General features: G+C 37.8%; 4 protein-coding genes across 11 annotated transcripts; 3 read left to right on the top strand and 1 right to left on the bottom strand.

Moving 5' to 3' along the window:
* Window positions 1-1,227: 1,227 nt before the first annotated feature.
* Window positions 1,228-2,912, top strand: cldn10e (claudin 10e). Of its 2 annotated transcripts, none has more exons than XM_060867155.1 (5): window positions 1,228-1,758; window positions 1,906-2,067; window positions 2,188-2,251; window positions 2,447-2,557; window positions 2,685-2,912. In XM_060867155.1, the coding sequence occupies exons 1-5, from the start codon at window positions 1,527-1,529 to the stop codon at window positions 2,851-2,853; spliced, it is 738 nt and encodes a 245-aa protein (XP_060723138.1). In that variant the 5' UTR covers window positions 1,228-1,526; the 3' UTR covers window positions 2,854-2,912. The 2 variants fall into 2 exon arrangements, with proteins under 2 accessions (XP_060723138.1, XP_060723137.1); XM_060867154.1 differs by having other exon boundaries at window positions 2,173-2,251.
* Window positions 2,913-7,949: 5,037 nt separating this feature from the next.
* cldn10d (claudin 10d) lies at window positions 7,950-11,562 on the top strand. Its single transcript, XM_060867153.1, has 5 exons — window positions 7,950-8,365; window positions 9,027-9,188; window positions 9,272-9,353; window positions 10,173-10,280; window positions 10,434-11,562. Exons 1-5 carry the CDS (start codon window positions 8,137-8,139, stop codon window positions 10,672-10,674), a joined length of 822 nt encoding a protein of 273 aa, XP_060723136.1. The 5' UTR covers window positions 7,950-8,136; the 3' UTR covers window positions 10,675-11,562.
* A 2,287-nt stretch (window positions 11,563-13,849) lies between these two features.
* dzip1 (DAZ interacting zinc finger protein 1) lies at window positions 13,850-46,753 on the bottom strand. 5 transcript variants are annotated; one of them, XM_060868493.1, is made up of 18 exons: window positions 46,543-46,753; window positions 45,057-45,635; window positions 44,362-44,443; window positions 42,346-42,476; window positions 34,214-34,372; window positions 33,028-33,165; window positions 29,887-29,949; window positions 29,650-29,778; window positions 29,120-29,168; window positions 28,983-29,015; window positions 26,935-26,994; window positions 26,424-26,578; window positions 26,151-26,328; window positions 24,139-24,268; window positions 23,733-24,031; window positions 22,531-22,664; window positions 21,730-21,898; window positions 13,850-15,148 (listed from the first exon to the last, which is right to left on the bottom strand). In XM_060868493.1, the coding sequence occupies exons 2-18, from the start codon at window positions 45,510-45,512 to the stop codon at window positions 15,060-15,062; spliced, it is 2,454 nt and encodes an 817-aa protein (XP_060724476.1). In that variant the 5' UTR covers window positions 45,513-45,635; window positions 46,543-46,753; the 3' UTR covers window positions 13,850-15,059. The 5 variants fall into 5 exon arrangements, with proteins under 5 accessions (XP_060724476.1, XP_060724479.1, XP_060724477.1 ...); XM_060868496.1 differs by having other exon boundaries at window positions 33,103-33,165; XM_060868494.1 differs by having other exon boundaries at window positions 46,618-46,753.
* Window positions 46,754-55,072: 8,319 nt separating this feature from the next.
* On the top strand, window positions 55,073-70,624 carry stx16 (syntaxin 16). Of its 3 annotated transcripts, XM_060868490.1 has the most exons (9): window positions 55,073-55,522; window positions 59,250-59,261; window positions 59,404-59,511; window positions 63,148-63,288; window positions 63,641-63,803; window positions 64,225-64,313; window positions 66,430-66,573; window positions 68,471-68,551; window positions 68,683-70,624. In XM_060868490.1, exons 1-9 carry the CDS (start codon window positions 55,442-55,444, stop codon window positions 68,782-68,784), a joined length of 921 nt encoding a protein of 306 aa, XP_060724473.1. In that variant the 5' UTR covers window positions 55,073-55,441; the 3' UTR covers window positions 68,785-70,624. The 3 variants fall into 3 exon arrangements, with proteins under 3 accessions (XP_060724473.1, XP_060724472.1, XP_060724475.1); XM_060868489.1 differs by lacking the exon at window positions 59,250-59,261 and having other exon boundaries at window positions 55,073-55,573; XM_060868492.1 differs by lacking the exon at window positions 59,250-59,261 and having other exon boundaries at window positions 55,074-55,522.
* Window positions 70,625-71,886: the final 1,262 nt, after the last annotated feature.

Raw genomic sequence — 71,886 nt, 5'->3', positions numbered from 1 at the left:
TTACCTTACCTGCCTTTGGCACGCGCTCCTGTCTGTCAAGCCAGACTTGGTGCAATTTTAATGCTTCTGTAGAGGTCAGGAACGGATGCCCTTCCCATAGGTGGATCTCAAACACGAGATGATGAAAGAGAACACACTATTCTGTTCTTGATGATGATGTCAAATAGCAAATATTAAATATCACTGAACCAAAATGATAATTTTACAGAAATTATAATTTTTCTTCAAAATCTTTCAATCATTTAATGAATTTAAATATGCAAGTGCTGCTATACATACTCCAGGCTCGTTCCACAAGACTCTCAAACAGCTTCATCCATCACGCTGTCAGGATGTTGAACTCTGTCCATTACCTTTCACCTCTTCCATCTACTCCTGAACTTTAAAAAAATCTACAGCTCATTACACACTTCTTCATGGCGCACAAGATGCTTTAACTCTCTGTATACTGTATATCTGACACTTGCACTTTTTACATTACAATCTTTTGCACTAATATCATACTCCTGCTATATGTCTTGCATCTTAAAAATGCCTTCTTACTCAGTACTCAGAATGTTTCAATAAATTTGGATAAATATTTGCACCTGTCACTCTTTACATTCAGATTTCCAAGATATACTCACTCAGTTTATTTATGTTTATTTATTAAAAGTACGATGCAGTTACATCCATACAAATCTATTTCTATATTGCACTAACTGCTCATATTATATATGCTCTATAAATGTGCACATATGGTGGCATTCACAATAAAGAACCTTGAACCTAATGAACCATGTCCAACACACATACACACAAGTATTCTAAAATATCTTTTGAAATTCTGATGTTTGAAGAAAATGTTTGAAGAAAAAAAATCTTGTTTATAATTATTCTCAGTACTTTTCTTAATTTATTTTATATAATTAATGAGTTACTACCTTAATTAATACAGTATCTTCCAATTGTCAGGAGTAGACAAATTTTCAAGTGAAGACAGTTCACAAACTTGTGAAATATTTAGATGCTGCTATTCTCAATAAATCCACCGTCTTGTTTTCCTCCTTATATTACTCCTGATTCAGTTCAGACTGACAGATTAACAATTTTATCCCTTTTGGTTTTTGATACACAAAATATTCCTAAGACAGGTACAATGTGCTATTGTAGCAGAAATTTGAACTCCATGCCTAGGTAAGCACTTTCTGTTATCTGGTTCTCACGTATCAGTTCAGCTATGAGAAACAGCACTTAGACTTCACTAAGACATCACTAAGACTTACTCACATTCACAACAAGAAGGACACATTGTCTCTTGAGCCTGTTCTTTACAGTGGGTTTGCAGAAATGGCATTTAGATTAAATGTGATTGCGTCTAGGGCAGACTAATTTAAAACTTCTAAAATGACTAATTTCAGTAAAAGGCTAAAAACCAGACAAAATAGGATTATTGAACAAAAAAGATATTGCTAAATTGGTACAAGCAAACAAGAAGGAACAAAGTTACTGAAATCAATATCTGACACCAGAATAGTAAAGTGAATATGGAGGTCCGTGTAATGCAGATTTGGGGATTTTTTCTGACTGCAATGGGCTGGATATTCATTGCTTGTTCTTTAGCCATGGAGGGATGGAAGGTGGCTGCTGTTGGTGGCCAGGGTGGCAGCTCTGTTGTCTACATTACTTGGTATTGGTCCAGTCTGTGGCGGACCTGCTCCACTACCGCTAATGCCGTCTCCAACTGCTATGACTTTCCCATGCTCTGGTCCGTTGAGAGTAAGTACAGGCAAAAGTCTAATAACACTTATTCCAGTTATTGCTGCTGTGGTGGTGTGCATATTTTCCTGTTTTACTGAAAACCTTTCAAATAATGATGTGCTGTATGAAGAAAGAAATTTAAGGTAATAACGCTTATATGTCCAGATTATGTCCAGATTGTGAGGGCACTACTAATGGGTGGAATATCCATTGGCATGCTGGGGTTCATTCTGAGCTTAGTAGGGATGGAATGCACATACATAGGGGGCAAACAGAAAGAGAAGAACAGAGCCATCTTCACTGGAAGCCTCTGTCACATGACCAGTGGTATTAAAATTACATTATTATCAACATAGTTTGACAATGACAGTATGTCCATTACAAATTAAATGAATTGCTTTGTTGCTTTTTTTTTCATTGTTCATTTTTGAGGTGTGTTATCTGCAGCAGGGTATGCAGTCTATGCTCGCAACATTACAGCAGAATTCTTCAACCCTAGTTTTGAATTAAAGTAAGTACTCTTTATGCATCTAAGCAGTTCTAGGATCCTTCACCTCTTAAATGATCAAATAATCAGAATCATTAGTGAAGTATTACTATGATCCATCAAAATTCTTTTTGTCTTGTAAATTGTCATATATTTTTAATTACTGTGTTAAAGATCAAAGTAGTTTTGTCTTTGTAATTTTGTTTTGTCTAATTTCAGGTTTGATCTCGGCACACCATTGTTTGTTGGATGGGCTGGCTGTATATTTCAGTTCACAGGAGGTCTCTTATACATGGTTTCAATTTATAAGCTCTGGTCTCTGGACAGGAGGTGAGTTTACATTTAGATACTGGGTTGATAGAATTATCCACAGACCAGAGCAGGAGAATCCTATCAAAACTGCATGTTTTAAAAGAAATCAGATTCTAACGATACTTTATAAACAATATTTCTACAGGAAATTTGTGGATATACTTCCTGCTGAAGCTGTAGCCCTGCAATCCATCCCTACAAATATCTCCATATCTTCTGAGCCTAGCAGATCCACTGTGTCTAAGCTCTCCTTAAAATCATCTTCCACTGTGTCTTGTGACTCAGATAACTCTCACCATCTTTCCAAAGCCTGATTACACACAGACACATACAAACACACACACACACACACACACACACACACACACACACACACACATATATATATATATATATATATATATATATATATATATATATATATATATATATATATATATATAAAACTTTGTGTATCCTGCTTATTTTATTTTAGAAAGCTTTAGATTTTCTATGATTTTTTTATGTCAATGCTTTTACAGAATTAATAATATTCAATTCAAAAACTTAATTCAAATGTGTACATAAAGTTGTAGAAGCAAAATTAACAGAATAAGCCAGGCTTATCAAGATAAATGCCAAAAATGTAAATGTTAGATAACTTGCTTTGTAGAATACCCCCCACCACCCATGATGACCTTACTAAATTGTGTTTCTGTTTGTCTTCTTGTTGAATGGTTGAACAAATAAAAGTGAGTGTTAAAATCTGCCTGTCTTCCTCCGTATACACGGACTAGGTTCTACATATACAGTACTGTGCAAAAGTCTTAGGTCAAAGTCACAATTTCCCCAGAAAGGTGTAGGAACCCCAAAAACCCTCCAAGGCCAAACTTAAAAGTCCAGAGTCATTTGCTCCAAAACTCCAGAGTCCTTCTGACAGGGGCAAGTGCCTCCACAGAGCAGAATCAGACCCAAATGTAGGGATACATGAAAAAAGGGGTATATTAAGAAAAACAAGAACTACAAATACATGGAAAACACTAGAGAAGACTATGAAATTGAAATAACAAAACAGAAAACAAAATATATAAGGAGGGCAATCAGTGAAATACAAGGAACAGGTGTGTAGAGGCAGGAACAGATTAAGAATGGGGATGGGCAAATACTGTACATGTGAGCACAAAACAAAGACACATGGCACAAGACAAAAACAAAGTCTACCAGAACGTCCCCCCAGGTATACAAGCCATCCATGATTGTAATTTTTAACCTGCTGAAGTTGATCATTTCTAAAGGCACTGAATACTTTTGCAAGGCACTTTATATGAAATTATAAGAAATATATGAAAATCCTAAAGAATCTGAGGAGAGAGTAATTCTGTTTCTATGATTTTGTGTTGTGATACTATTAATGAAAACATATTTCAAAATTTCCACAATTGGTGATGCTAGAATGAGGGATTATACACCCCAAATCAGGCAGAAAATCAGGACAGGAGCAGCACAGTAATCCAAACATGATCCAAAGATGATTTTATGTTGAGCCAATGTGGACTCCACTTTGATTTCTTGAGGTAAAAAGCTTTGGAACCACTGATTAAATTATCAGTTTAATTTGACTTCAATTACTGATGACACTAAACTTAACTTCTTCACTCCCTAAGATGCTGCTGCTCGGATTTCATCATGTCTGGTGGACATATCATCATGGATGATGGCTCATCAGTTACAAAACAGTCCCAGCAAAACTGATCTGCTGGTCATCCGCTCATCTGCAGGTGATTCATCCGCAGGTCAGGATCTTGCAATATACCTACACGACAATTGGATCTCCCCTTCATCCACTTCTCTTAACCTTGGGGTAACCATGGACAATCATATGTCCTTTGCCTCGCATGTTGCTAATGACATGCTCATGTAGCTTTCTTTTCTACAACATTAGAAGGATTTGACCATTTTTATCCATACAGGCTGTTCAGGGGCTTGTTCAGTCTCATCATTTCGAGACTGGACTACTGCAACTATCTGCTGGCAGGTCTGCCTGTGAATGCAATTCATCCTCTGCAAATGATACAAAATGCAGCAGAATGTATTGAAACTGACATTACATTTTCTTTCCTGGGACTGAGTTTTTGGTTTAAGCAGCAATGGGAGACAATGGGAATTGTTAAAAGCGCTATACAAATAAATTCAATTTGAATTTGAAGTTGCTTTCTTTCATCTCAGAAATATTGTTAAGATAAGAAATATGATGCAGTCACTACATGACACAGAAACAATAGTTCATGCATAGGTATGCCAGTGTTCATTATGATGTTGATAAGATTATGTTATTTAACTTAACATACTGTAGTCTCTTGGCCAGGATAACCAGTATCCAAGTGCAAAGGATGGTGTTGTTTCAAAGGTCAACAGGTTTTTGATCAACTTGGAGGGGATGACTGTATTAAACAGTGAACTGAAACCAACAAAGAATTCTTGTGAGTGTTCTTGCTATCCAGTGAGTTAGTATGGTGTGCAATTCTATGGAGAGAACATCTTTAGTGCTCCTGTTTCTGGTTTTGAAATGTGCTGGGGCTAACTGATCAAAGTACATCATTTTTATGCTACAGGGCAGTAGTCATTCAGGCACGCTGGCTGTGCCATGTGCCAAAACGATGGAGGTGGTTTTGAAGCAAGTGAGCACAATTGCTTGGAATAGAGACAGATTGAACCCATCAGTCAAAACCTCACACAGTTGTTCAGCTCATGTCCTGAGCACATGTCCAAGTATGCCATTGGGGCCAGCAGTTTTATGTCATCTCGGCTCAGAGCAGCACAGACATCTGTTGTGGAGAGTGTGAGGAGTGGTTGGTTCTTAGGGGGTTTCGTCTTAGTGGCTGTCTCTTGCTTATTCAAAGCAAGCTTAAAAGTTGTTTAGCTCATTGAGGAAGGTGACATCAGTAGATGAGGGGGCAGAGATGATGGGAATGTAGTCAATAATGGCACGGATACTCAGCCAGATATACCAGGGTTGGAGTTGAAGAAATGATCTGCGAACCTTGGCATTAATGTGATCCAGAACAGAGGATGTGTATTTATCAATGTCTGTGTGGGAGTCATAGTTAGACTGAGAGGTGAACATTCTCCAGTCTGTTAGTTAGAACCGGTCCTGCAGTACAGTGTCTCTCATCTGACCATATTTTGATTACTATCAATCAGGGCCCCAATGAGCAGAGTGCATTTGGGAAGTGGGAACAATAGTAGATGATCAGACTGATCCAAGAGGAGGAGGGGGAAGGATGCTTCATCTATGTTGGTGTAGATATGATCCAATGTTTTGCTTACTCTCATATGACATGAAACATATTGATGAATTTGGCACAGATCTGTCCTTAAGTTAGAGTGATTAAAATCACCCCAACTGTAAAATCAGCCCCATGATGTGGGAACATCAGGTGTTGTTTGCTAATGGCTGTGTGTAGTTCTTTCATTGTAAGCTTAGCATTAGCATCCGGTGGGATGTATGCAGCAGTTATTATTGTTGAAGTGAACTCCTTTGGTAGATAAAAAGGGGCAACACTTAATCATAAGGAATTACAGGTTTTTAGAGCAGTGTCTGTCAATGATAGCAGAGTTCACACACCAAGTTTTGTTCACATAAATGCAGAAACTGCTGTCTCTGGCCTTACCTCTGCTGTTCTACAAGTGTAGCATCCGTCTAGCTCAATAGCGTAATCAGGAACCCCACTATTCAGCCATGTCTCTGTAAAGATTCAAATGTTGCAGCCTATTTATCCTTTGTTGTTAGAAATATGAAGTCAAGGTTGTTCTATCTTGTTAGTGGGTTAGCTCTCAACCCTCTGATCTTGCCCTGTCTTTTGATTACAGTCTCAACACCATCTGCTAGCACTTCAACAGAAACGGAAAAAAATAACACTTATTTGAGAATGCTATTTATAAAAATAATAATTCAGTATCCACAACCGTAAAACTTGTTGGGCTTCTTTTTATGATGGGTGACTGCAGTAAGGTAAAATCTCCTCCATCATCAGCACCCAAGGGCCGTGTGCTTAGTCTGCTACTGCTGACTCACAACAGCTAAAACCATATCACCATGTTTGCTGATGTAGGCCCCTACAGCAATGTTTACATAAAACAGAAAAAGGGTAATGCCATGAAAATTGTGACTCTGATCATGGCATAGATTTTGGTACCAGATGGGATGATCTGAATATTTGAGAAATTGCTAATGAGGGATTACACAAAAAGTAGTCTCTAGAGTTTTCACAGAATGGTGCCCCTTTGGAAAAATCCTATTGGAATTTCAGTTTATCCTGTATGACTTTTCAGAATTTTAAAAATCTTATAATACATTGTGAGTAATAAAAGAAATTTCTAGTTCTCCAGTTCAATCAGTACAGAACATGGGTAAAAAAACTGCATAAAAGCCTTCTCAGGGAGCTTTGACAAATCCGCAGACATTTGCAAGCTAGATGGCTTATATAGGTGTGCCATCTACAGTGTCACTGGCAAGCAGCAGGCAGCACCCCAGTTCTTTTAATCTGGCACCAATCTGGATTTTAACAGGTTTTGTTAGGCCAAAGTAAACTGAAACTGATGTTCAGGAGACCAGCTGCTTCACATTCCACACTTGCATCATCATGTTTTCTGCCAAACAGCCATCAGAATATGTGGTTAAGGAGAGACAGCAGTTGGCTTCCAGACCTCTGATTATCCTGGAAAATACTTGGCAAGCTATGTGACAAGGGGGCCTCTGGTCAATGAAAATATTAATTTTGTCTGCATATTTATTTTTAAAAATCCCAATGTAAAAATTGACTTTTCAAATGTCTAATTATATATACTTAGCCTATAATTTTTTAATAACATCCTTTATGAATGTGACAATTTCACAATTGCACAATAGAAGAATGCAACAGTTACCTAATATTGTAACTGTAATCCAATACATTTGATAAACGTATTCTAAAAATTGGGTGATCTGCCACTAGATGACATAATTTATTAGTTAGTTAGTGAAACTATCGTCCTCAAAATGAATTCTTCTGTCCCACTAAAACCTGATTGTCAGAATGCTTATTTGCAAAAGTACATCTCTTAAACAAGTACTCAAGTCACATCTAACATATGTTATCTGTAACCAGGCCTGATAACTAGAATTGAATAATGTGCTAAACTTTTCTTCTTAGAGGGCACTGGGACACATAACAGTGCTGCATGGTCAACTGACACGTTAGTTCCCTGGGAAAAAAATTATGGCGTCTTTGTTCCCCCTCTGGCCCATATGATACCCTATACCATACGGGTAATGTCTTTTTGTCATAAACAAGTGGTAATTAGAGAAACTGCCCTCATCAGATAGCCTCAGCTCAGTTTTGAGTAGATACACACCTGATATAAGTATCTGCTTACTTTGCAATACCATAGACAATTTCCATTTTCAGACTTCATCATGCATAACAAGGGAGGTTGTCCTTCAGAGCTAGAATCCTCAGAGTTCTTTTCTCTTTCAGCATCATTATTTCTGTCAATTCATGTACAGCTTTGTTTACTAAAATTAAGCAGGATATTTCCTTATCTTGGAGTCTCTTAGACTGTAGTATGCAGCCAGCGAAATGAAGCGCACCGCTGTGATGTATATAGAAATTGGTTGTTTTATATGTTGCATTTGTGGATGGATGCTGAACTGTTCTACTCTGCCTACTGAGTACTGGAATTTCTCAGAGGTAGGTGATGCTGTACTCACTACGGTCAACTACTACTCCAACCTGTGGATGGATTGTGTTTCTGACACCACTGGTGTTTCTGACTGCAAGTACTATCCTTCACTGATGGCCCTTCCAGGTAAAGGCCTGCATTATTGAATTCTCACTATAAATTATATTAGCATCTTATTAAAAATAAAATATATAATACACAGTCTTGTCCTTAAATATTTAGATATTCATGAAGGTATCATTTTAGCTGTCTATCACAGCATATTGGGGTTAAAATAATAAAAATTAAATATGGCCATCTTTCAGCTTTAATATATAATGTAGAATATAATATAATAATGGGCATTTAACTTTAAATAGAGTGAATAGTGACTTATAGCATGTTTTTTGTTTGTCTCTGACTTTTTTATATGACCAAATGAAGTTGCATACAGTTTTGCCATCAGACTGCTTAACATTTTTACTTTTGAAGTAGACAATGAAGTATAATCTGAGCAGATATTACAGTGCATATAATACATAATATTATATGAGAAATCATCCTGCTTTGTCAACTGTTAAATCATCAAAAAGTAATGGCAGTTCTAATGGCAGCCATACATGTCCATAGCAAAAGACTATGCTTCACATCACACAATGTGGTCCGTACAAAGTAAAGCTGAAACTCTATACAATGGTAGACCGCTAAAATTGCTGTGTAAATTAAATGGACCTAAATATGGACCTATATGAAATGTTATAATTGTATTTTGTGGATTTGTTTCTTAAGCCCTGCACCCTTTCTTCAGTTTTTTTGCATATCTGCCGTGCTCTGGCCATTGTCTCTGTAATTCTGGGATTTTGGGGTGCTGTGCTCACCTTGATTGGAATGAAGTGCACCAAGATTGGGGGTTCTGAAACTGTAAATGCAAGAATTACATTAGCAGCAGCCTTAACCTTTATGGCATCAGGTAGAACATCATATTTAATTTCAGATACTGTTCTATTTTCTTTATTGCTCTTTTCTGTTTACTGATATAAACCTTTATCATAGGGCTGGTTGGTATGGCATTGTACTCTATGTGGGGAAACCGAATGCGGGCAGAATTTGTGGATATAAACTATAAGCCACAGAAGTAAGTGATTAAGATCATGTCAGTGGTCATTGTATATTATACGCTATTATAATTTGTGGTTAATAAACTGATCGGCCCGGCGAATTAATTATTCTGATCTGGTAATTAGCATCAACATCAGCTGATCAGCCTGCAGACATGATTGATTATGATTAAAGTGCTTGAGCACGCACCTTTTGTTCTGCTCCAGCAGTACAAATCACAATTTATATTGCCTTCATATGCAGTGAAACACCTCAGAGAATGCACTAGCAATGCAGTTCCCAAATACTTTCAAGAAGTTAATTTATTTAGTTAATTGTTTAACCTACTACTTATAAATTAAGCTTTGAATACTGTATAATCTAGCCACAGGGGTTTCAAGCCAGTGACTTCTGTACCGGTCCCAAGCCCAGATATATAAAGATGGTTGCGTCACGAAGGGCATCAAGCATAAAATGTGCCATAATTAAAACATGTGAATCGTCAGTGGGAATAACAGAACAGAAAAAGCCAAAAGTAGAAGAAAATACTATAGGTGGTATATAATGTGTTTGTTTCTTGTCTTTTAGTAAGGAATACATTTCTTTAAACATGACTTTAATCTAAGACAGCTCATAACACAAATGCAACAAAAGCATAACGTTTGTAAAAGGCATACTTACTGTAAATTAGTGATAACAGCCATGTCAACACTGGCAACAAATACGACATAGAAGAGAAAATATTTTGCTAATTATATCTGTATTGGCTATTTGTAGTATTTTATTGTATTCTTGTACTGTAATCCATTTATCATTACAGTTTTAAACAGTGTGTAAATCATTCTTCTTTTTTCAGATTTGAACTTGGTGCAGCATTATTCATAGGATGGGGAGGTTCCAGTTTGCTTATATGTGGAAGTGCAGTTTTGTGTTATTTCTCTGGGAGAGAGGGATTTTCCTCAGGGTAAGTTTAATAAATAGTAAACTAAATAATACCAGAATTTCTCAGAAAATAATATTATATAAAACAAATGATTATTGATAAATCTATCCATTTACAATGACAACTCTTCCATGGAAGAGTATTCCTAATGCTACTCTTTCATCCTCTCCTTAGATCAAATGACACACTATTTCGGCCAGATGCTTACACAAGAGCTCGATCAAGAGGGACATATATAACAGCCCGAACCAGAGGGACCTATATGTTGCCCTCCTACTCCAAGCCCACTACAGCTATTATGTCCCCCATATTCCATTCACGCCAAGAGAGCAAGGGAAACATAAAGACACAAAGGACATACAGAGCCCATAAGACACCTGCCTCCATGCTGCTTAACATGGATTCATATGTATGAATCCTATGCTTTGGAAACAAGTTTCTTGAAAGTGTGATGTAGTAACAGAAATCTCATGAAGAACAGATATGTAGGAAAAGCTAACCTATAATAAAATTTATTAATGAAAAAAGGTATAATAGCATGCATCATTCTCTGAAAAGAAAAAGGCCAGGTCATGGAAGAAACGTCATGTTGCTCACATATACATTTTTTTTTTAAAAAAAGAGAAAAAAAAGTCTTTTTGGCATTAAAAACAATTATTCACCAATTTAATAATAGCTGTGTCTTAATTGTACAATTTATGTCAGATGTTTAAATCTCTCTCCTAGGCTCCTCATTGCTTTTAGTGACTCTTAGAAAATCTATTTGTTTTTACATACTATTAACTTACTTTCTGTTAACACGTCTTGCTGCTATTGAAAACTAATAACTACAGTTACTGCAATTGAATAAAAACTATGATCATTTTAATCATAATAAATGTACAATAAATTTACAAACCATTCACAGAAAAAAATCAGTCACAAGCTTTGCAAAGAAGAAACATTTTTTATATATTAGTTCATGCAGGATTGGTAATAACAGGAATAGCTGCACATGAGGCTAGTGGAATGGGACTGCTTAGGACCCAGAAAAAAGCATGTTTTTTTTTGAAACAATGAAACTTGCAGGATAAAGAGAGGAGACATTAATGAGAAAGTGTATTGGATACAGTAGTGTGTTCCTGCTACACAATGTGTTTACGTTTATTTATTCATTTTAGTAAAGGCTTTAACCTCTTTATGGTTACTGTGGTATGAATTACTTATTTGTTTACAGGTGTACACAAAAATATGTGTAGGTCAAACTTTTTGCAAGAGCATTAAGGAAAAAACTGTTCCATAATGTATCTGCATAGTCTTGGAAATAAAAAGTAAATAATAAAAAAAATATATGTACTGTTCACATATGTACTGTGTATATATGTAATATATGTACTGTTTTTATCTATGATAAGTTAATATCAGTAAATATCAGATATTTACTGCAAAGTCACATATGGTCTAATATTAACACTGTATCTATATCTATCTATCTATCTATCTATCTATCTATCTATCTATCTATATATATATATATATATAGAGAGAGAGAGAGAGAGAGAGAGAGAGAGAGAGAGAGAGAGAGAGAGAGAGAGAAGTAGTTTAAGTCTTTGGTTCTTTTAATTGCAATGCTATTGGCTCACATTTAACAAAAACCCACCAATTCATTAGAATGTGGGCTCCTTTTGCTTTAATTACTGCCTCAATTTGGCATGGCATGGAGGTGATCAGTCTGTGGCACTGCTGAGGTGGTACAGAAGCCCAGGTTTCTTTGACAGTAGCCTTCAGCTTATCTGCAATTTTTGGTCTCCTGTTTATCATTTTCCTCTTGACAATACCCCATAGATTCTCTATGGGGTTCAGATCTGGTGAGTTTGCTGGCCAGTCAAGCACACAAACACCATGGTGATTTAATCAACTTTTGGTGCTTTTGGCAGTGTGGGCAGGTGCCAAATCCTGCTGGAAAATGAAATCAGCGAATTCGGAAAAATCAATCAAAATCAATCAAAAAATCACCAAAATTCTTGAATTGATTTTGCTTGACAAACCCCTTAAGACTGCGGTTCTCTCGGTTGGTTGTGCATCTTTTTCTTCCACACAACCTTCTGCTAACATGCTTGGATACAATTCAATTCAAGTTTATTTGTATAGCACTTTTTACCATTGACATTGTCTCAAAGCAGCTTTACAGAACTAACATAGAACAAAAGGTTATTATAAAGAATTATATAAAGATTAATATAATACAGAATTCAAGATTAGACATATATAAATCTGTTTGTATTTATATTTTCCACCTGTGTGTCCCATTACATCTAGTGTAAAAGTAACACCAAATTCCATAAAAAGAACATCATACCAACAGTAAAATATGGTGGTGGTAGTGTGATGGTCTGGGGCTGTTTTACTGCTTCAGGACCTGGAAGTCTTGCTGTGATAAATGAAACCATGAATTCTGCTGTGTACCAAAAAATCCTGAAGGACAATGTGCTGTTTGTGACCTCAAGCTGAAGCGAACTTGGGTTCTGCAGCAGGACAATGATCCAAAACACACCAGCATGTCCACCTCTGGCTGAAGAAAAACAAAATGAAGACTTTGGAGTAGCGTAGTCAAAGTCCTGACCTGAATCCTATTGAGATGCTGTGGCGTTAGGGCTGAAACGATTCCTCGAGTAACTCGATTACAAAAATTAATCGAGGCAAATTCCTCTGCCTCAAAGCCTCGTTTAATTCATTTCAAAGCTCACGTCACGTTCTTGTACTATTATTTTGTGTGTGTGTGTGAGAGAGAGAGAGAGAGAGAGAGAGAGTGACAACGCGCTTACGTCAAAGCGGAAGGAGACGCAAGGAGTTAGCAGTCTTTTGATTTGAGGGCGCGTACGCGTGCTAGTGCGGGCTGCAAAATGGAAGGGCGCGATAACAATGGCAATGGGCAAAGAGAAGAAAAAACAGGAGAAAACAACAGAAAATGTCCAAGGTTTAGGACTCCATCAGAGCGTCTGTATTCTGCAGCAGGATACATTGCTTCAAAGCGCAGGGCAAGTTCTGAGCATGTTGATACCTTTCTTCATTGCAATCACATGCTCCTTTAAAGACTTTTAAAACACACATTGAGAGAGAGACTTTTATATTCTGAGATATATATATATATATATATATATATATATATATATATATATATATATATATATATATATATATATATATATATATATATATATATATATATATATGCTTAAATCACTCGATGGCCTCTAGTTCCAAGGTTCCTGTCCATGTTTTTTGCCCCTTAATTACCACAAAGCATTCCAAATTAGACAGTTAAAGGCTTATGTTATGCCTGAGCTGTAGATTTTGAATCTTTTAGTTCTGAAAGTTAAGTTGCATGACTTAAAGGCAGGATTTTTGTATTATTATTACTATTTATTTTAATGTATGCCTTAGTTTTGATACTTTAAAAAAGTAATTTGAAACTAATTTATTTTTTTGTTTTTGCATCTCAGAAAAGGGTTAATTTAAAGCCCAGAATGTTTGGCACTTAAATGTACTTAATTCTTCTCAGTCAACTTTGCCATTGTTCACAGTATAAGGACAGACAGAGAAACGATGGGTAATATCTAAATGTTTATTTTTGATAGAAAATATTGTTGTATGCATTGCATAAAAGTTCATTTTTCTAAAAAAGAAACCAATTAGTTCAGGGGTGGCCAACCAGTCAGAGACCAAGAGCCACATTTTTTACTGTGTTACTGCAAAGAGCCACATCATACACATAGGCACACTTGAACATCACCTTTTTTCCTTGCCATTTTGAGAGCGAACTTGACAAATTGTTTACTCAAATGATCTTGCTCCTACAGGGAAACTTTGAGGTATTTTCATCCCACTCACATGCGCGTTTGAAGAAAATACCGTATTGAACTCAAGCGAAGCGAACACGCATATTAAAAAGACACAAATAGTAAAAACTTCGGTATGAACGTAAGAGCCACATGTGGCTCGGGAGCCGTGGGTTGGCCACCCCTGAATTAGTTGTTCATTTTAAGAGGCCCGTCTTATGTTCTCTTGTATATTTAATAATGCTCTTTAATTAAGCAAAAATACATTTTATCCGATTACTCAATGAAATTTTCGGTAGAATACTCACTCACATTCTACCGTTTATCTGAACTACCTCGGGTCACGGGGAGCCTGTGCCTATCTCAGGCGTCATCGGGCATCAAAGCAGGATACACCCTGGACAGAGTGCCAATCCATCGCAGGGCACACACACTCTCATTCACTCACGCAATCACACACTACGGACAGTTTTCCAGAGATGCCAATCAACCTACCATGCATGTCTTTGGACCGGGGGAGGAAACCGGAGTACCCGAAGGAAACCCCCGAGGCACAGGGAGAACATGCAAACTCCACACACACAAGGCGGAGGCGGGAATCGAACCCCCAACCCTGGAGGTGTGAGGCGAACGTGCTAACCACTAAGCCACCGTGCCCCCTGGTAGAATACTCGATTACTAAATTATTCGATAGCTACAGCCCTATGTGGCGTGACCTTAAAAATGTGGTTCATGCTCAAAAACCCTCCAATGTGGCAGAATTACAACAATTGTGCAAAGATGAGTGGAGCAAAAAAGGGGCTGTAACAGACTCATTGGAAGTTATCGCATATGCTTGATTGCAGTTCTTGCTGCTAAGGGTGGCCCAACCAGTTATTAGGTTTCTGGGGCAAGCACTTTTTCACACAGGGCCAACATCATTTTGTCCATATTATTCCATGTGTCAATATTTGGGATTATTATTGCTCATTACCAAGTGGCATTATATTTTTGTGCCATCTGAGACATCCCAGTCACTAACTGTCACAATGCTGCTCTTCAGAGTGCTGCCAGTGCCAGTATCTTTAAGACCTGAAACACACAGAAACACACTCAAATGCATTTGAATATAAAAAAAATGCAAGTATTCTCTTATAGTTGAATTGGAAGCAAAGCTTAAAAAGCCACAAAGACCAAAAAAATCAGTTAAATTTATTTGTGGTAGAGGTGTGTATTTAACTCGGGCACACACGCATGCAGGTATGTATGCACCGGCCATCTCAATACAAAAGCACCTGTTAAGTGGGATACATTAGCAGTAAACATATAGTTGATGTGTTACAAGCAGGAAAAATGGGCAAGCGTAAAGATCTGAGTGGCTAATTTGTGATGTCATCTAGATGAACCAGTGACAGGGTCATGGATACCAAAGGCTCACTGACTCGCATGGGTAGTCCTAACCCATCTGTGCCATTCCCACAGAAGAGCTTGTGTAGCCCAAATTGTTGAAAAATGAAAATGTTGGCTATCATAGAAAGGTGTCAGAAAACACACACAGCTTGCTGTGTACTGGGCTGCATAGCTGCAGACTTGTCAGAGTGCCCATGTATACCCATATCTACCACTGAAAGTGCATACAATGGTCACATGTGCATCAGAACTGGTCCATGGAGCAAAAAAAAGAAGGTAGCCTGATGTGATAAAATATTCTTTTATATCATCTTGTCAGCTAGATAAGTGTACGTTGCTTACCTCAGAAAGGATGCATTATGGGAAGATGGCAAACAGGTGGAGGCAATGCTCTGGGCAATATTCTGCCTGAAAATCGGTGACAGTTTCAGCAAGATAATGTGCCCTTCTACACTGTAAATATTACTTAGGGATGGTATGTGGAAAATGACAATAAGCTCAATGTGTTTAATTGATTTTCATATCCCCCTGATCTCAATGGGATAGAGCATCTGTACGAATTGCCTGTCAAACAAGTCTGAACCAGGTCCAAGACCCCACCTGTCAAATCACAGGACTTACAGGACCTGCTGCTATCATCTTTGTGCCAGATATCGCAGCACACCTTCATCAGAGGTCTTGTGGATTGCATTGAAATATTACTCGTCACTTACACAACCATACACAGTATGACATGCAGTGAAATGCTTTTTGACTGTTTGCTTCATAAAAATAAGATGAAATGGATCAGAGCTGTTTTGGCTGCACAAATGGGACAGTCCTGTAGGTGCCATGGTGTTAAAAAAGTAAAAAAAAAAAAAAAGACATTTTCAGCATTTGGCAGACAGAGTGACTTACAGAAGTGCTTTTGTGGTCTTAGAGATTTAAGCACTTATGTACGTCGCTCGGGATAAGGGCATCTGCCAAATGCTGTAAATGTAAACGTCTCCATCAATGAATACATTTATACTGATGCACTAGGTCAAGAATATCATTAGTCTAAAAACAGTCTGCTTTTCTTGCAATATTGCCCTCCGACAGACTTATTTTTTTAAGGTTATAATTGGTAGTTTAAGAAATCTAAAGAGGTAGGTTGTTTAAAGTCTGCCAATGATAGCTATTCAGACATCAAGGGGAAGTTCATTCTTCCAGATGCCGGAACAATAAAAAAAAATGCATACCATTTATTTAAATTGAATTTATTGAATTTTATTGAATTTACCATGAGAGATGGTGGGACCAGTCAGGCCATGCTGGATGATCAGAAAAAGTATGAATGGTGCTCAAAAGTTGCCCTGCCAGAAAAGAGACTCAAAATGACAAGGGACTAAACAAGCACCTGAGTGGCCAGTGTACATGGTTACCCCAAGGTTGAGTATAATGAACAAAACTGATCAGCAAGTTTCAACAGATGAGATGCTATTCATGAAATGCTGAGAAGAAACAATAGTTTCTGAGGGAGAGTATGAGAAAATTATTTTAATATGATCATAGCAGTGAGTTGAAAACCCATGTGAGAATAAGACTTCACCATGAGATCAAGTATAGACAAAAAAACAGAAGAGGACTGAGTACTAAGCCATGTTGAACAAAAGTGTCTGTGTGTAGCAGATTTGAATCCTGTCTGAAACATCCAATATGAACAACCTTCAGGGTAAGAAGCGAACTATTACCATTGTGCCATAAATTTTAAACCTCTTGAGGATAGACAAGAGAGTCTTATGGTTAACTGATCTGGCAGCATGTAGCTTCTCAGTGATGGCCAAAAGGACAGTCTCTATGGAATGTGCTGCTTAGAAGCCAGACTGATTGGAATCTTGGAGGTTGTTCTGTAAAAGGGGTTGAGAGAGATGATTGTAAACAGTGTGTTCAAGGATTTTAGAAATAATAGAGATAAGTCATATTGGTATGTAGTTGCTGATGTCTAATGCCCCTTTCCCACCAAAAAGAACCGGGTGCTGGTTCAGAGCTAGTGCTGGTTCAAAGTTGGTTCCACTGGAGAACCTTCTAAGAACCGGTTTGCCTTTCCACCGGCTAGAGAGCCGTCACAGAGCCGAGTCTGACGTCACTGTATACGTGTCACGTTACACAGCAACGTTAGCACAGCAGCGGCAAATACAAACATCAACAATGGCGGATGTTGCTTTACTGTTAATGCTCATGGCTTTGTGAACCTACATTAACACCCAAACGCAGCGAATCCAACGTGTACGTGCAGCTCCATGTAATCTGTATAAACGGAGGTTGTTATCGAGAAAGTACATAACGTTATTTTATCATTAACACAGAAAAAATTTAGCCTTAGCATGTAGCTACCTACTATCATGTGTGCTGATAATGTATCATATTGCGGTAAAATAAAAGTGTAAACATTAAACATTAGTATACTTAAGGTACATTATCAAATGCGCTAACAGTAGCCCCGCCCACAGCCCCTGACACAAGCGGTTCTTAAGTGTAGACCAGCAACGTTGTGGTGCTACTTAAGAACCACTTTTTCTGGTTCAGAGCCGGTGCTTTGGCTGTCGAGAAAGAAAAAACTGGTTCTAAATTAGGCTCTGGCTCCGAACCAGCACTCAAACTGCCTCGGTGGAAAAGGGGCATATGGGACCCAGAGTGTATTTTTCCAGGATGGAAATAACTTTTGCTCACTGAAGGCAGATGGTGCATGACCAAATTTTATGGAGCCACTGATGACTTGTTAGATGGTTTGGATCCAGTAGGCAGGATCTATTGTGCAATCCAGTAGTACAATTGCAGTATCTCTTCTTATGCTAGGTGAGAAAAATGTGTCAACATTGAAAAGGAATTCTCAGTGTTTAGTGTAGGTGTAGTTGCAGTCAAAGTAAATATGTTGTGAAGCTTTTGGGGTTCAAGTGGAAGGCAGACTTAGCAGAAATTCTTTGTGGCATGTAAAAGAAAACATGAGCAGATGATGGAGCAGCCAGTGTATTGGAGTTCTGTGAAGATATCAGATCTCATTTAGTGCCAGAAACTCAAGAGTAAAGAGAAGTTAAAAATGAGATGAAATCAGCTTTCTTTGAAGCAGCAAATTTTTAAGCCGATCAACCACCACTGTCTGATACTGAGACAACAGAGGAGCGAAAATGAGGTTACAGGAAGTGCAGCCTCTGCTATGTGTATAAGAGCATCTGTTTCTGTAAGTGGTGACAGAGGTAGGCTTGAGGCATATGTTTACATACTAGTTAGGAGTTAAGATAAAAAGTTAAGTATGGTTGAGAAGAACTGTTAACACAACAGAAAAAGAATGGAGATATACATCCATCACAGTGACTAAATTAGTCATTTCTTATGTAAATGTATACTTATTGCATTTGCAGAATATTGTTCTGACTGCTATAGATGACCTTCAGTAATAAGACAATTCACACATTACAGGAAACTGAAAATAGCGATCTTCAGAATCAACAATACTATAAAACAATTGCAGTGACAAAATACTAGATGAAACAACATTAAACAAGTCAGGATCCTACTTTACCAGTAGACAATAAATTAAAAATAAAGCAACTTAAAGTACACTGAATATTGAGCTGGATACATTTCATGTAGATCTTTGTAGGTTGTGCCCAAAATTCACACCTTAAGTGAGACTGAAAATAATCTTCATTAGCCACCAGTGAATTAAAGCATAGACCAATTCTCGCAATTCTCTATGAGAGAGCGGCTTTGTAACTCTGACATTGAACTATTATGCCTAAGTCTGAGGCCTTTTTATCTTCCATGTGAGTTTGGGAATATTTTATTATGTACTGTTTATATTCCACCCAGTGGAAATGCTGCAAATGCAGCTAAACTTACAGCAGACTGTGTTCACAAACAACTACAAGGCACTCTTGAAGCATCCTGTCTTATTTTAGGAGATTTTATCCATTGCGCGCTTGAAGCTGTGTTGCCTGGATTTTATCAATATACTGTATATATAAATATACTGGACTGTAACAATAGAGGCAAAAACATCTTGGACAAATGTTATGGAAATGTTAAGAATGCTTATATAACTAAGGTTAAACCGCCGTTAGGCTCCTCTGATCATAATGCTGTCCATTTAATCCCTACATACAAGTCTCTGCTTAAAAGCAGCAAACTACAAACTAAAACTGTGTATGTGTGGTATAATGATTGAATTGAAAATTTAAAGGGATGCTTCTCCTGTACCAGTTGGGACATCTTTCAAAGTTTGGATTTGGGGTAGGCTGCAGAGACTATCACAGACTATATACATTTCTGTAAAGACAATGTGATGGAACGAAAAACAATAACTATATACCCAAACAATAAATCTTATATTTCTAAGGAAATTAAAGAGTGTACAGTACGAAAGAAAAGGGCATTCAGGAGAGGGGACTTGGTAGCTATGAAAGATGTACAGAAGGAACTTAACCATAAACTTAGTGCAGCTCGGAGGAAGGAGAGAGAGAAATTTGAAGGGCACTGTTCAAATATGAACATTAGGAAAATATGGGACTCTATGAAAATTATGACAAATATGGCTCCAGCAAAAAAGGTTGATCAATGTCATGGATGAGAGTGTAAAGACAAATGAGTTGAACACTTTTTATTGTAGGTTTGAAGGAAAAGATTTTACACTGGAACAGGAAAATCCACTCTAAGTTTTATCTAGACTGGACTCTTCTAAAATAATTATTGATCAGCATATGGTGGAGAGACTATTTTCACATGTTTGTTCCAGCAAGGCTGCTGGGCCTGATGGTATCTCTGGGCGGCTACTGCAATTGTGGAGTAAAGAACTAGCAGAAGCCTGGTGTCCCATCTACCAGAAGTCTGTATACACACACACAGTCCCCTCTATCTGGAAGAGTTCTGTTATTATCCCTGTCCCTAAAAAGGCTAGTTGTAAGGAGAATAATGATTATCGTCCAGTGGCATGTGATCTCGATAGTGATGAAGTGTTTGGAGAAAATTATGATTAATCATGTAAAAACTGAGGTTAGTAGTGTTTTGGATCCATTTCAATTTGCATACAGAAGTAATAGAAATACTGATGATGCTGCTATAACCATCACACATTTAATAAATAGACATCTAGAGGATATTAGCTCATATGCAGGTCTTGCGTTCTTAGATTTTAGTTCAGCTTTCAACATGCCGTAGCCGCATCTTTTAACTAAGAGGTTAATGGATCTTAAAGTTCACCCTCTTATTATTAAATGGTATCACTTTTTTTTAACCAACCGTAGGCAGCAGGTTAGTGTTAATGGAACACTCTCTGAAGTTAGAACTCTGAGTACTGTAGCCCCTCAGGGTTTTGTTAGTTCACCGGTGTTGTTCACTCTGTATACGGATGAGTGCAGAAGGTGCTACCACAATAAATACATTATTAAATTCTCAGATGATACTGCAATCTTATGGTTATTAAAAAAGGATGGAGACCTGTCCGAATATTTTTCAGAGATTAGAAGATTTGAGAACTGGTATGATGACAACCAAATAGCTCTAAAAGTAAGTAAGACAAAGGAAATGGTGTTTGATCCTCGAGGAGTGGGTGATCACAGGCCACTGAGCATCCACAATCAAAATGTAGCACAGGTCTCATCATATAAATATCTTGGTGTCTTTTTTGATGATTCACTAACATGGCATATACATGTGGATAATCTCTGTAGTAAAATACAACAAAGATTGCATTTTTTACGTCGTCTGAGAGTTCATGGGGTTGATCAAAAATTTATGGTAATCTTTTACCAGGCAGTAAGTGAGAGTATAATCAGATACTATATCACAGTATGGTTTGGGAATCTATCTGTGCACTCGAGATCAAAGTTGATACGAATACTGATACTTTGGGGAAGGACTCCCAGATCATGAGAAACAAAATTCTCTGGTCTGATGAAACAAAGATTGAACCCTTTGGCCTGCATAGCAAAGGCCATGTCTGGAAGAAACCAGGTACTGCTCATCAGTGAAGCTTGGTGGAGGCAGCATCATGCTGTAGGGATATTTTTCAGCACCAGGAACTTGGAGACTAGTCAGTATTGCGGGAAAGATGAATGCAGCAATGTACAGAGACATCCTTGATGAAAACCTGCTTCAGAGCGCTCTGGATCTCAGATTTGGGTAAAGGGTCAACTACCCTAAGCACACAGGCAGGATAAAAAAGGAGTGGCTACAGCCAGAGCCCAGACCAATGGCTAAAAAATAAATATTTTTTTATTATCTAATAAGTTATAAGCTCTACATACTTGGCTCTTGTCCTGTGCCAGTAAAAGTTCCCCATACACTAGTGCTGGTGTCAATACTCTTGTCCATGCTTTTCCTCACAGGGGCAAAACTGGATGTGTGTGCCACAGGAACATCTTCTAGAGAGGAAATGTCCCAGTCATCATCATTATCGTCCTCAAAACCAGTGTTCTGTAATACATGAAGTGACAAAGACAACCAAAATATTTTTTTTTGCCACGAAACCACAAATTAAAACAACCTAGACAATCTAAGCAATATGTTTTGAATAAGTCATAAAGTAACATTTTGATGACATCTGTACACTCCTTCATAATTACAGATCAATGTTTCATTTAAAGTCAGATTACCTATTGCTCCACCAAACTGAGACGATGTCTCCAAACAACAGATACTTGTCACATTACAATGTACTTAGCAATATTAATAATACTTTTCAGGAGTGGATAGTTTTTCTTTCCACATCAAGATAAAGCAGAACTGTTTTGTTGTGAAGGATTCATTCTCAAAAAGGTTTTTAAGACTGTTTCAAGTTATGGCAAGAAACAGAAACAGACAAGTCACTGGGCTATTTCACCCTTAAAACAATTAAACTAGTCTTACTAAATACAACCCCAGAATCCAATAAAGATGGTAATTTTCTTTAAGAAAAAGATTCTGCATTTTTGCTGTTCCAGTCCAAACCAGTTTTGATGTAAGTATTGGAATTTATTGATACCTTTGTGTTAGATGTGTATAAAAATAGTCAATATTTTGAAAGCTCTAATTACAGATAATACACCATTTTAACAAATAGGTCTTACTTTAATCTCCCACACTGCATCATGTGGGTCTGTGATTCCATCACGTTTTTCTGGGATGGCAACACTTGCTGTTTTTTTATGGGCTTGGTCAACAAGCTGATGCTCCAGGTTATTGCTTAGTGCCTTTACATTACCTATGGAGAGATAAACAATGGATCAACCACATACATTTCAGCATCTGGGTCTCTGAATTCCTAATGAAGAATGTATAGAATATTGTAATTGGAAGTTCCAGAAATTTGTTATAGTTATATATGTTATAGTTGTATACCTACCTTGTACCTGATAGATGGTGGGACAAGTCAAGCAGTGCTAGAATATATGAGGGAGCATGGTGCAGTGTGAGGCATGATTAGATACAAGAGGCTGCTGGTCCATTTTTGACTTTGTAGGCAAGCATCAGTGTTTTGACTCAAATGTGTACAGCTACCGGAAGCCACTGGAGGGAGCACAGCTGAATTTGGATTATTTGCAGAGGTTGTATTACTTACCTTGCATCAGAGATTTGCAGTCCAGTCTCAAAATGACAAGAGACAAAACACCCTGTGTGGATTAAAAATTGCTGAATCCATTTGATGTTTGTTGCCATGAGCATGTAAAATTAGCATTATCAAGGAAGAGACCCACAGCTGTGAGCAGTGGCCATAGGGGAGATCAAAAATTTGTGCAGGGATATTGTGATCCTGACATAGGGATAAACATTGGATGACCAGCAGTTCAGTAAAAGAAAAAAGAAGATAAATTGAGTGTCATCACTCCATCATTCCTTCAGCTCTCTCCACATGGATGTATGTCCTGCGGAAGCTAAAGAGCTAAAGATGTTCAACCTACCATGGACAATGATGGTGAATGAGAAGGTGATTGGCTGCAATCTGCTACCTCTTCAGGACCCGGAACCGGACAGTTAAGATTATTTATGACCTCGATCATCCGGGACACAAACTTTTTGAGGCACCCCTCTCCTGATGTGGTCCATCAAGGCTAAAACTTCATGCCATAAAAATTTCTTTCCATTTTCTCATCAACAATATCCAGGACCTAGCATGGTCTCTTATCCGGCTTCTTGGTGACTGACAAATAACCCTACTTTGCTGTTTCATATGCTTTCATATATTCATATGTTGCATTAACACACACCTAAGACTGCTATACTGCACCTTCTTAATTCTTAAGAACATAAGGCATTGAAACAAGTTTCTTACTGCAGAAAGTCTCAGTCACATTTCCATTCTGGTCAGTGTGCTTCTGCAATTGATCTAGGGAAATCTCCTCCATCTCACTGCCTTCTGTCCACTCACTGTCACTTTCTGGCACAGTAACCTTCATCTTGTTAATGCTAAACACTGGGGTCCGGTGAGTTCCAGAGCACTGTGCTGCATTCTGAAATGAAGCTTGAGCTGGGGAAGCAGTGTATTGCTGAATTCCCAGGAAGCAGCTTCTCAATTGGGCTTTCCTATTCTCTTCTCCTTTGGAGGCTTCAACAAGACTCAATTTAGAGGTTCTGTTAAAACAAAGAAGACAGTAGATAAAAATTTTTAATATTTTATGTTTTTTTATAATTAAGTGTCTGACAACTACCTTGGATGTGCTGAATAAAAGTCTGCTTACTTGTGAGGTGCCATTTGTGTGGAGGTTGTGGGATAAGTTGCAGTGCTGTTTTGATGAGCTGGCTGCAGTGTGTACTGCTGTCTGGCAGGAAAACTGCTGTACCGTGGCCTAGACTGAGGTAGCATTTGGACTGGAAACAGAAATCTTGTTTAGAATCAGTATTTAGAATTTTGCTAAAGCCAAAAAAGTACTAGCATGAATAAAAGCTGTTCTCTTGAACTGTGCTCAAAATGAAATGACAATTAAAAATTTTAAATGTTCATTACAAATAAACTTTTAGGCAAAATACTGTTTTGCATACATAAATATTAAGACAGTGCCGAATGCTGCTATGACCTAGATTTTTTCCACAAACGTCCACTGTGGCCACATTAAAGCCAAAGTGCACTTGATATCTGATAGGAGCTAATTAAACAAGTGAAATTAAGTGCTGGTGGTAATGATCTCATCTCATCTACAGTCACTCTGACCCATTGTGGATAAGATTGAAGACCCTTGAACTAGATATACACAACTTAGATAAACACTAGCTCAAATGAATCCCTAATGCTAAAATTGACAATCATTAGCTAATGTTCAAGTAATAAAATTGTCTCCCAATTTGACATCCACCCTGTACCCTGGTCACCAGTGAGAATGACTATTGCTTACATACACTCACTATCAACTTACATGAACAAGGACACCTGTACAGCTACACATCCACTTATTTTATTTCATATTTAATTAGAATAGCTCTGCTCTCATTTGTGAGCATGCACAGTGGGTGAATTAATTAAGATTTGCCTAAAATTAAGGCAAAAAGAGATGAGAAGCATAATAAAACTTGAAATTGTAATTACTTTTCCATTAGTGAAACTAAAAATCGGAGGCCTTAAATATAAAACTTAAGTTTAGAAATATTTGTTTTTATTCAGGTTTCCACATTTCATTACAGTGGAAGCTACAGTGCTAACTACAACCAAAAGATAAGAATTCATCATTCCTAGCTTGTCCACATTACATTGGCTCCCAGTCAAATTTGGAAACAGATTATAAAATACTACTATTGACATATAATGCACCAAATGGTCTTGAGTCAGGGTACCACAAACAATAGAGCAATCTTTCATCTTTTACGATTGACCTTGAACAAAAGGTACAAGCTATTTGCTGGTACATCACGTAGTTAAGGCTTCAGCAGGGAGCAGAGTTCTTATAACGCTCTCCAGTTATGGAAAAGCTTTCCAAATAATCTTTGGGACTTAGACACTGCCTCAACTGGAGGCTTTTGTGAAGAAGTGTGGGGAAACATTCCACACCAGACCTGTAGATATCTGGTGGAGAGCTAGAAGAAGCATCTGCAGGCTATCATTAAGAACAAAGGCTTTTCTATTGATTATTGAAACATCGTAATATAAAGGGTATGAATAATTCTGAACATGGTGATTTTTTAATATATGTCAATAAAAACCTATGAAATGTCATATTTCTTGATATATCACTTTATTCTCTCAGTTGTTTGTCACATTAAATATATGAAAGTATGATAAAACTCATTAATCAAGGCTAAGAATAATTTTGAGCACAAATGTAGATTAGGGCTCATGGGCATTGAGAATTTAGTTGATATTTTCTACTGTAGGTAAGTCTTATTTTCCAATATATTCAAGTCAGCTTTATACCTGACCACCTGCTGTGCCATATAAGACCACACAATTCCAGAAACCTAAATACAGTTTATGCTGTTTGTCACTCGTTGGCTACGACAAAACGTTGGCTACATGTAATAGTTTTTTTTATAGACACGATTGCAGTTACCGTGGTCAGGAATCTTTTTTGCCTGTTGACTACCACTTACTTTTCCTGTGTGTTCAGTAGCTAGCCCTATGTGTCTGTGTTAAGAAAGGGGCTTTAAATAAAATGCATTAACATAGTATTATTTAAAATGCTAAAATGCTGCATTTTGTCTCCAACAATATGTAGATAATAATTGACTTGACAGAAGCATAGTAAAAATGCAGGATGCTGACCTGGTTGACTGGGCTTGATGGGCTGCGTTTGCCTTTCCTTAACCAGCTTGTCTAGATTTTGGCGGAGATATTTGTGTATATTACGGTACTCAGCATATTCCTTCTGACTCTGCTGCCTTTCAGAGACCACATGAGCCATGGCATTCTCATATGTTGCCCTAGAGATCCCACCAACAGCCTGAAGTAAGATCATAAATATAAGCACAACTGTAATGCTTCTTCATGGTGTACATATTTGTAGAAATATATATGCTAGAGGTACAGAAAACCTACAGGATCAATGCCTAAGTGTAACAGCTTGTCGTGGAGGCTTCTCTGCACAGCCAAGTGCAGGTCCCTCCTCTTGAGACTGGGATTCATCAGTAGCTCATTCACTTTCTGCTGCATTGACTTACTGTCAGAATGACCTTCTGAGAAGCTTGATGACTCTGGGAATAGAATAAAATAAAAAACAACAAACAAATTATTAGTGCAAGACCAAATTTAACAAATGCCTCCATCACAAGAGAAAGCACAAATGACCAGAGCAAAGCACTTAATCATTTCATTCCCCATATTTCTTCTAATAAATGAAAATTAAACATACTGCTCAAAACATGCTCAAATCAGTGTAACACAGTGTAACAGAACTCTGCTTCTGAAGGAGCTGCAAACTTTCTTTCCTGATTATAGCTTAAACTTACTGGTACATGCTCAACGGTTCGACAACACAGACCTGAAAGACATGGCATCCATGCAGAGTTCGTGCATACATGCCAGTGACATCTTTGTGATTTGTTTTTACCTTTGTCTTCTTCTGAAAGCTCCACTATAGGATCCAATTTACAGACCAAGCTGGAATGCTCTAATAGCACATCAAAAGGAGGCAAAGGATCAGATAAGAGTACAAAATGGTTGACTATTAGAATTTAAACCAGAACTTGTACATGAACCACTAAATAATTTAGACATCACTAGCCAAATTGCACTAGCCAAATTGGACTCCGCCAGTGAGCTACAGCTCATTAATGGTTGGATTTCCAACTTCCTCTGTGAGTACTGTATAACGTATAACACATTTAGTTTTTTAGTTGTTGGAATTGAGATCCTTGCAATTGTCCTCTAGTTTTCTTCAAATGCATGAAAGAACACAAGAAAAGTAAAAGTGAGGGAATAAAAAAGGAAAAGAGCAAAAAATAAAAACATGCTTTACAATGACAGACCTGTGCAAAGACAAGGTTAGTATGGCATAAGAGAGATGAGCCCATGTTCAGTTGTATAAATGTGAAACAAACAAGCAAAAAGTAAACAGTCATGTACTTTTATTTCTGTAGCTCAGTGTTGATAAGGGTGTAATCTAGAACTGGTGAAGGGGAGAGCCTTTGGCTGATTTGGAGTTTTGTTCTTGTATTGTTTCAGATTGTAGCTGATTTTTTCTTCTTGACTCGGTAACATATAACTCCAACCCAGCTACCAGTACAGTGCTCTAGGCACTGGACAGCTCACATAGCGGTTGGTATCATATCATTTCTGTCATTTGCAGGCCCAAAGCAGGTGAGAGGACTACGAAATTAGAGTTGCTGAGAGGGGCACAAATGCTGAACCACAGTTAATTAATCAAGGCAACATATTTTATTTTTTGTTTTGTATATCACTGTGGACTATTTTTTGAGAAATGAGCAGTAATGGTGGTAATAACATTTCTATTTTTGGGTAAATAGAGGTTATAGGGGAATTCATTTTGTTTTGTGTATTATGCATTCAGGGTTTCAAGAGAGTTATCTAGTTATTTAGACTGCACTATTGATATCACAGTACTGATATCAAAGTTATAAATATTATTATCCTTTTTTATTTCTACAGATTTGATGATTGCTAACTATTCCCACAGTTTTTGAGATCTCAACAAAGAAGCAGGGGTTTTATAGCAATCAGCTGGCATCATAGTATTTTATACATGGTCTGTGTATATATGAGAGAGAGATAAAGAGAGAGAGATGGAGACATTCAATCCAGTGGCATTCCAAAATTCGTATTTGGATATGCTCAAAATATAATAATAATAATAATAAAAATAATTATATTTTTTAAGAAAATGTGAGTGGTGCTTGTCCATGCAAAATTAGACACTCAAACAGCATTTTGATGTACAACATGGCTGCCGAAGTTTGATAACACTTAATTTATGGCTTTTTGGGTCCTGCTATTGATTTTATGTATTTATTGTATTCAGAATTTTGCAGAAGCATTGGCTATTAATTTGAGGAATGCCAACAATCAATGATTTTTGAAACAAGAATTTCACTGTACTGTAATGTATATGTGACAAAATAAAGGCTTATATATATATATATATTTCTAATCTAAATTTGAGCACACCTAACTAAATATTTTAAGACTTCTTGGGATGCCCATTGTTCATTTTTATGTGTTTCCAGTTTTGAGTTGTTTTTAGCATTTAAACATTTGACATGTATTGGTTTCTACTGTTAGTGTGTAACTACACAAAAAAATCTATTTCCACTGCATAGCAAATTGGCAGCTGTTGGCTGTCTTGTACATGAACATGAGGCAGCCTTTAGACCTGCTAGCTAAGCAGATTTAAGAATATGAAACAACTAACTATGCATACAATTGTCCAATTATCTAAGAAAGAGCCACTTTTAAAAGTCACTGTTATTTCTACACTGTTTATTGATTTGAACATATATGCCTCCAATTAAAGCTGAAAGTCTGCACATATTCATAACTCATATATACATTTCATTGTCAACAGACCGAAAACAAATAAAGAATTTTATGAATTAAATTGGGGAGAAGGAGAAAGAAATCAAAAAATAGGTGGTGACATACCATTGACCACCACTCTTGTTTTAGGTTCTGGAGCTGCAAAGTATACAAGAAAAGGAAAAACACTTCATAAATCTTTGAAGTCAAATCTAATTAACAGTATTATAAACAAATGTATATATAAATAATTAGACTGTTACCTTCTTCTTGTATTGTTGATTTAGGTGACTTTGCAGTAAAAGAATTTATCTGTAAAGCACATACAATTCAACAACTGAAAAGAAATTTTTAAACGTTTTGAATTTAGCAAAAAAAGTTAAATTGAGCAAATAAGTATATGAACTACAGGGGCAGACAAATCACAAATTTATCATCTAATTAATGATTTAATGTTCTCAAATGCATACTTTGGTTCGTGGGAATCCTAACTATGTTAAACAAAAATTGTACATAGTAACAAATGAATGCACCATAGTTAAAGTTTAGGAGAGTATCACAGTGGAGTGCATTTTGAAATTTGAACAATACAAAAACATAAATAAACAAACAGTATGGATATGTTATCTTTCGTGTCAGGAATTCTGAAGCATAAGGAATCTAGTATAAAATAAAATTCCATCTTTCACTGCCTTACAGCAACTAAAAAGACCACAAATTGCTATACAATTGTTCCAGTTGTTCCAAAAGGGAATCAATGACCTTATTTCTGGAGCTGCCATACTATACAAACCTGCATGTTTTGTAATGTGATGGTCTTCTGCTGCTCTTCCAGTCGGAGTTCCAGTTCCTTAACCTTTCTCTCTACCCTTTTTTTCTCCTTGGAGGCAGTGGAATTCATCTGGGCCAATGCTGTCTGGAGCTAAGCAATAAAAAAAAGTGAGAGATGATAAAAACAGACATTAGACAAATGATATTCAAAACTCATCCAAAAGATCATCCCAAATAGTAAGATAATTTTCAAACCTACCTGGTTTCTCTCAGTCTCATATTCTTCCTTAATTTTTTGCCTTTCTTCTGTCCACCTAATTTCCTGAGAAAAAGAAACACATTTCAATGAGACAATCTGTGAAAAATATATTTAACAGAGGAAATACAGGGGTTGGGTAATGTAACCAAATCACTACATGCATGATCTGGTTGCCAGTCTTCACTGATTTAACATTTTATAAGTAGGAGTGGAGTGTGAAGGTTGAATTAACAGAGCAACAGCATAGCTGTACTTCAAATACTGCAACAAGTTAAAAAAAAAGGACAAATTGTTGGTGTAGGTCTTGCTGGCTCATCTGTGGCCAGGTTAAGTCTTTTTGGTGTATTGACAGCCATGGTATCCAGGGTCTGTCTGTTTCCCAAGGTCCAGTACTCAATGATGTACTAGATGGGTGTGTCACAAAATTATGCGGCTTAGGGCCACCAAAAGTAACAAAGATAGCCTGCTCATGGGGAGTCATTTATCAGCTCACAAAGGTACACAGGAGAAGGTAAATACTAAAACAAATTATTAATGTAATTAAAGTCACTGGCAAAAGAGGGCCATTGTGAAGGCCTTTGTCTTGCCTGGTTTGTCATAGATTGCACTAGGAATAGCTGAAAAGAATGGCAGAGACCCTGGTGGTGGTGGCCTTCAGGAGGCCCAGGCCTCAACCAGCACATGTGACTCTCAACAGAGACTGTGAGTTAGTAATGTCATACAAATACCTAGGAGTGAATTTGGATGAGAAATTAGACTGGACTGCCAACACAGATGCTCTATGTGGGAGAGGAAAGAGCCATTTGTACTTAATCAGAAGGCTGATGTCCTCCAAAATCTGCAAAAAGCTGGTGCAGATGTTCTATCAGTGTGTTGTTCTGAGTTCCCTCTTCTATGCTGCGATGTACTAGGGAGGCCACATCAAGTAGAAGGACACCTAATGTCTGGACAAGCCGTTGAGGAAGGCCAGCTCTTTTGTGCACATTATCTCCATGCAGAAGAGCAGGTTCAGGGACAGGCTGTTGTCACCACCCTGGTGCATCGACAGACTCCCCATGCGGCTGTTTAATTGCACTCGGGGGAAGGGTCAAGTCAATGCTAACATTCCTTATTGTTCTTTATTGTATCCATATCAGGATTTTGACTGCCAAAGCAGCTGCAGACACATTTGTATGGCCCAACAGCAAGACACTGGAGCAGGATGTCAAACAGAGCTATTGCTTTGGGGCATTCTGGTATCAGGATAGAGAGGAAAAAAGTATACCTGGAGAAATGGCTGAACACTAAATGTTTACTGATGCAGAAAATGCATACAGAATTAAGGACCATCAATTGATTAAAAATGCAGTTATTGACAGCATATCAATGACTTCTGAGTAATGGCAATTTGTATTCCGATTTAATTCTCCTATAACATGAAAATGTTGAGCAGGTCATATTCAACTCAGGTGTCCTTCCACAGACTGTACTCAATACACAATCAGGACAACAGAGACGACATATGGTGAAGACCTTGCAAAAACTGGCTGGTCTGATCCCACAGAAGAGGTACTTTAGAACAAATTGCTAAAAAAAAAAAAAAAAAAAAAAGGTTAAAAGGTTACTGCTGGCTATAATAGAAAGGTGTCAGAACACAGATCATATCAGCTTGCTTTGTAAGGGGTTGCGTAGCCACGGACAGGTGAGTGCCCATGCTGACCTCGTCCACCACATTCTTCAGTATGGTACTGGTGAGGTCATGCTGATATGGCTGCTCTGACCACACTTTCTTATTGCTCATTCTTCTGAACTTAATGAATCTTGCTGCTAATTTTCATTGTGCCAGTCACCACTTTCAGAAGTCTGTGGATTCCCCATATAATTTAGTGGGATATGGGTGACCCAAGCAAGAAGAGCTGTGGTACTGTATGAGGAAGTCAGGAGTAGCAGAGAAGTATGTCAGAGTGGTGCAGGACATGTATGAGAGGAGCAGGACAGTGGTGAGGTGTGCTGTAGGTCAGACAGAGGAGTTCACAGTGGAGGTGGGACTGCATCAGGGATCGGCTCTGAGCCCCTTCCTGTTTGCTATAGTGATGGACCAGTTGTCAGAGGAGGTCAGACAGGAGTCTCCTTGGATGATGAGTGAATGAAAGGGAGGGAAGTGGAACAGTAAGGTTACAGTAAGGTTACAGGATGAAGAGGTGAAGAAGGTACAGGAGTTTAAGTACTTGGGGTCAACAGTCCAGAGTAATGGAGAGAGTGGGAAAGAAGTAAAGAAGCAAGTGCAGGCAGGTTGGAGTGGGTGGAGAAAGGTGTCAGGAGTTCTGTGTGATAGGAAAATATCAGCAAGAATCAAGGGGATGGTGTACAGGACAGTGGTGAGACCGGCCATGCTGTATGGTTTAGAGACAGTGTCACTGAAGAAGAGACAGGAGTCGGAGCTAGAGGTAGCCGAACTGAAGATGTTGAGGTTCTCTTTGGGAGTGACAAGATTGGACAGGATTAGGAATGAGTACATCAGAGGGACAGCCCATGTTGGACGTTTGGGGGACAAAGTTAGGGAGGCAAGATTAAGATGGTTTGGACATGTTCAGAGGAGGGAGAGTGAGTATATTGGAGAATGTTGGACATGGAGCTGCCAGGCAGGAGGCAAAGAGGAAGGCCAAAGAGGAGGTATATGGATGTAATTAATGAGGATTTGAAGCTAGTGGGTGCAAGTGTTGAGGATGCAGAAGATAGGGATAGGTGGAGAGAGATGATTCGCTGTGGCGACCCCTGAAGGGAAAAGCCAAAGAAGAAGAAGATGGGTGACCCAAGCATTATTAGACAGGTGGTTTTAATGTTATTGCTAATCAATGTAAAGTAATGTAAGCTACTTAAGGCTTGGAAAAGAACTGGTACAGTGATTCTGTGGATTTTATAGGGCTGGATTTGTGAATGACAGCTAAGGTTAATTAATAAAAGGAACTAAAGGCTGAGTCTAGTTTACTAAAGATGTAACGGTAGCTAACTACTGTGAAACACCACTACTAGGGCAGATTATGAGATGGGGTTTCATGTATAGGAGCATGGATAGACAAGGGAGTCAAAAATATAAACCAATTATAATTTTCTCCCCTCACTCAAGTTCCAGTATTACCCAGCAGTCTTTAAGAAGCTAACCTGATTGTAGAGCTTCTGTTGAAGCTCAGCAACCACCTGGTTTTGTTTATCTTCACTGTTCTGCACAGAACTTGCCTGTCCCTGCACATGCTGCATGTTCTCCTGCGTCTTACTGCTTTGCTGCAACAACAGCATTTGCTAGAAAACAAATAAAAATTAAATATTAACATTGTTCACAACATGTGATAGAATATATTTTTGGTGGTTAATCAGTTTACATTATTATTATTATAATTTATATGCAAAACTTCAAAAAAGTCAACACACACAGTATAGCCATAATATTGCAGGACATGTAACTGCACAGAGCTCTGACCTCAACCCCACCTTCAGGATGAACTGAAAGCAAACTCCAAGTCTTCTTGTGAACCTCATTAATGAATGGCAGGGTGAATAAGCACAAAACACTGAGGAAAATCTAGTAAAAAGATTTCCCAGAATAACAGAGGCTGTTATAAAGGAGAATAACTCCATGTTACTGCCATGCCTTTGAAGTAGAAATGTTCAACAAGAACATATGGGTGTCATGGTCAGGTGTCATTATGTATCTGTTACCATATTTGATCATTACATTTTAACTATTTCTAAAATCAGTTGGAATGTTGTGCAAAACTTAATAACAGTGGTTTTCGGAACTGTTCATGAGCCATTGCAGTGATTTCCACTACAGAATCATGAATGTTTTAATGCCGTGCTGCCAGAGTAAAACCTGCAGTATAAATCCCCAATCTTTGCGATTAAAAAATAAATAAATAAAATTGTTAGTTATTCTTAAATTATCAAATCATTTTCTCATGCACTAGTTAACCACTCCCCATCTTTACTTCTTTGGGATGATCTTTGTATGAATTAATTAGTTATGAGTTGTTCCAGAATGCTTAATTACACTTCTCCAGTCTTTGCCACTGTCCCAGTTTTTCTAAAACATGTTGCTGACATCAAATTCAAAACGAGTGTATACTTATCAAATCTTTAAACAGCAAACTTGTATTGGTTTTTTTTTGAGATTTTCAATTAAAAAAAAAAAAAGTTTTCATTTACATTTTACACAGAATCCCAACATTTTTGGAAATGCCTCTCTATTCATATTTATTATTTGTTATTTGTTATTAGAAAAAAACAGTAATTCTTTGGTTAGGCATAAATTAATTAATTTTATCATTTTAAATAAAGTATGAGAACTTACTTTCACTAGGTTTTTGTTTTTCTGGTGCAATGTGTCCATGTCTCTCTGACAGGCCTGCTTAACTTCATCTATTTTGCTGTTCATGCGTACGTGCTCATTTTCCTTCCAGGATTCCAGCTGTTTCATGAAGTCTGCCTGTTTCTGTTTTAGATCCATCTCCTGAATTACAAGGAATTATCATTGATTATATGACAATATAATACATGGATGAAGATCTCCAATGTCCTCCATGCGTCAACAAAGATACACTTCTAGACCTACAAACATGGCAGAACTTTGTTGGTCAGATATAAATATTAGCTTTGTCATCTGCTAGCTAGTTCATGGTAGGCAGACTGCAGTTGTAAGAAGGTTTTTCATGTCATAGCTTATAACAGTTCACAAATCTGCCTAAATCTGTGTTAGTGAGCACTTCTCCTTTGCCCAGATAATCCATCCACCTCACAGGTGTAGCATATCAATGATTAGACAGCATGATTATTGCACAAGTGTGCCTTAGGCTGGCCACAATAAAAGGCCACTCTAAGGCCATGTCCACACTAATACGTTTTCGTTTGAAAACGTATATTTTTCTCTCCGTTTTGGCCTTTCGTCCACACCAATACGGCGTTTTAAGTCAACAAAAACGTACCTGTTGGAAGATGCTCTCCAAAGCGGATAAATTTGAAAACGCCATCTTCACGTCTTAGTGTGGACTGTGAAGACGGAGGCTTTTGAATACTATGACGCATTTTTAGTCATGTGATGCAGTCGAAAGTAAAGAAACACCTGGCGGAAATGACGCAGGTTGAAGCTTTACTCATGCACAGTAGGGAGATGTAAGCATTTTCATACATTTCAGTGTGGATGAGCAACTTTTGGAAAACGTTTGAAAATGATAACGTGGACGCGGAGCATTTTTAGATGTAAACTCTGTTTTCAAATATATCTGGATTAGTGTGGACATGGCCTAAAATGTGCAGTCCGAACTGGAACTCATTGTTGTATACGCAATGGGTGACATGTCTAGTGAGTATGCTGGCCATGCAAGAACTGGGATGTTTTCAGCTTATAGGAATTGTGTATGGATCCTTGCAACATGGGGCCATGCATTATCATGCTGCAACATGAGGTGATGGTCGTGGATGAATGGCACAACAATGGGTCTCAGGATCTCACCTCAGGATCTCTGTGCATTCCTGCCCATACCATAACTCCATCACCACCATGGGCCATAAGATCCACAGCGTTGTCATCAGCAAACCACTCACCCACATGACACCATCTGTCTTCCATCTGCACTGTACAGTGAAAACCAGGATTCATCCGTGAAGAGATGTAAAGAGATTCCTCTTTATGCCATCGAATGTGAGCATTTGTGAGGCCAGTTGGATATACTGCCAAATTTTCTGAAACACCTTTGGAGACAGCTTATGGTAGAGAAATGAACATTCAATTACAATTAGAGCAACAGCTCTGGTGGACATTCCTACAGTCAGCATGCCAATTGCAGGCTCCATCAAAACTTGCAACATCTGTGGCATTGTGCTGTTTGTAAAAACTGCACACATTAGAGAGGCCTTTTATTGTGGCCAGCCTAAGGCACACCTGTGCAATAATCATGCTGTCTAATCAGCATCTTGATTTGCTACACCTGTGAGGTGGATGGATTATCTGGGCAAAGGAGAAGTGCTCACTAACACAGATTTAGACAGATTTGTGAACAATAGGAGAGAGAAATATACCTTTTGTGTACAGAGAAAAAAGACTTAGGTCTTTGAGTTCAGCTCATGAAAAATGGGGGCAAAAACAAAAGCGTTGCGTTTATAATCAGTGTATATATATTTATATTTGCTGGCACAATGGTAGAGTAATAATCATGAGCTCAGGTGACTGACTTTTGAATATATTTTTTACCCAAATTTCTAGGACCTATGGATCAATTAAATACATCTACAGTGCCGCTTGAAAGTTTGTGAACACTTCAGAAATTTGCATAAATATGACCCAAAACAACATCAGATTTTCAAACAAGTCCTAAAAGTGAACAAAGTGAAAACAATCAAACAAGTGAGCCAACAATATTATACTACTTATTTAATTATTGAGAAAAATGATCCAGCATTACATATCTGTGACTTGCAAAAGTATGTGAACCTTTGCTTTCAGCATCTGTTGTTAGCCCTTGTGAAGCAATAACCAAGTAAAGATTCTGTTAACTTTTGATCAGTCCTGTACAACAGCTTAGAAGAATTTTATTCCATTACTCAGTACAGATGAGCCTCAACACTCCGATTTTAGTGGATGTCCGCACATGAACTGCTTGCTTCAGGTGCTTCCACAGTTTTTCTTTTGGATTAAAGTCAGGACATTGACTTGGCCACTCAAACACAATCTTTGTTCCTCTTTACTCAGTTGTTGGTACACAGACTTGGGTGCTTGGGCTCGTTGTTTTGGTGTATGACCCAGTTTTTCTTGAGATTCAGTTCATGTACAGATGCCTTGCCATTTTCCTATAGAGATCAATGGCATAATTCTAAATTCATTGTTTCATCAAATCTAGCCATGGGGGTCACAGTCCAGTGACTTCTGTGCCGGTCCCAAGCCCGGATAAATAGAGAGGGTTGCGTCAGGAAGGGCATCCGGCATAAAACATTGCCAAATCTAACCATGCGAGTTGTCAGTAAGAATTTCATACCGGATCGGTCGAGGCCCGGGTTAACAACGACCGCCATCGGCGCCGTTGACCTACAGGGCGCCGGTGGAAATTGGGCTACTGTTGGTCGAAGGAGTAGAGGAGGGAGGAGAGTGCACAGACAGAGAGAGAAGAGGAAAGGTAAGAGTGTAGGACTGAGAATAGGGACTCTGAATGTTGGTACTATGACAGGGAAAGGTAGAGAGCTGGCTGATATGTTGGAGAGAAGGAAGGTGGATATACTGTGTGTACAGGAGACCAAGTGGAAGGGTAGCAAGGCTCGTAGTATAGGAGCAGGATTCAAGCTGTTTTATTATGGTGTGGATAGTAAGAGAAATGGGGTAGGTGTGGTCCTGAAGGAGGAGTTTGTGAGGAATGTTCTGGAGGTGAAGAGAGTGTCAGACAGGGTGATGAGTCTGAAGTTAGAGATTGAAGGGGTGATGTTGAATGTTGTTAGTGGTTATGCCCCACAGGTAGGTTGTGAGTTACAGGAGAAAGAGAGATTCTGGTGTGAATTCGATGAGGTAATTGAGAGTATTCCCACGGGTGAGAGAGTGGTGATAGGAGCGGATTTTAATGGACATGTTGGTGAGGGGAACACAGGTGATGAGGAGGTGATGGGCAAGTTTGGAGTTAAGGAAAGGAACCTTGAAGGACAGATGGTAGTAGACTTTGCTAAGAGGATGGACATGGCTGTGGTTAACACGTATTTTCAGAAGAGGGAGGAACATAGAGTGACTTACAAGAGTGGAGGTAGGAGAACACAGGTAGACTACATCCTTTGTAGAAGAGGCAATCTGAAAGAGATTAGTGACTGTAAAGTGGTAGTGGGAGAGAGTGTAGCCAGACAGCATAGGATGGTGGTGTGTAGGACGACTCTGATGGTCTGTAAGAGGAAGAGGTCAAAGATAGAGAAGAAAACTAAGTGGTGGAAGCTGAAAAAGGAGGAATGTTGTGAGGAATTTAGACAGAAGTTGAGGCAGGCTCTGGGTGGTCAGGTAGTGCTGCCGGATGACTGGGAAACTACAGCAGAAGTGATCAGGGAGACAGGGAGAAAGGTGCTGGGTGTGTCATCTGGAAGGAGGAAAGAAGATAAGGAGACTTGGTGGTGGAATGAGGAAGTTGAGGATAGTATCCAGAGGAAGAGATTAGCCAAGAAGAAGTGGGATATGGACAGGACTGAAGAGAATAGACAGGAATACAAGGAGTTACAGCGCAGAGTGAAGAGGGAGGTGTCTAAGGCCAAGCAGAAGGCATATGATGAGTTGTACACTAGGTTAGACACTAGAGAAGGAGAGAAGGACTTGTACAGGTTAGCTAGACAGAGGGATCGAGATGGGAAGGATGTGCAGCAAGTTAGAATTATTAAGGATAGAGATGGAAGGGTGCTCACAAGTGAGGAGAGTGTACAGAGGAGATGGAAGGAATACTTTGAGGAGCTGATGAATGAGGAAAATCAGAGGGAAAAAAAAAGAGTAGAAGGGGTGAACTCTGTGGAACAGGAAGTAGATAAGATTAGAAAGGATGAAGTCAGGAAGGCCTTGAAGAGGATGAAAAGTGGAAAGGCAGTTGGTCCTGACGACATCCCGGTAGAGGTGTGGAAGTGTCTAGGAGAGGCAGCAGTGGAATTTTTAACTAGTTTGTTCAACAGGGTATTAGAAAGTGAGAGGATGCCTGAGGAATGGAGAAGGAGTGTGTTAGTGCCGATCTTTAAGAATAAGGGTGACGTGCAGAGTTGCAGCAACTATAGGGGGATAAAGTTGATGAGCCATACAATGAAGTTGTGGGAAAGAGTAGTGGAAGCTAGGTTAAGGAAGGTGGTGGAAATTTGTGAGCAGCAGTATGGCTTCATGCCGAGAAAGAGCACAACAGATGCCATTTTTGCTCTGAGAATGTTGATGGAGAAGTATAGGGATGGTCAGAGGGAGTTGCACTGTGTGTTTGTAGACTTAGAGAAAGCGTATGACAGGGTACCAAGAGAAGAGCTGTGGTACTGTATGAGGAAGTCAGGAGTAGCAGAGAAGTATGTCAGAGTGGTGCAGGACATGTATGAGAGGAGCAGGACAGTGGTGAGGTGTGCTGTAGGTCAGACAGAGGAGTTTACAGTGGAGGTGGGACTGCATCAGGGATCGGCTCTGAGCCCCTTCCTGTTTGCTATAGTGATGGACCAGTTGTCAGAGGAGGTCAGTCAGGAGTCTCCTTGGACGATGATGTTTGCAGATGACATTGTGATCTGTAGTGAGAGCAGGGAGCAGGTGGAGGAAAACCTGGAGAGGTGGAGGTTTGCGCTGGAGAGAAGAGGAATGAAAGTCAGTCGTAGTAAGACTGAGTACATGTGTGTGAATGAAAGGGAGGGAAGTGGAACAGTAAGGTTACAGGGTGAAGAGGTGAAGAAGGTACAGGAGTTTAAGTACTTGGGGTCAACAGTCCAGAGTAATGGAGAGAGTGGGAAAGAAGTAAAGAAGCGAGTGCAGGCAGGTTGGAGTGGGTGGAGAAAGGTGTCAGGAGTTCTGCGTGATAGGAAAATATCAGCAAGAATCAAGGGGATGGTGTACAGGACAGTGGTGAGACCAGCCATGCTGTATGGTTTAGAGACAGTGTCACTGAAGAAGAGACAGGAGGCAGAGCTAGAGGTAGCCGAACTGAAGATGTTGAGGTTCTCTTTGGGTGTGACAAGATTGGACAGGATTAGGAACGAGTACATCAGAGGGACAGCTCATGTTGGATGTTTGGGGGACAAAGTTAGGGAGGCGAGATTAAGATGGTTTGGACATGTTCAGAGGAGGGAGAGTGAGTATATTGGTAGGAGAATGTTGGACATGGAGCTGCCAGGCAGGAGGCAAAGAGGAAGGCCAAAGAGGAGGTATATGGATGTAATTAATGAAGATTTGAAGCTAGTGGGTGCAAGTGTTGAGGATGCAGAAGATAGGGTTAGGTGGAGAGAGATGATTCGCTGTGGCGACCCCTGAAGGGAAAAGCCGAAAGAAGAAGATTGTTTCATCAATGATGGCAAGCTGTCCTGAATCAGATACAGCAACACAGGACCAAAGCATGATACTACCACCACCATGTTTCACAAATGGTATAAGGTTCTTATGCTGGAATGCAGTCTTTTCCTTTCTCCAAAAATAATGCTTCTCATTTTAAAACAAAAAGATTTATTTTGGATTCATTCCTAAACAAATTTTTTTTCAATAGTCCTTAGGCTTGCCACATGATCTTTTTGGAGAGTAGTGGCATTCTCCTTGCAACTCTGCCTTGCACACCAAGGTTGTTCAGTGTTCACTGGATGGCAGACATTGACTAAAATCAGATGGACTCTATTTGGCCTTGAAATTAAGTACTAAACCTAGAGGTTCACATACATTTTCCTCTCACATAAATATAACATTTTCCTGAATAAAATAACTTACCAAGTATAATATATTTGTGCCCTGCGATGGGTTGGCACTCCGTCCAGGGTGTATCCCGCCTTGATGCCCGATGACACCTGAGATAGGCACAGGCTCCCCGTGACCCGAGGTAGTTCGGATAAGCGGTAGAAAATGAATGAATGAATGAATATATTTGTTTGATCTGTTTGATTGGATTCTCTTTGGCTTTTGGGGCTTGTAAAAATCTGATGTTTTGGGTCATATTTTTGCAGAAATACAGAAATTTCTAAAGGGTTCACAAACTTTTAAGCAACACTATACAGTATTTGGAAATACTAGGTCGGCAAAACATGGTTAACAGAGCTCAGGATAGAACTCATACACTGTACTAATTAGTTTCTTTTGCTAATGTACAGTATGTATGACCAATAACGCATTTCAACATATGAAAGTGTTCAAGAAAACAACTTGTACTGAGACTGCAAGAAAAAAAAGCTGCAAGCAATAACCTGCGGGTTTCAAGAACTTGCAAATAGACCTTGGCAAGATACATAGAGAAATAAAGAGAAGATAAAGCTATGACTGGCAGAACTACAAATTTTAGCTTAAAAAGGTATTTGGCTGGGAAGCAACCAACTGAACAGCCAATTCAAGTTTAGTTCCTTAGAATCTTTTGATGCAGCTATAATCTTTACAGATGTCAAGATTCTTAGGAAAACTCTAAAAATAAAAATGGATGGTGGATGAGAATTTTAGTTTTTATTTCCTGATATTTTTCATCTAGATGTGTTAAACAATTAAGAATATGGCTCCTATTATTTGAACCCACCAATTTTTCAAGCGATCAAAAATATTGGGACAACACAGTGTCCGGTATGGTGGTGGGGTGTTTTTTTTTTTGTTTTTTTTTTTTTTTTAAATAATATCAGCCAAGAACAATCAGAGGGGACATTCCCACCTAAACCGAACAGTATGGATTTAATCATTTGGTCTTACATCAGTGTTGCTCCAACTGTCCAGTTTCCATGGGTCTGTGCCCACAATGGCATCAGATTCTTGTTTCTTGGCTGTTAGGAGTGGAATTTGATGAGGTGGATGGGCTACAACAGCAGAAGACCACAAGTTTTTATGTTTTGTTTCGATCTTCCATCTATCAATATAAGTAGGTAGGCAGGCAGGTAGACAGACAGAGACCACATCAGATTCCACTCCTAACAGCCAAGAACAGGAATCTGATGCCATCATCGGCACAGTACAGACTCATCGATACTTTACTGCTCCCTGCACAACTTTGTTAAACTATCACTGCCTTGTTCAAAGAAGTCCTACAGAGTTCATAACCACTCCTTAAGTAGTTAAAAATAAAATGATCTCTGTCTTCCTCTGTGGATTTATACTCTTTTGGGAATAAAGGGGATATGGGGTTGGATCCCACAGCTATAGTTATACTACACTTATTTCAGGATGTTCAAGAGCTTATGCCAGAAGAATAAGAAAATCTAAATTAACATTTCAATGACTGAAGAGAGGTGAAAGTTAAACTTTCTCAAAGCAATGCAAGTAAGAAATTATGACTTTCTAACGATTCATCAAAACAGCATGGGATCCACTGAATTTAGCCATGAAGTCTTTCTCACCAGAATAGGAACTGAATCAGAGGGACAATGTGTTTTGCTCAAAATGTTCTCTTGCATGCAGTAGTTCATGCACCACTTTTAAACATGTTATTCTGAGAATATGCATTATGACCATTTTATGTGAAAAAGCATTACAAAGGTGCTAAGAAGGCTTTAAGCCTAGGTGTATTAACACTTTTGGACTCAACTATATACCACAGCACTACTGAATTTGCAAATCTAATTGGTCAGTAGGTAATGATTCATTTTTAATAACCAGCATGGCAAAAAAAAATCCCCTTTATCACAGCATGCCATGGAATCATTTCCAAAAGATATTTTTAAAATGAAATTTCTATGACATAACTTACATCATTATTATTTATTTATTTAAATTATTTATTTGTGTCATTATATGATAAAAGAGAAACAAACTGAGAATAGTAATAAATCTAGCTTTGGTCTGACCTGTTTGGTGTTGTAATCTTTTTGCAGAATCTCCATTTCAGATTTAGCCAGTGTTAACTGTTCTTGCAGCTTGATTATCTCTTCTTGTAATTTTATCGTCTGAAGATCCTCCTGATTATCAGAGATCAGTTCTAAGACAGAAAAATAGCAAAAACCTTTTGGGTGCATTCAATGCCTATTATGGATGGGTGATGCAATAAATTTCATATTTGTAAATTAATTAAATCTCTATCAAGTACCATTGCTAGTTTTCTACCACTGTCCTTACTCAATGTTAATCAATGAATATCAGCTAATTAGATTTATATATTTAAATATATTTATGTCCCAAACATTATATTTTGTTCAAAATACATGGTGATCATTGACCATGTTAAGTGGTTTTATTAGCTTGTTTCAACATACTGCACATCACAGGCAGTGTGTAGCAATACATTCTGTTCCATGAGGAAGAAAATACTGAAATTACTGTTCACAAACTTCTATACACTAAACAAAAAAAAAAGCAATTCAATATGTAGTCATTTCATCCAAAAAGTAAAGTAACATTCAGAAACCAGGTGAGGGAAAATAAGTATACCCTAAAATTCAGTAACATGTAGTACTTTAAGAATCCAACAGAAAAATACAACTCAAAAGAACAGAAACATCATTTTAGAGAAAATTTCAGCACACTCTTTTTTTGTCTTCCCTCTCAAAATTGCTTCAGTTAATATGTTATTAAGATAACATATTTACTGAAGCAATTTTGAGAACACTTTCTGACACACTGTCAGGCATGGAGTGGAGACAATCTAGATCTCTCTCTCTCTCTCTCTCTCGCATATATATATATATATATATAAAAATGTATAGAAATATATATTTCCTTGGGCTCACTGTCCTGTTACATGACTTAATCTCAGCCAAGCTTAAACTGCTGGAGAGATCTAGATCATCTCCCCTCCACTCCATGCCTGACAATTGGTATGAAATGTTTGTGGTGATATTCTGTGCTTAGTTTTTGACAAACATGGTGCTGTGCTCTACTATGATGACCTCTACTTTGTTCTGATCAGTCCAAAGGATATCCTTCAGAACGTTTGTGTTTTTTTCAGATGCAACTGTAAAAAGGTATATTGGAAATTGGAAATATCCCAAATGGATAAGAAAAACTACATCTTTGAGGTCATATTTATCCCCCCTCCCCTTCTACGAGTTGCTTTAATTTTGGGAAAAAATGTTTTTAGCTGTCTCCTGAGTTTATTGGTTTGTTTATGGAAGCTGGAGGTGAGCAAACAATTGTTATTTAATCCATTATAAATAAACATAGCACTGAAAAGCATGTACTTTTGTTGTGTGTGTGAAGTTGGAGCAATTTTAAGGATGTCTAGATGAGGTTTGTAGTAATGTTGCAACAACAGTGGTGGCCATAAAATGATGTCACAGGAGGATTAAATTCCTTGTCTGTGACCTGAAAGAATATATGACATGAGAACATGATCCTAATTATAATTTTGACTTCCAGATGTTAGCAGATGCTTAGCAGATGTTTGAATTATGGCCCTCCACAATCATTTTGAACACTATTTGAAATGGTCTACAGGCATAATGCTATTTTTATGTAGTATATTATAACTATTGTGATATTTCAATATTATAGAACACTCACCACAACTTTACAAGGAACACCTGTACACCTGCTTATTTATGCAGTTATATAAAACAGCTGATCTTGTGGCAGCAGCACAAGCATAAAATCAAGCAATCACAGGACAAAGGCTTCAGTTAATTTTCACATAAAACATCAGAATTAAGAAAAAGGTGATCGTTGTGATTTATCCATGGCACTGATTTTGGGGCAGAATGGGCTTGTTTGAGGTTTGATATGAACATGCATAAAACCATACAGATACAGGTTCATAAATATACAAGTATGCACAGGTGTTCCTATTGAAGTGGACAATGAATGCATTTGCCTATATTTCCCATCTTTAGCACATGCTGTAATGTTTGTGATGTGCTACTGAAACTCACTGTCATGCTCTATAGGATGTCTACGTTGCATGTGACTTTTCAGGAAGGATGCGTTCATGAAGGCTTTTTCACAATATTTGCACTGGAAGTCAAGAAAAATTAAGTCAGGAAACACTTTCAAAGCATCAGAGGTAGTAAGGCACATGTCATATTATATTATCAGAGCTAAACAAGCAATGAAAAACATACACATACATTATATAATATATATACTCAAAATTATTATCAGGCCCCAGAAAATGCTGATTTTGGTGTGGGAAAGTGGTGGTGGTGGTGGTAGTGGGGTTGCATATCAGTTTCTAGCAAATCTAGCATGAAATATCACAAAATTAATAGTAGCTTAACGCAACACTACAATAGCAAGTAGATTATAACTTTAACACAGAGCGTAATTCTAGGTTATCTTTATGTAGACAAGCACATTGCTCATTGATCTTGAGGCTTGTGGATTGAAGCCAATGCCACAATCTGACAAGAATTCTGACCCACCTTCCCACAGGTATTATTATATTTTGGTACTTTTTTGTAATTATACATTTACTACCACTTCACCACACAAGGGAAAGACCCTCCACTTCACCACACTCCACATTCTACAGAGCTACAAAAAGCAACAAAAACTGTGAATGGGGAGGGGAAATATGGTATTCACATGACTAAGAAAGACTCACATCCCAACATCAGGATGCACCAACCTTATTATAATCAGCCAAACCTGCACTGATCATGGCTTGCTGAGAGGCAATAATCCGCCTCCGCTGCTTTAACTCTTCTTTTAAGGACTTGTTAAATTGGGTCTGCTTTTGCAGATGCAGCTGGAGATGCTGCTTCTCTGTGGCCTCAGTCTGAAGCTGCTCCTCAGCAGCCTGCAGTCTGAGAGCCAGACAGTCCTGAGAGTGCAGCAAGTATTCAATTGTGAGTTGGGCTAGCCGGAATAGTTTGAGCAGGGCTGGGTCCACGTGGCTCTGACAGTTCAGGCACCGCTCACCTTCTAAGTTGCAGAAGGTCACCCCTGCAATGTGGTCCTGGAGCATCTGAAAGTTTAGCTCACTGGCTACCCGGTCCACATCAATTGCATTAATCTTACGCCAGTCCACACTCTCACGGCGGGACCGAAATTTGAATGGTACAGGAATACTGGCTCCTGACATGGTCAAGCCGGCAGGTCTGCTCTGGTGGCCGGAGGATGGTTGGCACTCAGAGGAGTTGATTTCTGCCCTGCTGTGGCACGACTTCCAGGGTCATATGATTCTGATCAAACTGAGTAGAAGACACTGTTGAAGAATGAGAGTGCAAAAAGAGAGTGAAAAATCTATAACACACACACATATATAGTGTGTACAATCAAAACAATGCAATGGACAAATGCACATAGCTGCAAAAGTCATCGAGAAAAGATCGAAAGATCACAATACAGCTACACAAGAAATAAAGTAGGAAGCATTTAAACATTCGAAGGGGTGACCAACGGCAGTTCACCTTATTTTGCGTCGTCGGTCACTGTCCTGAATACTGTATTTTAACAAAGATTAAGAAACGAACAGGAACACATACATTTCTGCAGCGGTTCCTTTAGGAGAGTGACGACACTGAATCAGCCAGTGTCCATGACAACAACAACGCGTGGCCCAACGAGGAGAATTAGCAATGCTCGGTGATTTAATGTAAAAAGAAACGAATTCAACTCAATATGATAAACCAAACTACATGATTCGCAAGCATAGCTGCAATGATTACTGTTGAGTTACTGAGCAATTATCAGGCGTGCCATGTTTACACTCTTTCATGACATGATTACTTGTAATTCATTACATTGTAAGGCTTTGTGGTTCGTTTAGCTAACAATATTTCAAATTAAACCATTCGCTGATTAACTTATAAAAAAGAATTTAAGCTTGTTTATTTCATGTTGTTAATTGAATACGTTGAATTCTGCTTAAAAACTACCAATGAGCCTTTACCATCGCATACATTACCGAGCTAGCCAAAAGACTGCTAGCTCCTTCACCAAGTTAGTAAGAGTTGCTGAACAAAGCAAAGACGCGCGCGTTTCGTCATTTAACAATTTCCAGAATCTTAAAACCAACCAAAAAAGAAATCACATTTTGACTTAACTTAATATGTATTCATACGATTTCAGGTATCGTTACAAACACTAAGATAAGCAATATAACAACTTACCAAAGGCGTTAACCAAAGCTTACTAACATCCCCGAAAAAATAAACCTTAAACAAACAAAAGAAATTATTAGCTACCTTTCAGAGAAAAACAATCGACTTTTCGTTTCAACAGCAACACGATTACATAGCAAAGGCACCGTTAAAATAACAAACAAAGGCAAAGTGAAGTGGGGCAATTGATTTGCCCAAGACAAAGAGAGGCAGCCGTGACGTAACAGACGACGGGAAGGTGACGGTCCAATCAAACCGCAGCATTTATACTGTAGGGATAACTGTCCTAAAGTTGCTACAGTATGTTGGTATAATAATCATTGATATTTTCACCACTGCCTCTCAACACCATAAGTAATTTCAGAATCAGAAAAGAATCAGAATCAAAAAGAGCTTTATTGCCAGGCATGTTTTCACATGCGAAGGATTTGTTATAGTGACAGCAGCTCCACAGTGTAGCAGAATGACATACATAGGCAATTAGTATGTACAAATGTACAAGTGTGAAATGTGCAATTGAAGTATACAATATAGGCAATTTGTATGTACAAATGTACAAGTGTGAAATGTGCAATTGAAGTATACAATATAGGCAATTAGTCTGTACAAATGTACAAGTGTGAAATGTGCAATTGAAGTATACAATATAGGCAATTTGTATGTACAAATGTACAAGTGTGAAATGTGCAATTGAAATATACAATATAGGCAATTAGTATGTGCAAATGTACAAGTGTGAAATGTACAATTGAAATATACAATATAGGCAATTTGTATGTACAAATGTACAAGTGTGAAATGTGCAATTGAAGTATACAATATAGGCAATTTGTATGTACAAATGTACAAGTGTGAAATGTGCAATTGAAGTATACAATATAGGCAATTTGTATGTACAAATGTACAAGTGTGAAATGTGCAATTGAAATATACAATATAGGCAATTAGTATGTGCAAATGTACAAGTGTGAAATGTACAATTGAAATATACAATATAGGCAATTTGTATGTACAAATGTACAAGTGTGAAATGTTCACTTGAAATATACATAGTATGTGTTTTAAGTAAATAGTGTGTAAGAATAGTGTGTGTTCCGTGTATGTTAAGTGTTCATCAGATGGATTGCCTGAGGGAAGAAACTGTTCGGACGTATGTGCTATGATTGGTTTTTAATAAAGTGATAATGTTTACAAAAACACTGTTTCATATGAAAGCGCTACTATGTCAACATTTCATTTTGTCAGTAACACATACATAATAAAAAACAAAAATACTGAGCACTTTTTCGGAAGTGTTATGCTGTTATAAAAAAGAATCTAGTACGGAGAGAGTACGGAGCCTGGTTTCTAACTTTATAATTCGGCACAATTCTGTTTCTGATGTCACCAATACAATTCGGCACAGGCGTGTGAATGCAACCACTCACTCGACGCTTGACCACGCCCCCACTTCCACAGACAAGTTTTAGTGATGTATGAAAATGAAGTCAAGATAAATGCATTCTTTCTATCAAAAACATTATGCCAAATTGGCTGATCATCTTACCCCACAGATTTTCAAATGTTACCCAGTCAGCAAATTTCCTTTGGCCCAGATTTGGGCCAGATAAACAGCTGAGCTGTGGCCCAGATCAGTTTGCGTTTGTCGGCCCAGAAATGGCCCACATCTCCTTTGCCAAAACTGAACCAAAGCAGTGCCATAAGTCCACCAAGCATAAGCCTAATGTAATTTATATGGCCCAAATATGGCACACCTATTCTTTGCCAAAACTGAACCAAAGCAGTGCCATAAGTCCACCAAGCATAAGCCTAATGTAATTTATATGGCCCAAATATGGCACACGTATTCTTTGCCAAAACTGAACCAAAGCAGTGCCATAAGTCCACCAAGCATAAGCCTAATGTAATTTATATGGCCCAAATATGGCACACCTATTCTTTGCCAAAACTGAACCAAAGCAGTGCCATAAGTCCACCAAGCATAAGCCTAATGTAATTTATATGACCCAAATATGGCACACGTATTCTTTGCCAAAACTGAACCAAAGCAGTGCCATAAGTCCACCAAGCATAAGCCTAATGTAATTTTATGTGGCCCAAATATGGCACACCTCTTCTTTGAAAGAACTGAACCAAAGGAGTGCCATAAGTCCACCAAACATGAGACAAATAATACAATTTAATGTGGCCCATATGTGAGCCTTATATGCAATTTTAGTATGGTTGAGTTCTGTTAAAATCTAACGGCCCATATGTGCCCCACATGCAGCTGACAGTATGTAAAAGTCTAATAAACTTAAAGGTAAATGAAACACTCAACAACAAATGTACTCAAAACAATTTACTTCAAAACAAGTGTTTAAATAATTACAGCTTTAAGAGTAAACATAAGAATACATTTAAGAATGTATTCAACTCAGAGTAATAAAAATCACAGAAAAAAATTAAAAAAAAATCAGAGTAACTTGTACAGAGAACTTGAATTGAGAAAGTGAGTTTTGATGTGCAGGGACATTTTGATGTGGTTTTGATGTGCCCAATGAGGGTCGGCAGTGTTTTGTTGGGCCTTGTGTTTCTTCATTCGCTCCCTCCTACCCCCCTCTCGGTCTCCAGCGAGGTGCAACCATTTATGTTGATTATGTCTTTATTTGAGGCTTTTGCAGTAAGGGGATTCTGCCTGACTGCACCTGCAATAAAGATAAATTTAAATAATGCTAGCAGCAATACAACCTGGAAGTTAGAGCTGGAGGATAATGGGGAAAAAATAATTTAATATAAATTATTTCCTTTAATATTTATAATTGCAATAATTAACCACCTCTGATTGACCAAAAAAAAAAATCCAGTATATTTTCGAAAGGAATTGCAAATTGTATTTTTCAATATGTGGGCCATAATAATACCATAATTTCTTATGACAAATTATTTAGATTTTGTTTTTAGAATATATTTTTAGAATACTTTTTCAACAACCGGTTAAAATTTACAACACTTGATGTATTCTGCTTTAAAAAAGACATGCATTACTTTCAGTGCATGAGACAGATTCCAAGGGACCATCTGCAAAGTGCAAATCCCGAAAAGCGAATACTAAAAAAGTCAATAACGTCACTGTAATACACTGTACTGTCACCAGCTCACACATCACTGTAATACACTGTACTGTCACCAGCTCACACACCACTGTAATACACTGTACTGTCACCAGCTCACACATCACTGTAATACACTGTACTGTCACCAGCTCACACACATCACTGTAATACACTGTACTGTCACCAGCTCACACATCACTGTAATACACTGTACTGTCACCAGCTCACACACCACTGTAATACACTGTACTGTCACCAGCTCACACATCACTGTAATACACTGTACTGTCACCAGCTCACACACATCACTGTAATACACTGTACTGTCACCAGCTCACACATCACTGTAATACACTGTACTGTCACCAGCTCACACACCACTGTAATACACTGTACTGTCACCAGCTCACACACATCACTGTAATACACTGTACTGTCACCAGCTCACACACCACTGTAATACACTGTACTGTCACCAGCTCACACACATCACTGTAATACACTGTACTGTCACCAGCTCACACATCACTGTAATACACTGTACTGTCACCAGCTCACACATCACTGTAATACACTGTACTGTCACCAGCTCACACACATCACTGTAATACACTGTACTGTCACCAGCTCACACATCACTGTAATACACTGTACTGTCACCAGCTCACACACCACTGTAATACACTGTACTGTCACCAGCTCACACACATCACTGTAATACACTGTACTGTCACCAGCTCACACACCACTGTAATACACTGTACTGTCACCAGCTCACACACATCACTGTAATACACTGTACTGTCACCAGCTCACACATCACTGTAATACACTGTACTGTCACCAGCTCACACACATCACTGTAATACACTGTACTGTCACCAGCTCACACACATCACTGTAATACACTGTACTGTCACCAGCTCACACACATCACTGTAATACACTGTACTGTCACCAAATTCAGCTCACACATCACTGATGTCCTGATAGTTATACTACAACACTTATTTGGGGGAAATGTGTTTTCCTTTTGGGGGAAATATTTTCATATAAAAAAAAACATAAAAATTATACAAAAAGACATTTCTCCCAAGTTGACTGTTTTTAGTATTCGGTTTTCGGGTTTTGCACTTTGCAGACGGTCCCCTGGTTCGCACATAGAGACTTGTGTATTTTGTCCACCACGGAGGAAAGCTGATTTTGAGGAAAATTGGGTTGTAGCTGCATCTCTACATTACTATGATAAAAAAAGAGGTGTTATTTGTGTAGTAACAGCGTTTAGCTCAGGAGTTATTGACTCGGGAAACTCAAATCTGTAAATATGCGGCCAACTTTACTTAAGTGCTGTTGATTTATAGCCAAAAACATCGGAATTTAAAACGGCAAACCAGCGGACGTAGCGAACATTAAACTGTGTTGTTAAACTGAGGAGAATATTAGCTAATTTGACCCCTTCCTCAATTAAACTAATAACTAAACGCTTATAACATGTAATATTGACACATATTTCAATTATATGACTTTAAAGTGCCAATCACTTACCTGAACGTAGCCTACACAGTCGTGAGGAAAGCAGAAATGCCGCCCGCTGCCCGAGTCTCAGTCACATTTGCGCCGTAGTCTCACTCCACCAATAGGAGGGAAGATGCATAGCAACCTGAGGTGTGGAACGGCGGATGTCTGCCGCACTTGATTTCAGGATTCCTGTGTTTTTCCAAGTATAAGCCAAATGTTTACCACAAGTCGTGTTTCTCACTGTGTGCCATAGCTCAACCACATATGGTTCTCATGTGTTCGTTGTTATCTGGGCCATATACCGCAAAATGAGTTGTGAACCAAGAGAGCATTTCCCTCCGATTTTAAAGTTATGGCAAAACAAATATGGCCACAATTTGGCCCATATCTGTATAGCCACGCCACATCTAGGCCATATGTGCCAGATAATACCCACATGTGGCCCAAACGTAATTGCTATCTGGGTAGGACTGGGTTGTTTCAAAAATCGGATGTATGTGTGTGTGTGTGTGTCCTAGCAATGTCACCGTTGTGACATATTTTTTTCAATTGTTGATTATTGCATTAACAGGGTTTCATGGTATATTCGACGCCTTGGAAATCTGATCTCCTGATTGGCTCGTTTAACCTGACCATTAACCTAGGGGTAATACTTCAAAGACAGGCTTGCTGAAACCCCAATTTCTCCACGAAGCCTCACCAGACTGCAGATGTGAACTGGATCTTCCAGTCACTCACATGAACTGAAAAACCTGGTCAATCATATAAAATGAGACCACCGGTCACGATTGCCTGAATAGTGTTGGTTTGCTAGAATTCATTTAAGTCAGTGATAATGTCAATTGGTAGAGTTGGCCATGGACATTTAGGTATGGGTAGTGACCTGAGTTTATCTAACCAGCATGGTATGAAATGCTGTAGCATGGGCACAAATTGAGCACGATGAGATGAACCTTTGCATGTCAATCAGCCAGCTTAGGTGTTCTATAAATAATGAGGTGGCTGTGTGTCAAACTTTCAACCAAGTTTAAGGCTCCCATGAAACAGGAATCAGGAAGGATACCTTCCTTTGTGGCGGCTTCGCAAGTCAGAGTGTGTACAGACAGTGAGTCAGCCTTGACATTGTTATATCCAGGATGATAGGAGATGGTCAATTAAAATGTGCTTAGAACAGTTAGCTTGGCAATAGTTCAGTCTCTTGCCAATTTCAATATTCCCAAGTTTTTTGTGGTTAATATAGATAATGGTGTAGAACCCAGTGTATCCATTCCTCCAGGGTTAGCTTGATAGCTAGGATCACTCTGTTGCCAGTTTCATAGATTTGTTTGAAGGGCAACTACATACATGGTCAAAATTGTTGGTACCCTTTCATTTTTCTAATTACTTCAGCTGTTCCCCGTTCGGGGTCACCACAGCAGATCACGGGGTCTGAATATTAGACTTGGCTCAGGTTTTATGCCAGAAGCCTTTCCTGATGCAATCCTACCATTTTGGGTCCGGCATTGAGTGTTCGAACCTGGGCCGCATCAATGAGAGCAGGTGATCCTGCCACTGGACCACCAGGAGGCCCTGTTGGTACCCTTCCATTGAAGAAAGACAAATCCACAATGGTGACTGGAATTACTTGAAACTGACAAAGTAATAATAGATAAAAATTTACTAAAAATTGACCAATGAATATCAGACATTGTTTTTAATTAATGAAACATTAATAAAACATTAAAACTTTTGACATTAATGAAACTGACCTGGACAAAAATAAGGGTATCCTTAACTTAATATTTTGTTGCACAACCATTTGAGAAAATCACTGCAATCAAGCGATTTCTGTAGACTTCTGCACCTGTCGACAGGTATTTTGACTCACTCCTTGTGAGCAAACTGCTCCACTTGTCTCAGGTTTGAAAGGTACCTTGTCCAGACTGCATGTTTTATTCTTTCCACAGATGTTCAATAGGATTTAGATCAGGGCTCATAGAATAGTCTACCTTGGAGACAATGGGCACCATATTTCACTCCAAAATGTCTTGATAGTCTTGAGATTTTATTGTACCCTGCACAGATTCAAGACACCCTGTGCCAGATGCAGCAAAACATAACCGAGCCTCCTCCAGATTTCACAGTAGGTACAGAGTTTTTGTATGCTTAATTTCTGTGTCTCTGTACATAGAGATGTTTTTATCTTTCCGTGGTCCATGAATAAGCAAGTGATGCTAATTACAGGACACACTTTAGATTAACATGTCCCTATCGTCAAATTATTTTCAATCTTGGCTAGGGGTACCATCATGTTTGTTCAGGCCACTGTCCAACCACTCCACAGTCAACAAAACTGACTGACTAGGGAGAGTGGCAAGGAATCAGCATCCAAACATTGTACATAAGTATTCACAGCCATTTCCAAGACACTCATTAGTGCAGGCGGGTTGCAGTGGGTGTAAAAAAGTGTCAGAAGTGTTGTGTGACAGAAGAGGAAGTATAAAAGTAAAGGTTTACAAGACAGCTGTGAGACTATGGACTATGGACTATGTGTATGGGCTAAAGAGTGAACACACAAACACCTAACACACAAAAATTTTGAAAATTTGATGAGGATGTTGAGGTTCTCTTTAGGAGTGAAGAGGAAGGACAGGATTAGGAACGAGCACATCAGAGGGACAGCTCAGGTTGACTCAGGTTTTGGGGAAAAGGTCATAGAGGCTAGACTGAGATGGTTTGGATATGTGCAGGGGAAGAAGAGTGGTTATATTGTTGGAAGATTGTAGGAAATGGAGCTGCCAGGTAAGAGGTCAAGAGGAAGGCCAGAGAGGATGTGTTAAAAGAGGACATGAACTTAATTGGTGCAAGAGTAGAGGATGCTGAGGATAGAGTTAGGTGGACCCTTAACAGGAAAAGGCAAAAGTAGAAGAAGAAGAAGAAGAAGAAGAAGAAGAAGAAGAAGAAGAAGAAGAAGAAGACAGAAAGTGTTTTAGAATCAGTAGTGTTTTGTACTTTATTACAAATAAATTTTACAACCCAACTTTGAAACATTATAAGCCTTATTTTGTGTTTCTTCAGTTTGTTTTCACATTTTTTTTAACATAATGTTTTTAACATTAACTTGCATGGTTTAGATTTAATGTGTAAATGTTTTATTTAAAGTTTTGTGTATAATGTTTAAATGTTTTATGAAAAGGTTTAAAATGAATTTTATACAGTATTTTAGAGACTTTTATTTTGTGTTCTAAATTAAAATTATTTCACAAACTTAAACATGTGTTTAAGGTTTATTAAAGGTGTATGTGAAATGACACTAGGATAGCAGGTGACCTGCAATCATGTTGCAGATGTTGCGGGTCATGTGGTTTGTCTGGGTAAAAATTAAAAAAATGCAGTGGAAATGTTCACCTTAAATCCCCAAATAGACATGAAGTGGTCATGCAGTATATTTATGTTTTTTAACCTATTCGACAATTCTGATAGGAATCTTGGTTCTAAAATATGACAGAAATTATGATTAGAATCCTCTACACGTTTTTTACTGGAATCCTTCTGGATTTTTTTTTTTTTTTGTCAAGGGACAAATTTAACTTTATTTACCCATTTCAAATTCACAAAATAGCAGCACTTTTTATTTAATTTTAATTTATTTTCTTCCCACACTCCAGTCCAATAGGTGGCGGCAATATACGGATTGGATGTAAACCACCTTCACTTGAAGTGTTTATTTTATTTTATTTTATTTTATCTTTTTTAATGTCCCCTACATTATTTTCGGTATAGACATATGTAATTAATAGGCTTAGGTAACATAATATAGATTTGTTTAAATGATATATTTAAAAGTAATAATAACCTTTTGCATTAATGCCACAGACAAAAAACCTAGAGGGTGTATTGTAAGAAGAAATGCGGCCAATTGGCTAACGCTTTTCCCGGAAGCGTCCATGATGCTCTCGTTGTTTGTGGCCTCTCGCTGTTTCTTCAAATGTCTTTGATTAAACCGGATGTGATGATGTGATCTCATGTTTACGTATCACATACCTTAGTTGCTATAAAGTGATCTTTTCAGGCTTTTAGTTAAAACGGACACCAGACGTATTATATGATCGTTTTTATTCTTGTTTTAGCGTAGAAACTGCGGCGCTGACGAGGTCATTGTGACAAATTGTTATTCGGGGCTGTCTGCTCTATTGCAAGCTACATTGCTAGCATTGATTAGCTACCTGCCGAAATCTGTAGACAAAAAGCGACCCAGAGACAGACAGCCATTATTTGATCGCCCTAGCCTGCCCTCGTATGTACTGAAAGTAGTCATGGCAACTAGGCGCCTGACCGATGCCTTCTTATTAATGCGGAACAATGCGATCCAAAACCGACAGATATTGGCTGAGCAAGTGAGTACATATGAGCCCCGTCGTACTCTGAATACACGTAGCAATGCTGCGGTGAGTCTCATGTTAATTGTCTGACTTGATTTGGTTTGGTGTGTCATAGCATATTATTTAGTAAAACGCTAGCTTGTAAATTGACTCTGCTGCTTTAAAAACACCACCTAATATATAATTTACCACGCAGCAAAGCAAGTCAAAGATCTGCCTCACCTGTTTGCCCTTTATATCATTTTAAGTGACGTTTAGTTTTACCCAGAATCACCTTGGCTTGATGTCCAGCTTAGTGGAATGTGATCTGGGATTCCTTGGTATTTAGATATATCTGATCTAGCTATGGTTCCTGCCTATTGCTTAACGGACATGTGCTAGTTTGTATCTTCTGAAAACACTAATAAAAACATGGACTGTGCTTCACTTAGTAGTTTATTTTAATACTAGACGGTTTGGTTAGAGATGCTAGTGCACAGTGGAAATACAATACTTTAAAAAAAAAAAACCTTCTCAAAAATATATAATAATAATAACAATGTATAGAATTCTAATTAGAAATACTATCATATTTTGCAAGCATTTCTATAAGATTCTCATAAGAATTTTCTATTGGAAAAGACATAAACATCCCCTAGGACCACTTCTACAGGATTTATAATTGTATCCATTTGGGTTCCTATTCAGGTCTATATTGGAATTCACAGTGTTATATTTATTAGAAATGTTTCTGAATTCTGAAAGTTAAAATTGCTGAATAAAAGTGTTTACAAAATATAATTGTAATGACTCGTAAAGACAGCACGTTTTGTGCAAATATTTAATTGTATTAAAGACATTTACTGTTTCACACTTTTTTAATGAATATTTTATACGTTATTATCCCTTAATTATCATCAATACCTCTTAAGATGTTTACAGGATTCTAAAGATAAGAACCTAAAAAGATTAGCTGAAATTCCAATTGGACTTTTTTGACAAGGTGAACTGAAAGAAAATTGCAAAAAAAAAGAGGTAAGAAATAAAGAGCAGTGTTAAGGTTTTCCGTGTTGATGCAAGGTTTTGGGTGAAATTATAGGTTACAGGGTATTATGTGTTTGGGGAGAATTAGACTCTAAAGGTCATTGGACTGTGTATATTTGAGTTTGGGCCATTTATGATTATACTTATTTTAGGATTTGGGTGTATTTATCATTCCTAGGTTATTCATGGGTTAAGGGGCAATTTTGGAGTTTCGGTATATTTAACAGTAGTGGGGTATTTGTATGTAGTGTTTGTGGCAATAATCACTTGGGATTTATTGTTTGTATTTGTGGCAAAAAGAAGAGCATTTACACTTGGTTTTCTGGAAGAAAGTGTGCTGATAATGTATCATATTGTGGTAAATAAAAGTGTATTAAACACTAGTATACTTAAGGTACATTATCAAATGCGCTAACAGTAGCCCCGCCCACAGCCCCTGACACAAGCGGTTCTTACGTCTAGACCAGCAACGTTTTGGTGCTACTTAAGAACAACTTTTCCTGGTTCAGAGCCGGTGCTTTGGCTGTCGAGAAAGAAAGAACTGGTTCTATATTAGGCTCTGGCTCCGAACCAGCACTCAAACTGCCTCGGTGGAAAAGTGGCATCAGATACCCATTCTGTAAAATTGTGGTTAGCAGAAAAGCATTAGGGTCAGCATGGGCACCCCATCTCCAGAAAGCTGCAATGCATTGTGTGCTTTGAGACTGTTCTATTGTAGTCTGTATTGACATTTGCAAGCCTTTGTTACCCATCAGTGAACGTTGGGTGCCAGTGACCCTATCCTCAGTTTATCAGTTGCCCTTATTTGGATAACCTTTTGCAATTTGGAAACCATTGCATGCCAGGTACACCCCACAAGCCCCCCCAAGACCTGCTGTTTTGCAGATGCTCTGATTCACAATTCAAATCACAATTTGGCCCTTGGCAGTGTCACTCAGATCCATATGACCATTCATTAATTATTTGAGTAAACCAACTCCACCTTGTTAGGATAGAGTGATGTGTTCAAGTCATATTGTTTATAAATCTCTAGATGTTTTTGATGATTATCACCCTCCTCTGAAAAATGTGTCCAGAGGCCTGTTTCTAGAAGTGAGTTGTACAAACAGTAAATGTAAGGTGGACAAAGTCCAACCAGTACTAATAAGTTTAAACGTGCTGGTTATCAAATTTGTCATTGTGATTGCACATTAAAATCAGACATTGGCAGCATGGTGGGAAATAAGGTGTGCATACATTGTGGTTGAAGAGCAAGACATTATGTGTAATATGGGGCATTTAATGCTACATTAACTGCAGAAATCTTTGTTAAAGTTCTCTTGGAAGTTCTCCACAAAACGGTTAACTTTGATGTCTCAGATTGCTCGCAGCTGATTGTTCCAAGTTGAGTTGGATTTGAGAATAAAAACCTCTCCCGTGCAGGTTAATCATGTAGTAAGTTACCAAGGCACTGAAAACCTCTAAAAACCAATTCACCTTGTTGAGACTGAAAAACAGTTCTCAAATTAAACGCAAACTTTCACGAGTAGTAAAAAATGTGATCTCTGTGATTTTGATGCTAGGGGATGGTTGTTAGTTACTGATATGGTGATTTGAGTATTTCCTAAACAGTTGATCTCTGATTTTCTCACACAATTGTCTCTAGATGTTTGGCAAACACTATTTGACTACATGGACCAAACATAATTTGTGGGATCTACCAGCCATGTGGCTGCATCAAAGTAAAAAACAACCAGGCCTAATCATTGATAAGACAGGCCAGGCTATGGGGATAACTCAAATCTCCAGATTGCTAACTAAATATTGACTTTGAAGCTTTGTAAGTAAACTTCACTGTCATTTTAAAAGGGATTTTCTGTGTGACATTTCTGGTTAGTTTCAATCAGTTTCACGGTATCAGGCATCCGTGAGACCATTGAGACGCTAGTACTGGTTCTAAATTGAGTTTTATTATTGTGTGTCTATGAAACTATATATATTTAATATAATAAAACTGAATACATTTTTGTAGTGTGACTTTTTTCCTACTTATTTTAACTAAGCAGTGTATCCCAATCTAGTGTAATCTGTAGCATGTTAAAATAGTCATTGTTTGGGGTGCACTCTGTGTGTTAATGCACTCTGTATGTTCAAATTACAGCCATGCGGCAACTTTAGACCCTTAAGTGATGGATAAGAATGCCATGCTTTGAACATTCCTTACTGATGCTTTAACCCAAGTAGCCTTGTGTGTCTGGGATAATGGTGGTCTAGCAGCTCCTGAACTTATTTCTGTGTACTTGCTACAGCTATTTCATAGACACCTGCTTATATCCTTTTGAAATTGCACACTGTGATGCTAGTTTTAGGCTTGCAAATTTTCAATTTATCAGTATATAATTTGCTTGGGAAAAGTTGTGTTGTTTTTAGTTATTTATGCAGTCTTCTTTAACAAATTATTAAAACTAATCACTAAAGATACTAGACCTGTTTATGATTTGGGATTTATCTTTGGATTTGGAATTTGATTAATCAATTGAATTTTCTTTTTACGTTACTTATAAACCGTTTTTTTTTTTTGCATAGTAAACGATTGTTCTAATCCTGTTGTGTTTTTGATGCTGATCTCTGCCTTTTGCTTTGGACTCATTTGCTGTCACGTCTCTACCTGATCTCACCTCTTTACTTTCTCTTTCTTATCTCATTGGATGGGACTCTACTGGACTCTGTCTCAAATTAGGAGTATGATGAGGTATCTTTCAATCATTTTGCATCTCAGTAGGAGAAATTTTGATATAGTTTAATTGACTACGCTATGCACAGTACATTCCAGTACTCAAAGTGATTGTCAAGATCACAAACTGTGACACCCTTTTCATGTCTTCTGTCAATAGCTGGTTGATGATCGAATGGCTCTGGTACCTGGAATTAGTTTGGATCCAGAGGCTGGCATCGGCGTCACTAAAAGGCTCTCACCCAAATGGATAGAAGGTGTGGATGAGGTAAAGTAGATTTTTCTGAGAAAAATAGGGTAGACTGGAAGTATAATATTTTCTTTTCCACAAAATACATTATTCATTAAGTAGAATTCCACACAAATTAGAATTTGTGGAACATTTTGTCATTATTTCTTATACACACATAAACCTCTGTCTGTCTAGCTATATACATTCATTCACTGAATACTGAATTCATTCATACACACTCTCATTCACTCACGCAATCACACACTTCGGACAATTTTCCAGAGATGCCAATCAACCTACCATGCATGTCTTTGGACCGGGGGGGAAACCAGAGTACCCAGAGGAAACCACCGAGGCACGGGGAGAACATGCAAACTCCACACACACAAGGCGGAGGCGGGAATCGAACCCCCAACCCTGGAGGTGTGAGGCGAACGTGCTAACCACTAAGCCACCGTGCCCCCTAGCTATATACAGTGTTAAATGTTCCATTATTATATATCTGTGAGAGGCAAAAGTATGTGAATGTCTCGGATTAGTGTTTCATTTTTAAGGTCAAATTTGAGTTACTGATTTCAGGCAATGAGATGACAATCAGGTCTCTGTGAGTGTCCTATTTTATTTAAAGAACAGAGATCTATCAGAAGTCTAATGTTCATGACTCGTATTTGTGGAAGTGGATCATGGCAAAAACAAGGGCGATTTCTGAGGCCACTCAGAAAGTGTTATTGTTGCTCATCAGGCTGGAAAATCAGGGTATAGTTATATAGATTCTGGACAAATAGAGGAAATTTAAGACTATTGTTACATTCCCAGAAGTGGTCAACCAACAAAGATCACTCCAAAAGCAAGACATGTAATAGTCTGTTGGGTCAGAAAGAAATACAGGGTAACTTCTAAGAAACTAAAGGCCTCTTTACTCTTTACTTTGGCTTATGTTCATTTTTGTGAGTCTGCCATCCGGTGAACACTGTACAACCTTGGTGTGCAGGGCAGGGTTACAGGGAGAAAGCCACTACTCTCCGAAAAGAACATTGCTGCCCATGTAGTTTGCTAAAGATCATGTGGACAAGCCAGAAGACTATTGGAAAAGAAAATTTGTGAATGAATGAGACCAAAATAAAACTTTTTGGTTTTAATATGAAAAGGCAAATTTTTGGAGAAAGGAAAAGACTGAATTCCAGGAGGTTTGGGGTCAGGCTGTCAGTGCTCAGACCATACGCCACACACTGCATCAAATTGCATGGCTGTCATCCCAGAAGGAAGCCCCTTTTAAAGATTATGCAAAGAAAGCCAGCAAACAGTTTGCTGAAGACAAGCAGACTAAGGACATGGACTACTGGAACCATGTCCTGTGGTCTGATGAGACCAAGATAAACTTATTTGGTTCAGATGGTGTTAAGCATGTGTGGAGGCAACCAGGTGAGGAGTACAAAGACAAGTGTGTCTTGCCTACAGTCAAGCATGGTGGGGAGTGTCATAGTCTGCATGAGTGCTGCCGGCACTGGGGAGATGCAGTTCATTGAGGAAACCATGAATGCCTGATTTCCTGACTTTGGAGACTGGGCCACAGAGCAGTATTCCAACATAACGACCCCAAACACACCTCCAAGACGACCACTGCCTTGCTAAAGAAGCTGAGGGTAAAGGTGATGGACTGGTCAAACATGTCTTCAGACCTAAACCCTATTGAACATCTGTGGGGCATCCTCTAACGGAAGGTGGAGGAGGGCAACGTCTCTAACATCCACCAGCACTATGATGTGACCATGGAGGAGTGGAAGAGGACTCCAGTGGCAACCTGTGGTTTAGACATTAATGGATGTTTGTTGAGTTATTTTGAGGAAGTGTGGTATTTGCACTTGGAATCTGTTGCTGTGAACCTACATCACGCGTTCAAAGGAGCTTTCCATGCAAGTCAAACAGGCCATTCTTAGGATTCAAAAACAAAACAATCAATCAGAGAGATAGCAGGAACATTAGGAGTGGCCAGATCAACAGTTTGGTACATTCTGAGAAAAAAATGAATGCAATGGTGAGCTCAGCAACATAAAAAGGCCTGGCCATGTATGGAAGACAACAGTAGTAGATGATCGCAGGATCCTCTCCATGGTAAAGCAAAACCCATTCAGAACACCCAGCCAAGTGAAGGACACTCTCCAGGAGGTAGGCATGTCATTGTCAAAGTCTACATTCAAGAGAAGGTGAAGAAAAGAACGGCCAGATTAGACTTTGCCAAAAAACATCTAAAAAGCCTGACCAGTTCTGGAAAAGCATTCTTTGGACGGATGGAACTAAGATCAACCTATACCAGAATGACAGGAAGAGAAAAGTATGGAGAAGGCTTGGAACAGCTCATGATCCAAAGCATACAACTTCATCTGTACAACATAGTGGAGGCAGAGTAATGGCATGGGTATGCATATCTTCTAGTGGCACTGTGTCACTGGTGTTTATTGATGATGTGACAAAAGACAGAAGCAGCCGGATGAATTCTGAAGTGTATAGGAATATACTGTCTGCCCAGAATAAGCCAAATGCAGCAAAATTGATTGGACGGCATTTCACAGCACAGATGGACAATGATCCCAAACACACTGCAAAAGCAACCTAGGAGTTTTTTAAGGAAAAAAAAGGAATATTCTGCAATGGCCAAGTCAATCACCTGATCTCAACCCGATTGAACATGCATTTCACTTGCTGAAGGCAAAACTAGAGGCAGAAAGACCCATGAACGAACATCAACTGAAGACAGCTGCAGTTAAGGTCTGACAAGGCATAAGAAAGGAGGAAACCCAGTCTCTGGTGATGTCCATGGGGAGAGTGCATAAAAATGGTTGCAGTTCCTGAACCTTTTACTTGATATTTATTTCCAACCCATTGAGTTAAAGCTGAACGTCTGCTCTTCAAATGCATCTTGTTTTTTTTTTTCTCATTTTATTTCATTTTATTCAATATATATGGACCTAACTGTGTGTGTGTATGTATGTATTTATGTATGTGTATGAGTGGTGTGAAAGCGTTTGCCCCTCCAGATTTTTTATTTTTTTTACACGTTTGTCACACTTTAATATTTTGGATCATCAAACAAATTTAAATATTAGTCAAAGATATCACAAGTAAACACTACATGCATTTTTTAAATGAAGCTTTTTATTATTAAGAGAAAACAAAATCCAAACCCACATGACACTGTGTGAAAAAGAAAGGTATTCATATATATCTGTATCTGCCCTATATACACACAAATTATATAACATATATATACTGTATGTGTGTGTGTGTGTGTGTATATATATATATATATATATATATATATGTGTGTGTATATATATATATATATAAAACATACTCATCCACATTCTATCCCATTCACTGCTGCCTAGCACATTTTATTTATTTATTTATTTATTTTTATTGTATCTGTACTTCTACCCATCTTACTATTTTTTCTTATACTTTTACTTACTTCATAAGGAACAGTTGTAAAACACATTTCATTACATGTTGTACTGTGCATGCTTATGTATGTGACAAATAAAATTTGAATTTGAAATACATGTATAGTTCACCCAGCTTAATTAACTGCATTTAATGAATAACTTTTCTGTCACCATTATTATAGTTTCAGAGTTCCAAATGATGTGAGATATTATACTCCTTTTTCTGCAGATTCAGTATGAGATCACACGTATACGGCAGAAAATGAAGGAGCTGGCAGGTCTGCATGATAGACACATGAATCGGCCTACACTGGATGACAGCACTAAGGAGGAACATGGCATTGAAATCACCACACAGGAAATCACACAGGTTAAAACCCACACAGAATTCATTACAACAAAATAAATGGCTGTTTGGATTTTTGCACTCCCTCATTATTGGGTGCTTAAATCTGAAAGGGAAATAGATTGCTGATCAATGTAATTGAAATGCTTGTAATTGTAATGCTTCAATATAATTGAAAGGAGTTTGAACTCTACCAGCTATTCTCTGCTTAGCTTATTTTTTAATATAACATGCATATGAAGCAAAAGATGAGGGGGAAATATAGTACTTACATTCCAATTCCTTTTAAGTCTGAATTAAGTATTATAAGCAGCTAATACATATTCACAATATATATTTCTGTCTACGAACTACTGTATAATGTGTTTGCGTGTAGATGTTTCATCGCTGTCAGCGTGCAGTAGTGGGTCTGCAGTCTCGGTCTGTTCACTGTACAGAACAGGAAGGAAGGCTGCTCAGAAACGTCATCTCCTCATTGGCACAGAGCCTTCAGGAGCTCTCAACCAATTTTAGACATACACAGTCCAGTTACCTAAAACGTGAGTGCATATGCACACTTTAATATAACTCTCTTGTATTTAATCCTACATGTTATGCCTTTAAATCATTAGATTATATGGACTATTATATTCTCTTTTATTCTTATAAATCTCTTTTAATCTCATAACACTTCTGTAAACCTGGGGGTGCAACAATAGAAACAGTATTTTGTAATCAACCACTGAATTCTAAATGAAGCTATTATCTACAGGCAAATAATGTTTATCTGCATAAATTATCTGCATATATCTTGCAATAATGTTTTACTACCAGATTTCACGTTATTGCAGCTTTAATGTAACTGAATACAGTAAGACAACAAGCTTATATTTCAAAAGGTTGAACTACTTTTAAAAAGGTTGAGTTTAAAATGTTTTGCTATGTGCAGACTCCTCTAACCATTTTTGATATCTTCCTCAGGCATGAAAAATCGTGAAGAAAGGTCAAAGCACTTCTTTGACTCTGGTCCCTTGATGGAGGAAGATGAAGGCATAGCACTTCATGACAGGGTACACAACTAATGTTTTTTTTCCTATAAAAAATCTTACCTGTTAAAACTAAATCTGGTAAATCTTTTCAGTCTTTTTCTAAATCTTTTTTATGCATTTAAAATACATAAAAATAATACATGGTTAACGCAACTGCCTTACATTGTTTGTGTGTGACTATTGCGTTTTATTAGTTGCGTTAGCCGTGTATTATTTTTTAAGTTAAAAATCTTCAACAATCCAAACCAAACTGATACTATGGTTTCCAGATTAAGTTTAGGATTACCACAGTTTCCTTTAGGAACTAACTGAGTTTTTGCATTCTTTTTTCCCTAGCCAAATACTATGATCAAAGTCATTACTTTGTGACTGTGACCTCACATATTACATTATTTTATTGGTTGCTTATTCCAGCTACATTTAACTTGCATACGTTTCAGACTGCTAGGAGGTTTCCTTCTAGACTTGTAGAGATGGTATATCAGAGTTGTCACAAGGATTCACAACACTTCGCCAAGTACAATCTGTAGACAATAAGTGCTTCAATAAGTACTGATACAGTATTCTGTGGGAATGATGTACACTCATAATCTTGATAATATTGCTCATTTCTGATTCTTAAACATGGGGTCTCCGTTGTTTGAAAGCCAATGTTGACATTTGAAATCACCAAAACAAACATGCCCCTAACCCAAATGAGTCCCACCCCTGGATTGATAGCTCCGCCCACACATACATACGTAACCCAGGCAACTAATGGAAAGAAATGTGTCTTTATCATAGCTGAAGGGAAGAACAATACGATTGCAGATAAACAAACAAGCAAAAATGACACACAAGCATAATCATGCAAAGGACAGCGTAAATTAGTTCTGTGAAACAAAGCAAAACCAACGTTACTCACCTATCGAGAAGGAAAAAAGCGCCTCGGGGTCTTAAGTAAAGTTGGCCGCATATTCACAGATTCGAGTTTCCAGAGTCAATAACAGCTAAACGCTATTACTAGCAAAACACGGTTGTAGCTGCCTCTCTACATTAATAGAAAAGAGGTGTTATTTGTGTAGTAACAGCGTTTAGCTCAGGAGTTATTGACTCGGGAAACTCAAATCTGTGAATATGTGGCCAACTTCCCGCTCCGTCAGTTCTCTCCAGCGCTGGAAAGCTGATCCTATATTAACACGGGTCCTACTTCTTGCCTTATCGTAAGTCTTTCTTCGCTTTCTTTCTTTGTTTTTATCCTCCGTGTCAATGCTAAAACCGCTTTCTGCTAATGTCACACATGCACACTGAACACTCTCTCCGCCCATATTGTCAAGACACACCCCTTTCTGCTCATTGGCTACACGTTAGTTTTGTTTTTTGTTTTGTTTATCGGCCCGACTGAAGCATTTCTCAAACAACGGAGACCCTACCTTTAAGTATGAGATCCACTGAAATGCTGATAGTAATCAAGATTTTGAGAATGAGAATCATTAATGCATTGATACTGCTATTACTGAGAATGAATGACTCTAGTACTGACACTGCTATCTTTAAATTATAAGAATCACCCTGCCTCTTAGTACTGTGTCTGACAGAGGATGAGGACGATGTTCTTTTTCTGATCTCAGTTTCAGATACATGCACTCTTTCATTCATGTAATCTGTTGCGGATTAAATTATAGTACTGATTCTGTTTTCTATGTAGGATGTAAAATTTGCAGGGTCATAAACCGTTCCTGTTTAAGGGCAAGAGTCATGCCATGTTGCTGCTTAAATGCAAGTCTGCCACTGATACTGCTCTTGGTGTTGCCCAGGGGGTAGTCATAGCATTTTTCAAATGGTAGTAAATGTAGTTTAAGTGCTTGTCAAAGATGCTCTGGTCTCAAACAATTAAGACATTGATCATGTCTACTGTTTAGCATCCAACTCCATCAAAGCTAAGCAACAGGTTTTTCTATATTGTTTTAAAATTTATATTACAGTAAAATATTACTGTTGAAAATAAAGTTAAACAATTCTTGAGTTAGAATTCATGAACCTTTAATTATGATATTAATCACACTGTGTTCACTGCACAATGTTGCTGTACATCAACAAAAAAACTTTTTTCCCTTGTCTTCTCCTTTTTCCATGTCTCACTCTCTTGTTCTCTCAGGGTTTTACAGATGACCAACTTGCTCTGGTGGAACAAAACACAGTAATGGTGGAAGAGAGGGAGCGAGACATCCAGCAAATTGTACAGTCTATCTCTGATCTTAATGAGATTTTTCGAGATCTTGCTAGCATGGTGGTAGAGCAGGTCAGTGATTTTGCATTTGATGCCTTACAATAGGTAATTTACAGTTAAATGTTCAGCCAGTTTCTATATGTTTTATATATGTTTTTATATATATATATATATATATATATATATATAGATACATATATATATATATATATATATCTATATATTTATATATATATATATATATATATATATATATATATATATATATATATATATATATATATATATATATATATATATATATATCTCTGAATATGCTGCATTCTAAAGTTCATAGTGTTGGCCTACGATAAAATACATGTAGTCCAGTGTTAGTCTTTGTGTGTCAGTGATGGTTCCGTATATAATATTTGTAGCCAAAATGAAATTCGCTTCATCACATTCAATCAATTGTCACAATTCCATAAATTAATTCTGGCCAGTGCAGCTCTCCTGTAAATGTGGCTAATTGACAATATACATTGGTTATAAAAGTTTTACACAGTCCTGTTAAGTTTGGGTTCTTGTCATGTAAAATAATTAAACCAATTATACAGATCTTTTTCCCCTTTAAGGTGATTTAGCAACCAACAGAAAGCGAGTGGAAAAACTTGAATTTTAGGGTTAGAATGGGTTAGAATGAGCTGCATTCATTCAGTTGTTGAAGCCATCATCTAAAAAGTGCTGAATTGGATCTTATTGTCAAAAGGTATTGGTCAGGAGATTCCAAAACATTACACGAACCATCAAAACATTATTTACAATCATCAATAAATGTAGAAAGTGTGGCAACACAATATCCATCAAGAGTCCAATGCCAACACACACACAAAACCACATAAACCTGCCTAAATTTTGTCAGACCATCGGATGTTTTAGGGACTTTTGCAAGGTAGAACATATTGGGCTCAATTAATAAAGATATGTTTGTTGTAAATTTAATAACTGCAACAGCTTATCACACAAAGAATACCATACCCATGGTGAGGCATGGCTGAGGTGGCTTCATGCTATGGCGCTGCTACTCTTAAGCTAAGACTGCATTTGTAGTAAGCTAAAATAAATCATTGATGGCTCTCAATACATATCTGTTTTGTCCCAAAACCTTCAGGTATCTGAAACATAAATCCAGTTCAACAAAGGAATGGCTTAAATGGTGAGAGCCAAACTCTTATAGAAATCTGTGTAATGAGGGCTGTGCACAAGAGATCCTCTAGACTTTCTAGATCTGAATTATTTTTGTAAGGAAGAGTGGAATAAAATTGACAGATCATGTGCTCCACCAAAAAAACATTCACTTTGTTGTCTGGAGTTGATATCATAGGCACCTATTGCTAAGAGTCCATGCCAGCAAAAATGTTCTTGCTGTCTGGGTAGAAAATACTGTCTCTTGTCAATTATGTGCATCTGTGAGATTAAGCATGCAGAATGGGGCAGATGCTTTCCTCTGAGTACGTTTCACCATCCTGTGATGCAGCATGAGGCTTTCTTTCTTCAAGAAAGCCTTAACATGATTGCACTCTTGTGCAACCAGGTTATTGTACTCCCAAATATGTTTCTGTTTTGTCACTTCAATTTTATTGGGTTCTGTATCACATGAAAGATGGAAAAAGTTCTGATATAATTTATCTTCTTCTTTTTTTTTTTTTTTTACATAATTCGAAACCTGCAATTTTAACATCAAAGTGTAGGCCTTTTACATTGATATGTTTTTCACTGACATTATAATTAATGGTAATTGAATTGCTTAATATTTCACACTCACTACACTGAATTTCATTATTTCACAGGGTGGTGTATGAATGTTATAAATTGGTTTCATGTGATTCACACATCATACAGAATCGTAGAATTTGTGTCACTGAACATGTCATATTGACAAACATGGCTGTGACTCAAATGAAAAGGTTTATTTGTGTACTTAAAACAGGGTACAGTTCTTGACCGAATTGACTTCAATGTGGAGCAAGCCTGCATCAAAACGGAAGATGGACTGAAGCAGTTACAAAAGGTAATGGCCATCTTTAATAATTCTCTTTTTCAGCAAAAAATGACAATTACTAGCCTTCTGTGTCAACAATATCATTGATAATACATTCAGTGTTTTGCATATATTAACAGTGGCTTTTCCTGTCCCTTTAGGCTGAACAATACCAAAAGAAAAATCGAAAGATGCTGGTGATTTTAATCCTTTTTGTCATAGTTATTATTCTAATTCTTGTTCTGTTTATGACAAAGTTTTAACGATGCAGTTAATGTTTCCCCATTTAAAGAAGCAAGGCCTTTTGTGTCAACATCCTGTGAGCCATCAATTATCACATAAACTCCTTTTATAGAAACCACACCAACTACTACTGTTCTTGTGTAGAATTTGGAGTTTCTGATAAATTCTGATAAATGTCTTGAGCAGGGTATAGCTGTCCCTTACACAGAAAAGCAAGCTATTGCTTGTGCTTGAATTAATTGTTTTCTGTAATTGTTTAAGTTGTCTTGTTCTCAGCAAGGACTGTAGTTGTAAGTAAAATGGCAGCTTTTGCTATAGTCTAGTTTTGTCTGTTTTTTTTTGTTTTTTTTATCCAAAATATTCCGTTTGCATTCATTCATTGCCCTCAATTTCATTTCAGAGCAGAAAGCAGAGACATACATAAAATAACAATTCTTTAGATGTTGGCCCTTTAAAATGGAGCCATAGTATCTGGTATTGTGGACAGTTCCTGAACTTGATATCAGAATTTTCTAATGATTAAGATGGCTGAGGAAACATGAGGAAAATAGTTTCATAAGTGACCAAATTAAATTTTGATCCAGAGAGACCTAAACAAATGACCTTGTGAACAAATGAGCTTCACGTTCCATAAACCATAGCTTTGTTTCCATCTGTTTGGGTGCTGTCATTATTTAAGGTTGAATGATTCTTTTGATAATCACATATATATGTGATTTATTATTTATTTTATTTAGTTTACCCACCCCCTCTTTCCCCACTGTCTCAGTCCAGGGAACTATTTGTAAGGGTTGAAAAAGTGACTAAATTTATTTATTGCCTTTGTTTGTCTCTGGTTAATGACCCTGCCACCTTTGTCAAGCTGATCTTTGACCAAACACTACTCAGGTCTATGTGACTGTACTACTGATGTGTTCTGTACAATATAAAATCAATTAAATTTAAATTATTTATTATAAATACAAAGAATACTATATGGCCCAATCTATTTGGTCACCTGACCATCATACCCACATATTCTTGTTGAACATGTATCTTTGCTGCTATGACATCCTCCACTCTTTTGAGAGTTTTTTTTTAATCTAGATTTTATAATGTGGCTATGGGAATTTCTGCTCATTTATCTACAAGACCATTAGTGAAATTAAACAAGAAGGTTTCTCAGGACAGTCAAAATTCCAGTTAATCCAAAAGGCCACTAGAGTTCTTCACAGCACCCTTGGCAGACCATGTGTTGATGGAGCATTATTTGTGCATAGGGGCATTGTCAAACTGAAATAAGTTTATGTTAAACCCTATACCTTATAGTTAGTTGCATCGTACAGACACATTCTAGAGAATTATGTGCTTTCAAGTTTGTTGCACAGTTTGGGGAAGGCCCAGTGTAGGAGTGCTGGTCAGGTGTTCAAATTCTTTTGGCTGTATAGTATTTATGAAGTGTGTTAAGAATAAAGTCTGTCTGTCTTCAGTGTGTGTAGTGAAAAAACTTGTGTTTTGTGCTTGTTCAATTATTTAGACGTATCTTTTTGTTTGTTTCAAGAGTTTCATATTCTTTCATGAAGAGGTCTGTTTGTGACCCCAAACTTTATGAAATCCCACAATTTGAAAAGGTCTTTACTTTAAGAAGAGGGGGAGTAATTATTAATCATTGTTCAGCATCCAAGTCAGCATTTTTTATTTTTATTCTTGAGGTTGTGTGTACAACTGCTTCATCAGTATCAAACTATATCTGCTATTTTCCAAGGAATGAATATTGGACAGTTTGTAAGGAAATTAACACAAAGTAATTTTGTGTTTGTTATTTTGAAGATATTTCAAAGATGTTTAAATCATGAATAATAAATGATTAGTCATTCTGAATTTTCTCGAATATATTTATTCAAAACTGGTTTTGGCTATTTAAATGATTAAAGTTGTATATTTTGCTGTTTTATATTCAGATAATGTGAATTATATGTTTAAAATATTTTTTAAACATTCAATTATGTAGCGAGTTATACCTTTCTTGATTGTACACAGCTTATTTTTTTTATTCCAATAAACATGATAAGGTGGACAGAGGGGACACAAACCAACCTAGTTCACAGGACAGGCCACACAAGCCAACTTGGTTCACAGGACAGTTTTTTTATTTTGTCAGACCTTATTAAACCATATTAAAGCATGCAGTGACACAATGGGTATCATCTCTGACTCACAGCTCCAGGTTTCCTAGTTCTAGCCCAAACATGGGTCATATGTGCATGTAGTTTCTGTGTATGGTCTCCCCTTGTCCATGCAGGTTTCTCTAGTCTCCTCTCACCTCCTGTCTAAAATAAATTGGTCCTAGGTCTGAATGAGAGTGTGAATGTGTATTCATGTTGGCTGCAATAGACTGAGATACCTTCCAAATTCTATTACAGGTTTTAACAAAATTTCCATCATGACTGTATCTCAAAAAAAAGGTGCAAACATTCAGGCTTTGCAAAAAGACTTTTTATAAAGTCTATCTATTTGCCTGTCTTCTTTTTCTCAGTCATTGCATAGGATACAATACGACTGTGGTGTGTTCACATTTCTGATGTTTGGACTTTATCTCCTTTACCTTTTGCAAACATTGCAATATATCTTACAATAAAAATGTTTTATTTTATCCATTTTATATTGCCTCTGTGTCAGGAAATATATTTTATACATGTCAGTGGTCATATATTGTATATACTTGTAGATGAAAGTAATTCCTTGTAAACAAAAAAACAAAATCACTTATTAAACAAAAGAGAAAAAAAATGAGGAAAAAGCTAGCTAGTGTTTCCCCCCTTTGGCAGAAATAACCTTAATTACAGTAGATGTTTCTTGTAGCCAAAGACCAGTTTCTGACATCGACGGGAAGAATTTTTCCCCCACTCCTCAATGCAGATTTCTTTCAGCTGTGTGATGTTTGAGGGGTTTCTTGCATACACATTCTGTTTCAAATCACCAAACAGGATCTCAATAGGATTTAGATTTGGGCTTTGACTTGACCTTTTCAGAATGCTCAATGTTTTTCTTTTTAACCTGTCCTTGGTGGATTTACTGGTATGTTTTTGTCATGTTACAAGGTCCACTTCTACCTCCATGTTTCACAGTTGGAATGAGGTTCT

The sequence above is a fragment of the Tachysurus vachellii genome, chromosome 4 (assembly GCF_030014155.1).
Source record: "Tachysurus vachellii isolate PV-2020 chromosome 4, HZAU_Pvac_v1, whole genome shotgun sequence".
Classification (NCBI taxonomy): domain Eukaryota; kingdom Metazoa; phylum Chordata; class Actinopteri; order Siluriformes; family Bagridae; genus Tachysurus; species Tachysurus vachellii.
Note: the sequence above shows the minus strand (reverse complement) of the source record. Positions and strands in the feature narration are given on the sequence as shown.

Excerpts from the sequence above, each read along its gene's own strand:
- cldn10e (XM_060867154.1), top strand. The coding sequence starts at position 1,527 with ATGGAGGTCCGTGTAATGCAGATTTGGGGATTTTTTCTGACTGCAATG. Across the intron at positions 2,068-2,172 it reads CCTCTGTCACATGACCAGTG|GTGTGTTATCTGCAGCAGGG; the intron begins GTATTAAAATTA and ends TTCATTTTTGAG. Across the intron at positions 2,252-2,446 it reads AACCCTAGTTTTGAATTAAA|GTTTGATCTCGGCACACCAT; the intron begins GTAAGTACTCTT and ends GTCTAATTTCAG.
- cldn10d (XM_060867153.1), top strand. The coding sequence starts at position 8,137 with ATGAAGCGCACCGCTGTGATGTATATAGAAATTGGTTGTTTTATATGT. Across the intron at positions 8,366-9,026 it reads TTCACTGATGGCCCTTCCAG|TTTTTTTGCATATCTGCCGT; the intron begins GTAAAGGCCTGC and ends CCCTTTCTTCAG. Across the intron at positions 9,189-9,271 it reads CTTAACCTTTATGGCATCAG|GGCTGGTTGGTATGGCATTG; the intron begins GTAGAACATCAT and ends CCTTTATCATAG.
- dzip1 (XM_060868493.1), bottom strand. The coding sequence starts at position 45,512 with ATGTCAGGAGCCAGTATTCCTGTACCATTCAAATTTCGGTCCCGCCGT. Across the intron at positions 29,169-29,649 it reads TCACATTACAAAACATGCAG|ATAAATTCTTTTACTGCAAA; the intron begins GTTTGTATAGTA and ends TGTGCTTTACAG. Across the intron at positions 15,149-21,729 it reads TGGCACAGGACAAGAGCCAA|GTCTTAAAGATACTGGCACT; the intron begins GTATGTAGAGCT and ends TGTGTGTTTCAG.
- stx16 (XM_060868489.1), top strand. The coding sequence starts at position 55,442 with ATGGCAACTAGGCGCCTGACCGATGCCTTCTTATTAATGCGGAACAAT. Across the intron at positions 55,574-59,403 it reads ATACACGTAGCAATGCTGCG|CTGGTTGATGATCGAATGGC; the intron begins GTGAGTCTCATG and ends TTCTGTCAATAG. Across the intron at positions 59,512-63,147 it reads GGATAGAAGGTGTGGATGAG|ATTCAGTATGAGATCACACG; the intron begins GTAAAGTAGATT and ends CTTTTTCTGCAG.